General features: G+C 36.0%; 3 protein-coding genes across 3 annotated transcripts; 2 read left to right on the top strand and 1 right to left on the bottom strand.

Annotated features, from left to right (window-relative positions):
- Positions 1-8,353: 8,353 nt before the first annotated feature.
- Positions 8,354-14,089, top strand: LOC127871646 (netrin receptor UNC5B-b-like). Its single transcript, XM_052414764.1, has 4 exons — positions 8,354-9,421; positions 10,154-10,300; positions 11,044-11,208; positions 13,201-14,089. Exons 1-4 carry the CDS (start codon positions 8,549-8,551, stop codon positions 13,555-13,557), a joined length of 1,542 nt encoding a protein of 513 aa, XP_052270724.1. The 5' UTR covers positions 8,354-8,548; the 3' UTR covers positions 13,558-14,089.
- Positions 14,090-32,387: 18,298 nt separating this feature from the next.
- LOC127871645 (netrin receptor UNC5B-b-like) lies at positions 32,388-38,571 on the top strand. The gene is made up of 5 exons (XM_052414763.1): positions 32,388-32,846; positions 33,931-35,013; positions 35,458-35,604; positions 36,322-36,486; positions 37,198-38,571. Exons 1-5 carry the CDS (start codon positions 32,844-32,846, stop codon positions 37,519-37,521), a joined length of 1,722 nt encoding a protein of 573 aa, XP_052270723.1. The 5' UTR covers positions 32,388-32,843; the 3' UTR covers positions 37,522-38,571.
- An 11,485-nt stretch (positions 38,572-50,056) lies between these two features.
- On the bottom strand, positions 50,057-61,096 carry LOC127871644 (solute carrier organic anion transporter family member 4A1-like). The gene is made up of 13 exons (XM_052414762.1): positions 60,974-61,096; positions 59,276-59,385; positions 58,657-58,985; positions 57,949-58,173; positions 57,349-57,451; positions 56,183-56,304; positions 55,755-55,873; positions 55,350-55,488; positions 53,259-53,454; positions 52,311-52,458; positions 51,636-51,832; positions 51,034-51,098; positions 50,057-50,556 (listed from the first exon to the last, which is right to left on the bottom strand). The coding sequence occupies exons 2-13, from the start codon at positions 59,359-59,361 to the stop codon at positions 50,237-50,239; spliced, it is 2,049 nt and encodes a 682-aa protein (XP_052270722.1). The 5' UTR covers positions 59,362-59,385; positions 60,974-61,096; the 3' UTR covers positions 50,057-50,236.
- Positions 61,097-72,089: the final 10,993 nt, after the last annotated feature.

Here is a 72,089-nt window from a genome sequence, read left to right as displayed (position 1 = left end):
GAGTATCAAGGAACCTGAGTGAAACATTTAATTTTATTTCGGATATATACAGGACTGCTTATTGGAAACAAAAAGTTTGCTCGATTCTTGAATGACTTACAAAAATGTTTATCAAATCAAGAAGGTTCGTTTATTCTTCGTCTGTTGTCCCATCTCGCCAACAGTCAACCAGCTCCCTCCAGGCTTGTCAGTTCCAGGCGAGTCTCTCTAGCTGCCCCCATTTTGGCCCATCTGCTTAGAATCTGCATCCAGGTCACGGCGCCAGGTGTTACTGTATTTGAAATAAGGTAGGTTGGATGCCATTAAATGTGACTTTAAACACCATAATGACAGACAAAATAACAGGTTTATTTCCCTTCAATTAATAACAAGCAAATTCATTGAATTGATATCCCCCGCTAATTAGCTTCTGGACACAAAAGTGTTATATTTGACACTCAGGTAAAAAAGCATTTTTTTAGGTTCGAATGGCCATAACTCCGTTATTAACAGATAGTGTACAATGCCATTTGGCATGCATCATCCTCTTATCTATACATATACTCATACCAAGTTTCAATGAAATCCACCTAAGCACTTTCAAGATATGGCTCCCAACACAAAAGTGCCGGATGGACGGAAAGACTGGCGGACAAGGCCAAAACAATATCCCTCCGCCTATTGCAGGGTGATAATAACATGAATGTAAATTAAAGCCAGCACATATATGAATTAACTGCCTAGATGGGTGTATTAAATATAATTTAGGGCTGTACAATACTTACTGATATGTGAGCATATATTTACTTTTAGTAAATATAAATAAATGTAACAGTAATACTTACACACTTGTGACTGTGAGTTTAAACATGTAACTAAACTTCCTTTATAATTTTATAACAGTTTTTTTATTCCTGCCATAGTATAAAGAAGTCACTTGCTCAATAACACATTTAAGCATGAGCTGTTTTTTTTAATCTGCATACATAAGAAAACATCGAAAAAAAACACAAGAGGAGCATGTATCCGAAAGTAAATTACGTCCGAAATCAGGCAAGTTAAGCATGCGCGAAATTCACCAAAACATCGATTAAATATGGTTTAAACAGAATCATATGTAAAACGTGAATGATAAATTAAACATTATCCAACAAAAGCATGCAGCTTTAACCAAAAAACAACAGCAAAAATCAGCAATATAGCGATGTTGTTGAATAACTCGGCGAAGGCTAGCAAGAAGAGAATTTTCCAGGGGAAACAACTAAAAAGTAATGCAAACGGATTTAAATGGCTCATGCACGAAAGTTTATAATATAGCAACAACACATGATTTAGCTATAGAATTAGAATGCGAAAGATTTTTTTAACTATTACTCGAAGATTCCTTAACTAAATAAAATATCAATAAAAGTTAAAACTTTGAGTTTGACCTACTTAGCAATCAATGGTCAAAACAACCTCGAAATAGCTTTTTCTTCATGTCAACAATACAATTGTTGAGTTAATGTTGACGTAATACTAATAATGATAATACTATCCATATTCTCTACCTAGAATATTCATCATATTAAAATATCCAATAAATGTAGTATATTTCTTTTCACGCTAACAATTCAAGATGGCTTACAATCGGTTTTGCTTGGGCATGCGCATTGCAAGCCTAATTGGTTTGGTCCCGCCTTTTTCTCCATATATGGTCATTTGAGCTTGTGGACGGCCGTGGACCATCCACCTACAGGTATGCATTTCAAAAAAAATTGCCACGCGACATATATTTTCGCGATGCAATTATCTCCCTTGAATACTTATCTTGTCAATGTTCTGCCTCCGTTTGTTTAGTTACGAATTTATTTGATCCGATTTAGGTCACATAACCCCAAACCGGAACTCCTGTTTTTAGGGTTACATGCAGTCAGTTTGATACTTAGCACACATTGTTGAGTGCATGCTGCCTAGGATTTGTAAAATACATTGCAAATGGTTGGTTTTGGTATCAACTTGAAGGTATATTTGTAAGCAATAAGAAAATAAGCCATTTTTGTGCTCTACTTTTTGTGTTGATGGTTCCCGGCTTCGAAAGTAGGTCATACTATTTGAGCCCAAAATGGTTGTCTGCACAGCTGTCAAAACCGGTTTGCCTATTCTAAGGTAAATATTTTGAGTTTGCGCGTATAGAATTTAATGACATGCATTTTTTTCAAAAGATTATGCATTAATCTTTCCAATGATGTATGATGATATAGTGGGTATGCGCTTGATCATGGTAAAAATTGATATCGAACTTCAACTATTTTATATGTAATATAGAAGGAAATTAATTGCGCATGCGTAACCTTTAAGCACATCCGACCAAGTTAGTCGTCTGCCAGAATTTTGACATTTGACCATTAAAAACTCTCTGTATTGCAAAACATAACTGCCAGATGTCATTTTGACCCAAATAAGGGCTGTTTGCAATTGGGCTGTTGCACTTGGGGTCATAAGGGGGGTAAATGCTGGAAAATCACACCGAAACCTGTTCCGGAGACATATTCTAAGACTACTTAAACACCCGGTATTGTTTTTCAGTGCCATTTTGACATTAATTTGCATCAATCTCAATAATGAACCTAATGCATGTCTTTATTTCATCTGTATTTATTATTATTGTTTACTTTTTGAGCCTTTTTCTGTTAAAAATGCCCGCCAATTTTGGACCTACACTTCTATCCGCCTTCGCCTTCAACCCATTCAGGCAGATCTACTCAGAATAACACTACTTTGCCTTATTTTACCTGTTTGGATATCTCGCTGAGTTCAAGTAAAATCAAGTATTCAGCTGAAAACACAAAAATGATAATAATATTATGCTTTCTTTCCTGGAAGAATGTTGTTGCGATAGACCCTGCATGAAAAACACCAGGGAATCTGTATTTAAGTGACCTTAATATTATGCGTAAACCTAAGTGTGCATTTGTAGGCGGTGTCGAAATGGGTCTATAGCTCTGCCTGAACTGTCGTCCAATTGGTTTACAAGTCCGGCTGAAGTGACAGGCCATCAAAAACTGTACAGTGTGACTGATTCGGAGACGGCCCTCAACACTCGCCCAGTCGTGTCGAGAGGATCGGTGTCTTTGCAGGTTAGTACGCCGTTATTTTCAATTAAATCTATTGTAAAATGATTTCTTTGATATCCTGGCACACTTTTGTCACCAAAATTAGGAAATTTGTGTGTTTTACATTGACTGCAGCTCTGAAACCAAACTTTGTGGCGATAACTTTGCCGGTGTGCCCGACAATGTGATGCCGGCGTGGTGAATTAACCATTTGCAGCAAATAAAGCGAGAAAGACTATTGAAAGCTTACTCTAATTGTATCTAACTTACATTAGTTGGCACCGTAATGGGCAAATGCGCACAAAAAACCTTTTTTGTTTTCTCAGATTACACGGAATTGAGCACCCTGGCCAGACTGACACTTTCCGGAGCCTGCCCTAGACGGAACTCGAGCCGAGGAATCATAGGTCCAGGTGTGACAAAAGACTTAAAGCTCATGTCTGACGATGACTTTTTTAGTCAGGAAGCCAAGTGTGTTGTTTTTCCATGCAAGCGAGCCCTTTTGTTGGGTCAAATGACATCAGCATTGCTGCTTCTACATGGATTTTACCTAAAATGTGCAAAAAAAATATAAAAAGTTTGTTCGAATCCAGTTCAAAACCTGCTTTGATGCACAAATATTGCCATTGATGATTTTTTTCACTTATTAAGCCATATGTAAGATAAGCTTTGCCTATTAGAATCGAAAGACATGCCTTGTATGGAGTCTAAGTGCTGCATGTATGATGTAACCGAGTTTGGCTTTTCTACCTTAATTCTTGACGCGAAACGCTGTTACGCATGGCGCTTTCAACGGCAACTTTTATGAATTAATCTGTGTGTCATTGTACCGGAACTTTGTGATCTTTCTCAAAACAGATTATACCTGTGGGAAAAGTGCCTTTAATTTAAATTTGAAGGGGTTGGGTTCTCTTAAAGGTCACATAACCCCAAACCGGAACTCCTGTTTTTAGGGTTACATGCAGTCAGTTTGATACTTAGCACACATTGTTGAGTGCATGCTGCCTAGGATTTGTAAAATACATTGCAAATGGTTGGTTTTGGTATCAACTTGAAGGTATATTTGTAAGCAATAAGAAAATAAGCCATTTTTGTGCTCTACTTTTTTTGTTGATGGTTCCCGGCTTCGAAAGTAGGTCATACTATTTGAGCCCAAAATGGTTGTCTGCACAGCTGTCAAAACCGGTTTGCCTATTCTAAGGTAAATATTTTGAGTTTGCGCGTATAGAATTTAATGACATGCATTTTTTTCAAAAGATTATGCATTAATCTTTCCAATGATGTATGATGATATAGTGGGTATGCGCTTGATCATGGTAAAAATTGATATCGAACTTCAACTATTTTATATGTAATATAGAAGGAAATTAATTGCGCATGCGTAACCTTTATTCAATATCTTAATGCTATTATTATCCTCACAAATCAATAAATAAAACTGTTTAAAAAATTGATTTGCTGAATTCATGAACATCGGCGTTGATTTTGAGTTCTCAAATTTTTAAGGGGAGCTACCCACTGCAAATGCAGCGTCCGGTGTTTACTTGTCAGAATTCGTGACGCATTTTCCACTCGCTCTCAGAGAGCAGTTTTCCGTGTGATCATGGGCCATATTCTGGTGAGTTGTGGTTGTTATCCAGAAACACATTTATTCACAAAATTAACGATATTCCAATTTAACATTTTAGTCTTTTAGCTTATTTTTAACGTATTTACACCGCGTCTGCTCGCAATTTGCCGATATCCCAAAAGGTTACATATCACTATATAAAGTTGAAGCCTAAAACCACAAAATCTAATACCGTTGGATTTTCAAACCAAAATCTTTCGTAACAAATCTCCCAGATTCCAAATCCATAACAAAACCAAGACATTTATAAATTGTCTGCATCATTCATCAAATTAAGATATTTGTTGGTTTTCCGTTTTTAGAAGCTGTTCTGCCAAGGCAAGAGCTGGGCATCACACACACACACGCCATTCTATCGAGCAACATTGACAGTTTTGGTTTCCAGAAATCAACAAAGGAGGGATTCCTGACTATCAAAGTTTCCAAGCTACATGTATACACACAGTTATTAGCTGTGGTTATCTTATTTATTGGTTCTATTGGTTTACTTTGATGGAACGTGTGTGAACTTTTATACAACTTTGAAAAGTCTATATCTGTCTATCTATAAACAAAAATCAGCTATGGCATTATACGATCAGATGTGCAAACATTGTCAAAGGTTTGTTAAATTAACAATTTGAAGGCAATTATGCAGAAGAAATATGAAGGTTCCCATGCACATTTTGTCTGTATATAGACGAGTGTCTGCCAATACATATCAAACTAGTAATACAAAACTTACCACAAGTATGTAAAAGCACTAAGTACCTTTTGTGATCATTTTTAATATAAGACAGTGTTATTCTAAACAGTAGGAAATAGCTTGTTTAGTTAATGCATAATGCCATTAATATGATTTCTTTGTATTCATTTGCGTAATTAATAAATTGGTTGTTACTTGTTATTCCATGATAAATGTTTTATGCGCTAGTAGAAAAACCGGCATTGTTAATTTTGTAAAAGGTAATTAAATGTTACTTCATTAATTCCACAGTTTTTCAAATGATAAAATTTCATATTCGTAAAAATTCTTGTATACATAAGTTGATGACAGTGTTTTAGTATTACTTATTGTGTAACTATTATTATATGTGAATGATGTGATTATTATTTTATATGAATGATGTGAAGTGTTTTGTATCTCCACACAATACCACATACCTTTATATATATATATATATATATATACTAACATCATGTACATGCTTCTGCTAGAGGCAAAGCAAAGAAAGACAATGACTGACATAAATAAGTTCATATGATTACTGATAATCTATGTTTTATTGTATGTGTTATTTGAATGTTTAAATTTAAAATAAATATGGATGATATAACATTATGTTTATTTGCATTCAAATTGTAACTATACAGCTACAAACTAAGTGTATGCAGTTTAGACTGTGATTTATGAATTGCTACAAAATGGCTAGTTTTTTAGTGGCGACAAAATTTAAACTACTCGATAATAGTTTGCGAAAGAAAATTAGAACCCTGCAAGATACCTGTATTTATTAACTATTTTAATTGCAAAACAAGTATGCTGTCTTTATGTTCCACATAATTATACATTGATAATTTAAAAAATCCTGTCAATCAAAATTAATTTGACACATCATATTATTTTGATTATGTTAAATCAGTGTATGCTTAAATCAACTGCGTTAGCAAGCTTAAGTTGAATTGAGACATTTGCTGAAACAAACTGTTTCCTGGGTAAGACCAGTACTTAGCGTCTTTAAGGTGATCTAAAGAACGCTCCCACTTAAGGGATCAATACAGAGACGTCCCAGTGACTTAGCAGACACCATATCCACAATACCGCAGCCATCGAACCAGCAGACATTCAAAATTATAAGATGCCATACATTAAAGCTAGGAACATGTTACTCGTTTGAATATTATATTTTTTTATGCTTTACTTTATTTTTGAAACCACTATAATATTTTGAACACAATAATGTCCATATATTTATTATAAATACATGGTTATCAAAAAAGCTTTTGCCCGTAAATTAGGTAACACCTATAATCATATTATACTATTCCATTATTCGGGGTAGTTGAAACGTGTAGAACTTTCTTTTTATAATCGCTGAAAATTAAAATCTACGCGTTTATGGCCGCTTTAAAGTATTCAGTAGAAGAATACCCGCGGCAAATTTATCGACTAAATTTCTTTTTGTAGTAACCCAATGGTGCAAATTTAAAATCCAAACACGGAAGTTTTGTGAACAGAGAAGTATTCATTTACGCGTCGATGAATCTTCGATCAACACTGTAACAGGTGCACTGTGTTATAGATTAAATAACCGGACCTAGCATTGAATCCTGTGAAAAACATTAAAATGGTAAGTGTATATTTTATTTATCTTTAACCATTTCACGGTAAATACTATCTTAAATATTTCATAGATTTTATTTTGAACGCGTAATTGTATCTGGGCCACAATTTGTGTCGTTTGAACATACAGAGAGTAGTCCGGAATTCCTTACACTGAACAGTGCTACATCTTTTACGCTGTGCACAGACACAGTGATGTTGCCAAAGTTCAGGGGATTTATATCGAACCAGCCTATGAAATATTCGAATACATTAATTCGTGTCTGCTGGCTTTATGTTAAGGTCATTTAAAGCGAAAAGCTGGGTAAAACAGCTACGCAGAAAAAGCGCAAGTGTTCTATACCCATGTTATGGTCAGAGACTGGTTGACACCGTGTGAACTGCTAGGGCAACAAGTAATGCATAAACAACAAAGTACGGGTCCACAGGGCTGTCTTTATTACTACCTAATTCGTGAGTAAAAAGTATTGCTCGCAGATTTATTTTTTAGTTTATTTTCATCAATTATCTTATTGTTTGTTTTGAATTTGTATATGGTGTCAAAAATCAAAAGCTTTGTACAGGGCATTTCATCACGAAATTATAGTTTAAGTGTTATATGTATTCAAAATTCCAACAATATCTATTTAATATGATTGCAAATTTTCTTTATATTTGGTTCTCATTATACTTTTTAAATCATACTTTCTATGCTTTCAGAAGTCAAACATAGGACCATGTTGTTGTTAATTTTCTAATTTATCTCTATAACATACATAGGATGAGTGCACACACATCTCGACCGGTGCGTTAAGATACACTCTTATACCGATGAAGTGTATATATGTTTGCGTGGGTACGTGCGTTTGTGTGTGCGGGCGTGTGTGTAGCTGATTCTTTTACAATTCTTATAACACTTTATTTTCTGTTTTCCCAACAGGCGGATCTGGTAATGAACTTTACAACGACCTCCGAGACGAACCTAACAGTTAGCGCACACGATGAAACTAGTGTTAGTAAACGCGTTATAAACACATCATATGAGAAATCGTTTGGCTCGAAGTTTGGATGCTTCGAAGTTTTCTTGTCCATCTTGTTCTAGTAATCGGGGTTCGACTGAATTGTGCGGGGATAGGCGCGTGAAATTGTTTAACCTTGTCGTTTCACGTCTAGATACAATAGGCAAGTCACATAACACGCAATAAAATAATAATACAGTGTATTTATTTCAGTTAATATGTAAACTGATCACTGTTTTCCTCTTGTTCCATATTAGACAAGAAGCATAATGTTAAAATCCTTATAACAGTTCATTTTCTGTTTTCCCATCAGGTGGGTCCGGTGATAGTATTCGCAATTCTCGCTGTTCTGTTGTTCCTTACGTTTTTCATCTTTGCCGCGTTTGTCACTCGGCATCGTTTAAAGCTACTCAAACACGAGCGAGAAATAGTAGCCTTGCAAGAGAGGAACACTGTCGCGCGGCCGGTCTCGAAGACGATTTCCCCTAAATACGATAGCGCCATCTACCTAAATGAGGTCCACATGAGAAGTCGTACCCTGAATCAGACCTCAGCCTTATCTTTCATGGATTCTGCCAGAAAAAGAATGACCATTCAAATCCACAAAGAGCAATTGAATGTGTACGGCAAATGTTCAAAGATAGGGTTGCTGATGATGACCGCTCAGAGCTACTACAAGTCACATACAAACACGACCGAAGACGTTCCTGTAGAAGCTTTAAATGCAGTTGATGCTGCGACAAACCGGAAAACTGTCATCAGTAAGCTGTTAACTAATGATTGGCAAGAAGGCTTGCCTACGTCATTGATCTTTAATGAAAACGCCAGCACATCGAGCCAAATAGTTAAACAGAATAAGGGCATATTTATTCATAAAACGATCGGTCCAAAAGGAGGCCGTATGAACATTTCTGGCGTTACACTGGGTATACCTCCAGATGCACTTGTGGATGATACCTTGGTTTCTCTGGGTTTACTTTGGAACGAGGATTTCGCTCCACCTCTAACTAAAAAACAAACCATCCTGAGTCCACTGATATTTTGTCAGCCTTCTGGTTTGAAGTTCAAGAAGCCAGTTAAGCTGACGTTTCCACACTCGGCCTACAGCATTACGTCCGATTGGGTCCCTACAGTAATGAAGAGGGAAGGAAGTCTCGAGAACCATAGTCAATGGGAAACACTGACACTAGCGGACTACTCACAGAGGGATGTCGGGAAGCATCGCATCACTTTGCATTTAAATCACTTCACTTTATATACACTTGTTGGGGAGTCAAAGCCAGCAAAAACGGCTGCAAAATTGGTCCATATTGTGGCGTTTACCAACCAATTGAAGCGAGGTTCTCTGTTCAAGCCGAGGATATATTGTCTGAACTCATACAAAGATGAAGTTGAGGTAATTTATTAAAGCAATAACACATTTTCACTTTCCTTTCGTAAACTCATGAGTAAAATTTGTAAGTAAATATGACAACGTATATTACAATTGCCAATTTAAATGGACTCGATCACAGGTTTTCATAATTTACAAATGCGTCATGAAATGTGTAATCATAATTCGGTCCGTTTTTGAGAGCCTTTACTTGAGAATAAATAAATATTGGAATCGCAATATACATGTTTTGTCATTCATGCATTTATATAAAGGATTTTTATATAACTTAGTTCAGAAAATATGTAATTTTATTTCGCTGTTGTTTTTTTTGTCCAGCAAAACAGATTATAAAAATTATGATAGTAAAAAATGATTTCATTTATTAACAATTCCTGACATTATTAGATAGTTAAAACACCAATGAGTGAAAAGTAAACGATATTTTAGACACTCTATTTCACTGTCTGTCTGGCATGTTTGTTACATGTTTTGTTTTGGAACGTGATCATAGATAAGGGTCACATTGACATACATCAGCGAGATCTTTATTTGAATTTAGACTTATTCTGACCGCCTCGACAATTAAATGTGAGCATTAAATAACATTCACCTGTATACTTGTCATTGCTGTATTTATGAATGATTTTATAGCCGTTTGTACTCAGTTAAGTACATTGGCCCCTTCTTGTTTAATGTTATGAAAAATGACTTAGAATACCATAGCCCCGCAAAATAAAGATATTATTGTTTAAGGAAGTTCAGAAACTTCAGAACCAGTTTGAAGGCGTTTCTAAGCTCTCTGACACCAGCGGTTTAATAGTCCACGACACCGAACACGACATCTTGGTAGAGCTCGTCAAACTAGGCGATGGATGGCAGCTGAACGGAGAAAGAACGGAGGTGAGGGGTAAGACTAGCAGTTCATTAATTCAGGATAGAAATGAGAAGAAATGCAACTACATCTGCGGATAGACTGGTCAGGCTTGTGTAGGAATTAAACTTCAGCTGTTGGTAGATTTGTAGTATGTTAATACGGTAAAACAGAACATACGTGGATCGACATGCAACTTCAGCTCTGGACAGGGTGGTAGTTAGACCAGATGGTAAAACAGTATAGAGGTGGGTACCGGTAAGACAGGAAATACTTTGTTCGGAATACAACTTGAGCTGTAGTACGACTAGCCGGATAAACAAGATACAGGTGGGTATTGATTCCAGATCGGGTAGATTGGTAGAAAGTGTAGACGGTTTGGCAGGTTTGTTGTTGATAGGAATGCAGCTAATGCTTTGGATAGACTGGTAGTAAGAGTAGACGGTACAACAGGATGGAGGTGGGTCGATATACAAATGCAGCTCTGGCAATACTGTCTGTAAGACTAGACTGTAAGACAAGAAAGATCTGGGTAGGAATGAAACTTCAGCTCGGGCTTTATTGGTTATAAAACTAGAGGGTTATACAGATTGGATGTGCGTAGGTTGCAACTTCAGATGTGCATAAAATGGTAGGTAGACTAGCTATTTAGACATTATTGAAGTGGGTAGGAAAGCATCTACTGCTTTGTATAGAAGGGACGTTATGCTAGACGGCAATACGGGACAAAAAATCACTCACACGAAACTTCATCATTCCTCTATTTTTTTAGGTATTGCCATTTGAAAATGTGTGGCATGGTTTTCAACCTCACTGCACTTTCGTTATGCGTCAGGAGAAGACAACTGCGTATGAAATAATATGCGAGTTCCACGTTTATCAAGCAGGCGACGACAACAGATTCGCCAAGCTGAAGATCGCCGAAGCCATGCCCATGGTACGTGCAAAGTCCTTATCACGTTATCTCGGTGACCTTCCTTATTTTATAAAAAAAATTAAACGGTTTTTTAAGCCATAAGGTAGTTTTTATAGCTTTTTTACAGAAGATGACATCGCTTTTTAGCTGTTAATAGACGATTATGATGACACAGCTGAGGCGCCATGAGTGCTGAGTGATGTGATGAATATCAATCTATGAAGTTTGATGTATTTTAACTGAATAAGTAATCTTGTACAATTATGAGTTCTTTTAATCGACAATGCATTTATACATTCAATTACTATAATCACTTATACAGTTGTAGTATAATCTTAATTATCTTGACACTTGTTGACAAAATGTCCGTGTTGCGGGAACGGCAAATTCTGTTTTTGTTTGCTGTTTGGCTTTGACCTCATAACATATTTAAAATGTGTTGACAAAGTTCTCAATTCACAAGAAAAGTAATACATTGTACATATTAAAAGGCCAACTCAACATCAGCCTTCCTTCGTTGAAATCTGGCAACCTGTCCTACTGACATCAAGGCAAAGGCATACACATCTCTTGTAAGACCCCATCTTGAGTATGCGGCATCCGTTTGGGATCCGAAAACACGATCCAACATCAACAAATTGGAGCAGGTCCAACGAAGAAATGCCCGCTTCTGCACAGGTGACTACCGATACACCAGCAGTGTTACTGCAATGATGAACAAGCTCGGTTGGCCAACACTAGAATCCAGACGCCAAACAGCCAAAGTTGTCATGATGTACAGGATCGTTAACAACTTAGTGGACATCAACGCCAGAAGTGTACTCATACCAGCAGGAGTGAACACCAGAGGTCATGCAACCCCCTTCATAGTGCCAATTACCTCCGTCAATGCCTACCAGTTTTCCTTCTTCTCAACTGGATTACGCCTCTGGAATGGTTTCCCAGAACAGGTGGTCACTTCCTCGTCCATAGATGTCTTCAAGACTAGGATTGGGGAGCTATACAAATAACTCTTGAGCAAAATGTTTTTATCCTGATTTTAACCATTGTTCTTCCCTTCACACGTGAACATAGTTCACAATTGTTCGACAATGTCCCAGAGAGGCCCATCACATTAACCGAGAGATAGAGATAGAGATAGAGAGAACGATGAAATCTTAAATTAAGAAAATCAGCATTAATTGCATCAAATGATCCATTCATAAGCCATAACATATGTTGAACATAATACATTGTCCGTTTGCGTGTTGATATTAATACATAAGCACCTACATTTGTTCATTCAAAATATCTATTTTTTGGCCGTTAATGTGTAACAGTGTTTGCTTTTATTTTACAGCCACCCAATTGTGTTGTCCCAAGCGACAATATTTGTTGTTGTTACAAAATCATCCGAAAACCGTAGAGCATTTTCATTATATAAAGCTGGCTTAATATAATTTGAGGCGGTTAGAATCGGCTAAATTCAAAGGGTAATAGATACCGAATTTATAGACGAGACCCTTACGGAGATCGCTTGTATGTTATATTATTTGACTAGAATATTTTATGAACGCAAGGTTACCGTATATATCATGTAGATAAAAATATTGGACCTCAGAAACGTCCGGTTAAATAGCAAAATAAATTTTAATGAACACGTCTTCGAGTTTAGTGCGTTTTTATTCCACCGAACTACGCATAATAGTGTTTATATACATAATATTTTCCTTGATATAGTACTTCTTTGAGTTTTATTTTTGATTTGTTGTGTTGAACATTCCTATTGTCATGAACTGATAACCCGCAACAATGTTTTTTTTCCCAAACTTTAATACAAGTTTTGTAGGATAGAATTTACAGAAATGATTTGTAAATATATGTTGTTCCGAAAATCTTTGGTTTTGTAAGATTTGGATTAACTATGTTCAACCAAAATGTACCAATGTGTCTCTATATTACAATATATGTCACTTTCGCTTTTCAGGTATACACAATTTTAAATTTTACCCAAAGGACGTGTTTCTATTTAAGCCAAGTTCACCTCTGACCCCGACTGAAGAAGATCCTGTAGAAGATCTCATTAGAGAGTTAATCATTCTCCTCGATCCGCTAAACACGTCTGGTTCAGATGCCGGTGATTGGCGCCACTTGGCGGAGAAATTGAACGTTAACGTGTCAAGAATACGGTGGCTTGAGGTTCAAAGTAGTCCCACGCGCTTGTTGTTAGAAACGTGGCTGGAGAGCAAGACACCATTGTCTGAACTGAGGGATATATTGTTAACAATTAACAGACCCGATGCCGCGGGGGAAGTTGATAAGAGAGTGGCGATATTAGAGGGAGAAGTTGGTAGGACAGTAGCGATATTAGAAAGACATGCCGAATCATGACCATCGAACTTTAGGACAGTGAGTTGGGAACGGACCAAATACGTGTTTGTACAAGATGTAGTATGTTAAGTTTAGTTTAAACATACTAGTAGTATGTTTGAATTAGACATTTGTGATTTAAAGAAGAACTCCGTATTTTCGTGTACTAAAGAACGGATATCTGGACCGGAGCATAGTAAAATTTAGTTATCATTTCTATTTAATTTACATTAAGTGTAATGCAGTTACTTTTTCCATTTGCGTGACTATAAAACACTCCGTCTTATTAAATACAAACCCACCAAAACTCAACATTTGACATTGTTTAGTGGCAAATATAAAACGGTAAATTGAAAATTATTTAATGACGATACATAATTATCGGATGTAACTTGTATAATAAAATAAACGTGTTGGTTTTCATAATCAACCTAAGACAAACATTTGTTGCATGGGCTGAAACAAGGCGCTTGAATGGATTGTTGCTTATTTAAATAAAGATTTAAAGGGGAAACACAATTACAATTATATTTAACAATTTATAGAGAATATTCTATAGGCATAGTGAATATGTTGAAATAAAATATCGTTTTTTTTTCATGTGTTTGTATATGTTGGTAACAACGAACAAATCAATTTGAAACCCTCCTTCTTAAATGATTGAAAAGCGGACATTTTATATTAAATAAATGCTTTTATCGGTTTTACAAGAAGACAGATTGGTATGTCAAACGGGATCATATGACATGACTTTAAATTGTGCACGTTTTATTTTAATGCAACTATGGTAAATTTTATGGCGATTTTATTTATATCTTCTGCTGGAAAATCACATACAAACCTAAAATACAGAAGGTTAAACCAATAGAAAGCCAGTGCATCCAAAAAATACGCTTTATTTGAATCGACTATCACTTGTTTGTGTATATCCCTATTTAAATAATTTTAATTGTTTATATTATATGTGTATAGATATCGAAGTTATCGGGTGCGTGTACATGACGCTTTGATTAATCATCACCTCGACCAGCAGTTGGTTTAAGGCACATGTAATAACTAAACAAAAAAAAATTATCAGCGAACGTCGAATGGGATATCATATTATCTAACTTAAATCTTGTTATACACTGTTAACACAGATTATTTTTGTATTTTATTATGTGTAATATTGAATGCAAATATAGTCAACCGCGTAACACCAAAAATGCCCGAATATTATTTTTTTACAGGAAAAAACAATGTTTCAGCTGTTTACGACGAGACCTGTCAAAACGGAAGACATCTCATCTGAAATTTGTTTGGACTTTTAAAGCGTACCTCGTTTGTTGGAAATGTTCACTGCAGCCGGCTTAGAGCTGAGCATTACAGCTCGAATTGACATGAATTGTGGATACTTTAATAGATGTCACTTTATATACAAGATTATGTTAAGATTATGTTAAAAAAGTCAGATTAATTTTGCTTTTAACTTTTGTTTAAACGTTTATTAACGGAGACAGACATTACAATACTTCAATATCACACCACTCCCAAAACGGTTACACAATACTTACAACATTTAATGTTATGTCATTAAAATATGTACAATATTAGGTGCAAGTTAAAGTTAAATTAGTTTCAAAAAAGGTTTAGGCCACAGCTCCAAAATGAATGAGGTTAAAACGGCTCCTTCTTTTTTAGTATTTCAAATAATATGGTAAACGTATGGCATTTATTTATTAAAGTCCATTTCCTTGCATAAATATAGTTTAATAGTTACCATTCTAAGTATTTCAAATTAAGTGAGTCGAAATATATCGTCGTAAAACACATACACGTGAATATAAAGGTGATTGAAAAGAGTATCTGAAATTAATACTTCACATATATTTGATATAAATTATTCCCAAACATTCATTAAAGACTTTAAATTAATATTTATTTACATAACTTGATTGTCTTTTTGTCACATGTTTATCATCGTCGTCGTTTCATCGCACAATGGTCATCCTTACTCCAAATCGAGTATGTCCTCGTCTTTGACGGGACGAACTACACGCCGAGAAATTTGAGATAGTTTCTGCAGGTTCAATATGATAACCAATGCCTTTGTCTCGTAACTAAGTTACTAATTATAATTGATCCAACACAGGTACGTCGTTTTTACGAAATATGGGGGAGCATTCAATATACATCGTTCATGTCATTCAAGGCCACAAATGGATCGTGAATGTGTTTGTGTGGGAGAAAAGGCAGACAGAGAAGCTTGCGCACGAGATCAATAGTTCCTTGATCAGGCATGTAACCAGTAGACAAGCCCGTGTTATGACAAGGAAAATTAACTATAAAATCTCCAAACAAGGCACTCACTCAAATATTAGATATAGATGCTTTAAAAAGTTTGTGATATCCAGGGCCGGCTCCAGAGAGGACATAACTGGGGGGGGGGGGCACACAATTTGTTCCATAAATCAAATGCGGGGGGGGGGCGGGGCGGCCACAAGAAGTCAGTGTATAATGTACGGTCATATATCAATACGTTTACACTTAATATAGGTGATTTCAACATAAAGAAGTAATTATAAAACGCTGTCTGTTAAAGATGTTTAATTTTTATTTAAAATTGTAATTTACATTCAACAGTACAACAAGTAACAAATACACTCAGGCTCCAAATGGTAGGGGCTGGCAGCTAAGTTTAACCACACTGAGCTGGTAGGTGGACTCTTAACATGACAAGTTCTGAAAATAAAAAAAAGAGAGACAAAAATCCATATAAATATAAAATTCAGTTGAATTAACTATGCAAACATTTTATTTCAAAATATACACAAATACCGTTGGTCTGATCAATATTTCAATTACCATACTTTATCAGAGCATGATCAAATGTGAATAGAATTAGTTAAACATGCAAAAGCTGAAAAAAGTGCACAAACCATTTGATAAAATTCAATTTTAATGAAATTAATATCTACAAGATGTATACGTAGCGGAACAGGCATACAATGTATATTATTCTATATCCAATAAATTCATCCAATCCGCATTCTTCATATGTACCACGTGACCGTCCAATATATTCCGGTATTGGATCCAAAAGGTCTGTACTTTTTCCATATTGGACAGTTGAGTACAAGTGCACTAAGCAATTGTTTTATAACGATAAAAGCCGTGACCGAGAAAAAGTATCCGAATGTACTATAATTGACTCACACGGGCGCTTGTCTTGAAAATAGCATAGATGCAATTAAAGCATTTTTAAATCAAAATTTAAATGAAACAAAGAGCTGAAGAAAAGGATATAGAATAAAAAGCTTATTAGACGTTTAAACTGTACAATACGTGATATATTTGGACTCGCACACAGTTTGAAGTCATATTGGACTCGACTAACGGCTCGTTCAATATGACGTCAAACTGTGTGCTCGTCCAAATAAATTATATCTCCATATTGTACAGTGAAACGTCTAATAACCTATAATTATTGTATGGGCTTTATTTATTGTACTATTAGTATAAAGAAATTTGTTTATACATTTACGCTCAATCTTTTTGTTCGTATATTTCAATACTTTAGAGTTAAACAATTAAAACATACTGAATAAACTTAGCGCAATAACCTATAATTATAATACATTAAAAAAAATTCTTACCTTAGACTCGACAACTTTGGCTCAGAATCAGACTCTATGTTTTTTGGTTTGTTGAATAGACCAAAAAATCGATCCGTTGTTGCCTTTCGCTTCATTTTTATGGAGACAATGCCGTGGTACGCTGTATTATATACCGAAAGAAAAGTCTCCATATCTTATGTTCCCATGTTAATTACATCTGACAATACAGTGTTAATTGGTATACTTGACATCAAAACAAGGTTCAAGATCATCCAGACGCTTATTTAGTGTTAATGACAGACGCTTTATGTTGCCCATCCGCTTAAAATATCTGCCGAAAAGAGAGCATATCGCACTCAAGAGATACTTGCGACGGCGATAATCGAGTCTTAACGTACAACAGGTGCCCCCCTGTGGATTGTAGGCAGTAAGGTTGGAAGGGGCACGTCTTCTGTCGGAAATCGGGTAAATCGGGACATCTGGCCAACTTTGTTTCACAAAAAAACACTTACAAAAAAATAAGGCTTGAACGGTTGGGGGGGGGGGCGTGCCCTCGTGCCCCCCCCCCCGGTAAATCCGTGCCTGATATCTGATTTCCAATTAGATCTATCGGTTTCGCAACTAAATTTAATTGAAACTGTTCACGATCCAAATATGTCCCTTCAATCATTATATAGAATTTTGAATAGCGTTCTAGAAAAGCACGCCCCTTACAATCAAAAGAGAATAAAAAGCACACATATGCCAAAATGGATAAACAAAGAAGTATGCGCGATAGAGATCATTTCCGCAAAATTAAAGACTGGTACAATTATAAACTGTTACGAAATAAAGCTACTGCATTAATTCGCAAAAGCAAGAAAGAATATTACAACAATGCTGTTAAAAATTGAACTAGTACGGCACATATTTGGAAAAATTTGAAAATGATATCTAATAATGACAATGATCAAAACTGCGCAGTCAATTTGCCAAATAAAATTTTAGTGAACGGTGTGTATGTTGAGGACAAAAGTAGGATCCTAATTGCCTTAAAGTAACATTACTACTCAAAATCAACGAAAATTTCGTACAATATTTCGTAAAATAAAGCTAAACAATTGAAATCATTGTTCCTTATGGCCATTGTCGAAATTTCAACGGCATATGTGGTCTGGTAAAATGGTGTTCGTGTGACGTATGAATAGATATATTCGATGGAATTAATTGTGGCCACAAATAAATATAAACGAGCATTTTGTATCTACAAAAATCTATGTAATCATACCACATCTAGCGTTGAAATTTTGGCTATTGCTATAAGGAACACTGATTGTTAAGGTGTTAACTTTATTTTACGAAAAACTTAACGACATTTTCGTTGATTTTAAGCGTTATAGACCTATATGTGTAAGTTATTTTAAGAAGGCCACATTGTAAAAAAGTATTGATTCATCTGCATAATATGTATAATGTGTAATGGTCTTTATGTGTAACCTTCTGAAAATAAAGCTTATATTATTATTATTATTATGTGAAAATAAAGAAAGACAAATGAAAACGAGTAATGCAAATGAGTACTTAAACATCATCCAGTTTAATTATATCCAGTGTGGAAATTAATGATAACATTGACACGTATACTTTCAAGATTTAACACAATGTATAAAGTAAGTTTATTTTAAATAAATATTGTTTACGGATATTCCATGTATTGCAATATCTACTTGAGCACTTCTCCAAACTTCTCCATATAGCCTTATCACGAAACACACTTCGTGAGCCTTTCATATAGCCACCAAAATAGCACACTATTTCTTCAACCTGCTGCAGTCCATTCACAAAACATTTTATTTAACTTGCTACGACCACAGGTGGTTAGCGTGTGGCTATGATATTAATTAGTGAAAACATCATTTTGAATGATAAATAATCATATTATAACGAAAAATTAACTTTTCTGAAAAAAAATATTTCACTATCAAATATATATATAACAAGGTATGCAACTCAAAATCACCCCATAACGGGGTGCATCGCTTTGAACAGCCATATCTTCATCAATTGTGCAGCGATTTTCACGATCTCGGTCTTATTCAACGCAGAAATGAATTTCCTTTCTGGAAATGTATATGTCTTGCAATATTTTTACAAATGCTGGGTCAACTTTTAAGAAATAACACGATACACAACACGCATGACCCAGTTGACAGTGATCATGCTGTCTTTAAGACTGAAATCTTCACGGAGTAAAGGGCAACTTCCCTACAAAGTTCATGTAGTTCGATACCATAATTCAATAAAACTTATGAAAAAACATTATTACCGTTCTTGTCGTTACATTCTGCATCAAGACTAACTGTCCAGCGCCGTTTGAAACCTTTGTTTACATACATTTCAACTAACTGACATTTTAAACATACGAGTGATTTCATTGGTCCAATGCGGAGGTGTGTCTTTACAACTGGAGATTTCATTCATAAAGAATACATGATCACTGTCAACTGGGTCATGCGTGTTGTGTATCGTGTTATTTCTTAAAAGTTGACCCAGCATTTGTAAAAATATTGCAAGACATATACATTTCCAGAAAGGAAATTCATTTCTGCGTTGAATAAGACCGAGATCGTGAAAATCGCTGCACAATTGATGAAGATATGGCTGTTCAAAGCGATGCACCCCGTTATGGGGTGATTTTGAGTTGCATACCTTGTTATATATATATTTGATAGTGAAATATTTTTTTTCAGAAAAGTTAATTTTTCGTTATAATATGATTATTTATCATTCAAAATGATGTTTTCACTAATTAATATCATAGCCACACGCTAACCACCTGTGGCTACGACATTCTTTAACCGTTCTTATATACATAATTCATAATGAGCAACATATCAGTTTTGAATTTTTAGTCCCATATTTTTGTAAAAATTTAAGCGCATTTTTATTTAAATTAAAGGGTTTGCAAATGGCGACATTTTCCATAATTACCATAATCACAGAGACTCAATCTGATCTTCTTTAGATTGGCACAATTATCAGTGGCAATCATTCTCTTCTTATTTATACCTGGATCGTTGGCTGCATGCTGGGAACACGCATGACCTGAACATTAATGCGAAACTGTTAAATTTTTATGGTCTCCGGCTTTTCATTCTTTATTTATGAGTTATAAACTTGATATAAACAAGCTTCCAAAAGACGTTTATTTTATCAAACATAAGCCTATTGAATTTATGTGATCTTTTTTCAAGACTTCGCTTAAAGTGATATTATGGGCATCTAACAGTTTATAGGTGTCTATTGCAACCGTTGTTTATTTTTGGTGTTTTCACTTCATATACACGTACATTTGTTAATGCAGCATCAACATACTAAAACAATATCCCGGAAAGAGAAAAATAATGCATTTGAATATCAACCGTACTTTCGTTTGACAACTGGTCATGCATGTACGATTTGAACCTAAATTTAGTTTTAGTGAAAATTCGTTCATACGACACAAAGACACAATTTTGTTTTACGGATCATTTCGGCTTAGAGGACTGGGGGGTGGGGGGGGGGGGTGTCATGTAAGAATATCTAATATAAAATATATTGTATAAACAACTGGTAGCAAGATGAGTTGCAGATAATTGGTCAGTAACCACATTTTAACTAACTCTTTTGACTTGTTAATTCTTTTCAGCTCAACTCAACAGTGCATAATGCCCATAATATCACTTTAACTTTAATGCACATAGATATACCACCGATGTGAATACGCGAAGCATGTCGTTGCAAGTTGGTCGTCTGTCGCAAAGATCAGATGCAGTTTTTCATCAAAGTTTACATCACGTCTGTAGAATCCGTATTAACTCGTGCTCTGGTCTGTATGGTGGCATTATTGCAGATGTACTCTTTCATTGTTGTAGCGAAATGAAGTAATTTAATATTATGCAATCTAAATGTGTCTTGTTCTGAGAAAATTGGGCTTAATGCATGTGCGTAAAGTGTCGTCCCAGATTAGCCTGTGCAGTCCGCACAGGCTAATCAGGGACGACACTTTCCGCTTTTATGGTATTTTTAGTTTCAAGGAAGTCCCTCCTTGCCGAAAATCAAGTTTAGGCGGAAAGTGTCGTATCTGATTAGCCTGTGCGGACTGCACAGGCTAATTATCTGATTAGCCTGTGCGGACTGCACAGGCTAATCTTGGATGACACTTTACGCACATGCATTATGCCCAGTTTTCTCAGAACGCGGCTCAAATGGTCGTGCACACTGAACATATAAAGCAATTTCTTGAAAAAAATTGTTTGCAAAATCAAAATAGTTAGAAATTGTGAAAATCATTTGCAATAAGTCGAAAACAAAATTTATAAGCCAATACAATAAGTCGTTCAATTATTTCTTGTAAGTCCTATAATATTTTTATTTACATCGTCTCAAAATATCTACCATAAATTGCATGTTCACCATGCATAATGCAAGTTTATTGTACACTGTTAATTAAACGTTGCGCAGAATCATGTATTGAAAAAAACTAATAAAATATACAAATCGTCGTTTCATATATACTTCTAAATCAAGCGATTGCTGGAAATAAGCAGGTGTGTGCATGTATATTAATTACAATCTCAATCACAACCACCGCTTGACGTTCAATTCTTTTATACACGGTGATTATATTATTATGGTCTATTACTAAATAATAGACCTGTTTATTGTTGGGCCACTGCTGGGCTGGTTTTTCAGTTTTCTTATTGTTGGTGTTTTTTAACCGAAGTAGCTAATTTTACAGATTTAAAATTTCTTTCTCATTGTTATCTACACAAACAAAAGGTTGTAAATTTTCTCCTTTAATTATTTCTAATCTATTCTAGTAAAAGTTTATTAAATATGTAAAATAAAGTTAGAAGCCGGTAGTTAAAAGGTGTTTCTTAGCAATTCTTGTGATATTTATGATGGATGCTGAGTTTACGGGCTGTAGTTTACGGATTTCTGTACAGTGGTGGGGAAAAAGTGGATCGGTCACATGGCGTCTGATCTAAGCAATTGTAGTAAGAGCAAAATCAATTTCAAGCTTTATGAGAAAACGTAGTTGATATGCATTCGTGTATTCAGTGAAATAACCATGTTATACTTATTTTCTGAAAATAGGCTAATATCTCACTGGCAGTAAGAGGGTAAATTTCAATCGAAATAAAGGAATTCCCGTGGCGTGTTAAACAAACATATTACTTTTGGTCAGCACAAAAATGTCAAAATATATTTAGCGTTATTATTCAATTTCTGGAGAGTGGGTTGCTTCAGATTCAATTAGGGCGGGCACTATGTTCAGGTTTATCATAAACACTTTAAATGAATGTTGGTTTTTATGTAGCAATAGTAAAAGGAACTTAATTGTGGCAATGCGGCAATAGTCGGTACTTACTGCAGTTAAGAGGTGGTCTTATGGCGCATTTATTTATAATTACCAAGACAGTTTGTTGAGTCACGTTTTAGTTCATATGCAATAAATCTCTAAAAGGTTTGTTAATTATTATAGTGGGTTAGCTATAAGCCAAATATGGCTTTTTTCGGTATTTACTTATTATCTTTATTGTTTATTTTATTGCACACATGGAAACGCGAAACCGGAAAAGGCGCCGTCCGTCGGTCAAACTACACCAGCATTCCAGCCAAAACCTACCTGGCACCAGCCAACAACCCCGTCAGCTGCCTTCCACCCAAATGCCCGATCAGCTGCCTCCCAACCAACAGCCTGTCCAGCTGCCTCCCAACCAACAGCCTGTCCAGCTGCCTCTCACCCCCAGCCATCGACTCGGCCAATGGTCTTCAAACCAACAGTCCGGCCATCAACCCGACCAGCTGCCTCTCAGTCAACAACTGGGCGACCAGATGCAGCCTGCAGCAAGCCAGCCAGATCCGGCTGTTCAATCGGGTAATGGTTTTAGTGAGGATATTTTTTTACCATGCATGATTCCTAGTTTTCAGTCTGTTTTAGGTGATCATGTTCCTCAGTCAATTAAAGACAAAATAATATCAGGCCAATATGTAGATCTTGCATGTTTGTTGGAGGCCCCGGTAGTTCCTGAAGATTTAGGAAAACATTTGGTTTTGAATAATTCGGGTGAATTAGTGGTAAAGCCCAACATGAAACAAAGCATTGTTGATATAGCTAAATGGACTGACGCATTCCTCATTTTCTCAAGCATTTATTTAAGTGCTCATCCGGTTAAAATGCAAGATCTCTTAAAGTATATGCACACTATAAGGCTGGGGGCAGCAAGACACACTGAGGGTTGGAGATCTTATGATCAACAGTTTAGGTTGAGAATGGGTAATAACCCAGCGAATTCGTGGGCAATGATTGATATGGAGCTTTGGCTGTTGTGTATGGGGCCTCCAAGGCAGCCAGTTCATGATACAGGGAATTTTGTAAGAAAATGTTATGATTTCAATTATACCAGATGCTTACGGTCAGTTTGCAATTACAAACATGCTTGTATGATTTGTGGTTCCGACCATCCTTCCAGGGTATGTCATCTCAAGCCTCGCAACACCAGTTCCTTGGGAGGAGGGTCTGTCAGGGGGGCTGTCACCCAGACCTCGTACAGGCCTAGAGCTTACACGTTCCGACCTAGAGGCCCAATTCAGGGGCTCCGGGGCCCGTTTAGCAGATACTAATACCTCAGTTTGGTCTCTTGGCAAGTCGCCAATCAATGTTGTTACGATTTCTAAATATCTTCAGTTATATCCAAATAAAGAAGTAGCTTCTGTGCTCAGTAATGGCTTTAAGCAAGGTTTTAAGCTGGGTTATAAGGGTTCACATCTCGGTTCTTCAGCGAATAATTTGGTTTCAACAAAAGTGCATTTTTCAGAAGTCCAAAAGAAACTTGACAAAGAGATTTCCTTAGGTAGAATTTCAGGTCCTTTCAAAGTCCCACCAATTTCCAATTTAAAAGTAAGTCCATTAGGCATTTTAGAGAAGCCAGACGGGGGTTGGCGGTTAATTACACACCTGTCGTATCCCAATGGGTCAAGTGTCAATGATGGTTTTAGTGTGGAAGACATTTCTGTTAAATATACATCATTTGACAAAGTGGCTGACATGTTATTTAGTTTAGGTACGTCAGCAATGATGGCAAAAAGAGATATTAAATCGGCTTTTCGTTTAATGCCTATTTACCCAGGGGACTTTCACTTGATGGGGCTTCAGTTCAACAACCAGTATTATGTTGACAAATGCTTACCAATGGGTTTATCTATTGCTCCGGCTTTATTCGAATCATTCTCCACTTTTATACATTGGCTAGTAAGTTTCAAAACTGGGATTCAAACTTTAGATCATTATTTGGACGACTTTATTTTTGGAAGTGCAGCTGGGTCAAATAATTGTAACATGCTAGTTTCTACTTTCGAGGAAGTATGCACCGAAATGGGAGTCCCAGTTGCGGTGGAAAAGTCGCTCGGCCCAACAACAGTACTGACATTTTTAGGCCTGGAATTAGATACTGTGCAAATGACTGTTAGAGTACCTGCTAAAAAAGTGGAAGAACTTTTGAAGCTTTTGCAAAATTGTCTAGTAAAAAAGAGACTTACGTTAAAAGAATTGCAGTCTTTGACTGGGAAGTTGAGTTTTTGTAGTCAAGCAGTAAGAGCAAGTAGGGCATTCTTGCGCCGATTTTATGATGCTATGTGTGGCTTAAAAAAGTCCTATTATAAGATAAGAGTTAATGGTGAAATGAGAGAAGACATCCTGATGTGGATTCAATTTATTGAAGATTTTAATGGCGTTGTACATATTCCAAATAAAGTATGGTTGGATAACTCTGTCATTCATCTTTACACTGATAGTGCAGGCGGTGCTACTCTTGGCTGTGGTTGTTATTTTGGAGGTAATTGGGCCTATTGCCCATGGCCTGTTCAATGGCAAGGCCAACCTATTTTATCAGATATAACATTTTTAGAGATGGTCCCTGTTTTGTTGGCAATATGGCTCTGGGGGGTCTTTTTGAGGGACAGGAAGATTAAGTTTCATATTGATAATTTAGGTTTGGTAGAAGTGATAAACAAACAGTCTTCCAAGTCGAAACGTTTGATGTTTCTGGTTAGAACATTTGTGTTGTTAGTTATGAAATACTCGGTGGTGTTTAAAGCAGTACATATTTCATCAAAGTCCAATTACATTGCTGATGCAATTTCTCGTAAACAGTTTCACAGGTTACAACAGTTAGCACCAGAGGCACAAGCGAGTCCAGAATCCGTCCCGCCGGAGTTTTTACTGATGATCTGCAACAAGAGGCTAATAGATTGCTAGACAATTCCCTTGCTGCTAATACAAAAAAGGCATACATCGTTGGGTTAGAGAGATTCTCTGAGTTTAAAAGGCAATACGGCTTGTCAGATGCCTGGCCGCCTACAGTTGAACAGGTGGTTCGATTTGTAGCATGGCTATCCCTACAGAAACTATCCCACAAAACAGCAAAATCATACTTAAGCTCTATAGCTTTTCATTGCAAGCTGCTTGATGTTGTTGACCCTACCAAAAAGTTCATTGTTTCAAAAATGGTTGAAGGAATGCAAAAAGATAAGAAAACACACGATAATAGGCTTCCAATTACCCTCTCGTTACTGCAAGGGATAGTAAGCAAACTTAATATTGTGTGTTCCAGTGTCTACGAAGCAAAACTGTTCACTGCAGCTTTTATGCTAGCGTTTTTCGGTTTTCTGAGAGTTGGCGAAATAGCTGTTCCTAAAAAAGGTGATAGTATTTTACAGGCAGCGGTGTTGGCAATAGAAGATTTACAATTTGATCACAATGGGGTAATCATTTCAATCCGGCATTCAAAAACTGATCAGTTGGGCAAAGGGGTAGCGCTCAAAATTACTAGGTCAAACAGTGAATTTTGCCCAGTTGTGTGTCTTAACCAGTATCTTCATGTTCGTCCTCAAGGGCCTGGTCCCTTGTTTTTGCACTTTAACAAACAACCAATTACTCGTTACCAATTTTCTGCTATTCTTAAGAAAACGGTTTCTCTTTTGGGTCTAAATTATGGGTCTTACAAATCCCACTCCTTCAGAATTGGAGCAGCAACTGCAGCTTCCCAACTAGGCTATTCAGTGGAGATCATTAAACAGGCAGGCAGATGGGCTTCCAATGCCTACCAAACATATGTTCGTCCTGTTCCTGTTGTCATGCCCAGCCTAATAAATAACCCCCATTAAAAAGGTATGGTTCATATAGTTAGATTCACGTGACTAACAAAAACCAAGTTGTATTAAGGAAAACCATCTGGATACTGGGTTCATCAATAATCAAGCAAGCCTTCATAGCAGCAAGATTACGACCTGAAGGGGCCAACCTCTGCCTTGAACCCAACATCATCTGGTGGCAAGGGTACAGTGGGTTAACACTTGCAGAATCAAAGAAAAAATTTCTTTCGCTTGCCAATGTGGGTAATTCTCCAGACTATATTGTGTTACATTTAGGTGGTAATGATCTTGGTCGTCGGTCACTGGTGGACCTTCGAAAATTGATTGTCGAGCTATTCAGGACTATACTGTCTATATTTCCAAGTGTTAAGATTGTATGGTCTGCAGTGCTTCCAAGGTCAAATTGGAGATATTCTGATAATAAAGTTGCTATGGAAAGCAAGAAAGCGCCTTAATAGTCATGGTTCATCTAGGGCTTTGGCATGTGGAGGGCATTACTTGGCCAACTCTGACTTTGGAAAATTTGAGGAACATTTGTTTGAGAAGGACGGAGTCCACTTGTCAACTCTGGGTACAGATATTTTTCTTTCTAATATGTCTGCAGGGCTTGAAAAACTTATAAAGCATAATACACCAATCCATTACTGAAGTTCTAGATGCACAAATTTGGGGGTTCTTACAATTTTAAATCCCACACATTATGTATGTTGGTGTTGCTATTGAGTCCAAAAATAGATATTTGCAGTTAGTTTGTATGCATATTTTTCTTACTCATATGTATGAAAAAAGAAAAAAAAAAGTTTTTTGCTGCTAATTTTTATGCAATTTTTTGCTGCTAGTTTTTATGCATTTTTTTTCTGCTGGGTTTTATGCATTTTTGCTGCTAGTTTTTATTCATATCTTTGCCTTGTGTTTACAGTTTACTGCTTCCGACTCCAAGCATGCGTCCATCCGCCCTGCAGCCAAAGTTCTTTGGCAGTGGCCACCCGTCATCTCTGGCCCAGCTGGTTTCGAGGTTGGGGCATTTGGGCCGCTGGGTCAGCGTTGTTGGGTGGCCATATGGCAATCAGTGCCGGATGGACGCTTTTTACCTGGCACATTTTTTGGGGAAAATATATATGATTTTGTTGGGAGTGCTGATGGCCGTCACCCGGAGTCAGCACTCATATACAATTTATTTGTGCAGTTAGTTATTTGCAGTTAGTTTGGGCTTGCCATGTTCGCAGGTGGCCCTTGCTGCTTGGAGTCGAGACATTATATGCCAGAACCATTTTTTATGTTTTTATGTTATAAGGTCCTTTAATAAAAAGTAAAAATTTAGTTGAGTTTATATTTACTGTGTGAAAAGGGTTATTCATCGGAGTTTTCATATAGGCTTGCCCATGTAATGCTAGGTGGCAGTTTGGGTTTAGTTCTTGGCCTCTACAATAATATGGTCTATTACTAAATAATAGACCTGTTTATTGTTGGGCCACTGCTGGGCTGGTTTTTCAGTTTTCTTATTGTTGGTGTTTTTTAACCGAAGTAGCTAATTTTACAGATTTAAAATTTCTTTCTCATTGTTATCTACACAAACAAAAGGTTGTAAATTTTCTCCCCTCCCACCCAACCCATGTAGTTTGTTTTTACACAGTGTTGTTCTGTCACACTTTACTGCGTCCGTTATATATTTAAAAATTTGGTCAGGCTTAGGGTAAATATAGATTTATTTTAAGTTTTATTTGCCTGTCCACATTAATTTTAATAACATAAGGGGAAACTGATTGTTTTCCGTACTAGATTTGGTTTTAGTATATTACATATTCTGCTGGTTTGAGTTGCGTTTTTCAGTTTGCCGTGTAGACGCAGAGTACCAAACGTCGGATACAGGTCGGTCACGACTCCACTTCCGATGGGGCAGTTCGGACACCTCGGGTTTGTCGACAGTCGCTTGAAGTTAACAGTTCCTTGGCAATCAGTGCCGGATGGACGCTTTTTACCTGGCACATTTTTTGGGGAAAATATATATGATTTTGTTGGGAGTGCTGATGGCCGTCACCCGGAGTCAGCACTCATATACAATTTATTTGTGCAGTTAGTTATTTGCAGTTAGTTTGGGCTTGCCATGTTCGCAGGTGGCCCTTGCTGCTTGGAGTCGAGACATTATATGCCAGAACCATTTTTTATGTTTTTATGTTATAAGGTCCTTTAATAAAAAGTAAAAATTTAGTTGAGTTTATATTTACTGTGTGAAAAGGGTTATTCATCGGAGTTTTCATATAGGCTTGCCCATGTAATGCTAGGTGGCAGTTTGGGTTTAGTTCTTGGCCTCTACAATAAATTTATACACATCGCAAATTCAGCGCGAATTTAGAGATAACTAATTAATACTCGCTAAGGGCCTTTTTTTGCTTATTATTATATCTGATTAACATTAATTCACGAAAACAAAAGCGATATGTTAACCCTTTGTGATTTAGAAATCATCTATATCTCGAAGAGGAACATATTTAATAGAACTAAAACGTCAAATGATCAAATAAAATTACTAATTAATAAATTTAAATACATACATATTTATATAACACTTATACAGGTACCCTGCTGCAAAGTTCCAAAATTATTCACACATACAAAGAATCAAACGTTCGTCGCATCATCAAAAATGTTTCTACTTTATGACCAAGTTAATTATTTCTCAATTATCCTATTTCACCTTATGGTACTTGAAATTCTGCATATTTTATAACTTCTCTACATAACCGTTAAAAGGGCCTTGAAGTTTGTCAGTAAATGGTTTATATTGATAAATATTGGATCTAAAAAGCTCCAGTAAAAAAATCAAGAATAAAATAAAAAAAATATAAAAAAGGTTACCCTCAGCATGACTCGAACCACTGACCCCTGGAGTCCTGGAGTTAAAGCGTGCGCATAAGACCACTCGGCCATTCTTCCGTATACAATAGTAGATGTATTTTATACTTCATATAAGCGATCCTCGTAGTTTTACAAAATATAGCGACAACAACAGAACTATCCAAATTATTCAATCGTTTCGCGTTGCAACGCTTTATAATTTTCAGGTTTTCAAATTGTCAAAAGAAGCATACAAAGGCTATTGTAGAGCATGTTCAGTATTACGGTTTCCTCACAAATATCATAACTAAAACGAAAATTTGCGAATATGAAACAACTTCTTTCAATTTTGTCAATTAACCAAAACGTGAAAAGGCCATAGCTGTCTTACGTTGTCACATTTCTTTTTGTCTTCTTAAGGTGTCGTATTATGTCAAACAGTCGTTTTATCATGTTCAAATGTGGTGCTGACTTGTCAAAACACAGTCCTTTTATGTCAAACCGTAGTATTATCTTGTGTAAATTTGATGTTGACTTGTCAAAATACAGTTCTATTATGTCAAACCGTCGTGTTTTCTTGTCCAAATGTGGTGTTGACTTGTCAAAATACAGTCCTATTATGTCAAACCGTCGTGAAATCTTGTCCAAATGTGGTGTTGACTTGTCAAACCGTCATGCTATCTTGTCCAAATGTGGTGTTGACTTGTCAAAACACAGTCTTATTATGTCAAACAGTCGTGTTATCTTGTCCAAATGTGGTGTTGACTTGTCAAAACACAGTCTTATTATGTCAAACAGTCGTGTTATCTTGTCCAAATGTGGTGTTGACTTGTCAAACCGTCATGTTTACTTGTCAAAATGTGGCGTTGACTTGTCAAAAGACAGTCATATTATGTCAAACAGTCGTGTTATCATGTTCAAATGTGGTGTTGACTTGTCAAAACGCAGTCTTATTATGTCAAATAATAGTGTTATCTTGTTAAAATGTGTATTGATTTGTCGAGACACTGTCTTATTATGTCAAATTCAGTGATGTTCACATCGGTGATGTGGTTCACTTTCTTGATGTTCGTTTCTATATTGTTGACCAAAATATAGCGTTGTGTAGAAATACCGAAATCCCCTTAATTACCGAAAATCCCCGAAATCCCCCGAATTCCCCATTAATATTGGTTATTTATTAAGATAGAATATTGCAAAATATACTGAAATCACTGATAAAACATTGTTTTTATCCAAGCTTGATAGTGAAAAACTAAATCATAAACATTATCATTGGGATTCCGAGTATGAATTCATAGTGCATATTTGCACAAGCACGATCAGGTACCGAAATCTCCGCTGTAAAGACCTTCAAGTGTCAAAAAATCATCTGGGGGCTTTTTTGATATTAGAAAGCAGCGGCACAGACAAAAACTTAGCAACAATATCCCCCTTCTTTTGAAAAATATTGACTTGTAGCGGGGATTTCGGTAATTCTACATTCGCCCACATAGTACCGAAATCCCCCATATTTACATCTAAAAGGGTCAAAATGTCTTTTGTATGATTGGTTTTTGGCTTCGCTTGAATGTTTACTTGCAAAAAATAGTATTAATGTTTATTATTAAACACACTTGACAGCATACGTTGCCTCTTAGCGGGGATTTCGGTAATTCTATATTTGCCCGCCGAGTACCGAAATCCCCAATAAATACGCCTTAAAGGGTCAATATGTCATCGGTATGGTTGGGTTTTGGCATCGCATAAATGTTAATGTGCAAATAATGATATTAACATTCATTATTAAGCACTCTTGACAGCATACGTTGCCTTTTAGCGGTGATTTCGGTAATTCTACACAAGAACAAAGACGCGCGACGGTACCGAAATCCCCACTGTACAAACCTTCAATGGTAAAAAAAATCATTATAGTGCTTTCTTATTGTAGAAATCAGTGATACAGACAAAAACCTATCAACAATGCCCCCTTTTGGTAACTTCTGTTGAAAAAAAAGACTTATAGCGGGGATTTCGGTAATTCGGTAATAAGACAAGTCAGCAGCAGATTTGGACATGATAACACGACTATTTGACATAATAAGACTGTATTTTGGCAAGTCAACATCACATTTGGACAAGATAACATGACGGTTCGACATAATAGGTATGTATTTTGACAAGTCAGCACCAGATTTAGACAAGATAACACGACTGTTTGACATAATAAGACAGTATTTTGACAAGTCAACATCACATTTGGACAAGATAACCCGACGGTTCGACATAATAGGACTGTATTTTGACAAGTCAGCACCAGATTTAGACAAGATAACACGAATGTTTGACATAATAAGACAGTATTTTGACAAGTCAACATCACATTTGGACAAGATAACACGACTGTTCGACATAATAGGACTGTATTTTGACAAGTCAGCACATGATTTTGACAAGATAACACGACTGTTTGACACTATAAAACCGTATTTTGACAAGTCAACATCACATCTGGACAAGATAACACCACGGTTCGACATAATACGACTGTATTTTGACAAGTCAACATCACATCTGGACAAGATAACACGACGGTTCGACATAATAGGACTATATATTGACAAGTCAGCACATGATTTTGACAAGATAGCACGACTGTTCGACATAATAGGACTGTATTTTGACAAGTCAGCACATGATTTTGACAAGATAACACGACTGTTTGACATAATAAGACTGTTTTTTGACAAGTCAACATTACATCTGGACAAGATAACACGACGGTTCGACATAGTAGGACTATATTTTGACAAGTCAGCACATGATTTTGACAAAATAGCACGACTGTTCGACATAATAGGACTGTATTTTGACAAGTCAGCACATGATTTTGACAAGATAACACGACTTTTTGACATAATAAGACTTTATTTTGGCAAGTGTACATCACATCTGGACAAGATAACACGACGGTTCGACATAAAAGGACCGTATTTTGACAAGTCAGCACCAGATTTAGACAAGATAACACGAATGATTGACATGATAAGACTGTATTTTGACAAGTCAGCACCAGATTTAGACAAGATTACACGACGGTTTGACATAGTAGAACTGTGTTTTGACAAGTCAAAATCACATTTGGACAGGGTTACTGTTTGACATAATAAGACTGTGTTTTGACAAGTCAGCACTACATTCAGACAAGATAACAAGATAACACGACGGGTTGACATCATAAGACTGTGTTTTGACAAATCAACATCACATTTGGACAAGATAATACGACGGTTTAACATAATAAGACTATATTTAGACAAGTCAGCACCACATTAAACGGTTTGACATAATACGACTGTGTTTTGACAAGACAACAACAAATATGGACAAGATATCAGGGCGGTTTGACATAATAAGACACCTTCTAAAGAAGGCCGAAAGAAATGTAACAACGTAAGACAGCTATGGCGTTCCATATCTTTAAACGCTATGCGTTTATGGCTATAAATGATTTACGAGCATACCCGAGGTTAACGTATCGAGTAAAACCAGTTTCCATTTGTAGTAACGCAATAATGTCTATTTAAGAAACCAACGCGGAAGTTTTGTGAACAGAGAAGTATTCATTGTCTCAGGCGTGTATTTGCGATCAGTTCATAAAAAGGTGTACTGTGTTAATAAATACCTATACGGACTTGTAAAAAAATCTTCGACACAAAAATGGTAAGTTTATATATTATTTATCTTAAACCTTTTAATAGTGAATACTATTTCAAATAATATATATATTTTATGAAGAGGTTATTATCTAAATAAATACGTTTGTTTAGATAAATTCATTTTTAACTATAGCTATCGAAATATGCAATAAGACGTGAAAACATAAACGTATTTGATCTGTTTTGGTATCCCAACCAAACAAAAGTTTTTTCCCACGCACTGTGGCATATGTATGTAATTTAAAAATACATTCTACATTTTGCATTAAATGCACTTGTTAACAGTTTAAAAACCTGTAGGCATTGACAAATAAACCATGTCTTATTTAAGACTACCTGATGAATCGTAAGCGAGATCAACAGCGATGTTAATTCTGAACAGTGCTGTACGACATAATATAAAACGAATAAAACTAATAGGTTTAGGTCATCCTATGCATACTGATTTAAAATGTAGAATCCCAATTCACTATTGATTGTCATTATTTTATATACTGAGTGATTGAACAACTAGTTAAGTTGTTGTTTTTCATCAAGATAAGGCAATTCGTAAATTTTATTGTATATTATGCTTATTTTCGGTATGTGTAACAGACAGTGATGAATCCTGTAGAAGTTACAGGTTATAACAAGCTCCATTTCGCAAATACAGACAATTTAACCAGAATTGTACACTCATACTTATCATAGTTTCTTTTCCTCTTGGAGTCTTGTAAAGTGTATGTCCGATATATGACATATATGTCCACACGTGCTTCTTGTATGTAAAATAACAGAAATATAAACGATGTGAAGCCTAGTTTAACCCGGAGTTCATGTGGCTACTTATATCATTCTCGTCCGGTTATCACGGTGTTAGCTGACTCCCAGACTTTTCTTTAAAAGTATGTAGAGATTACTGAGCTTTCCAAACAACTGTCGCATGATACTGTTACATATTTGCAACAAATACCAAATGATGTCATACTCGTAAGTACAATTTTATATACATAACAGTATCTGCATCTTAATTCATTATATGCACATACATACATACTGGTTGACTATTTGAATCCTTATTACACATTATTTTATTTTTTTCCCAACAGGAATGGACGGAGCCACCCCTAATACTTATCTATGTCGTGTTGTTTTTGACAATTGCCATCTTTTCCGCGTTGGTCATATGGCTTTGTTTAAAGCTACGCCAACACGAACGAGAAATTATCGCCTTGCAAGAGGGGACCACACTCTCGCCTCCGGTCTCCAAGGCGATGTCCCCTGAACATGACAGCGCAATCGACCTGAATGAGGTCCACATGAGAAGCCGTCCTCTGAGTCAGACCTCGGGCGTATCTTCCGTGGACTCTGCCAGAAAGAGAATGACTATTCAAATCCATAAAGAGCAAGTGAATGTATACGGAAACTGTCCACAGATAGGCTTGCTGATGATGACCGCTCAGAACTATTACAAGTCACATACCAACACGGCAGTTGACGTTCCCGCAGAAGCTATAAATGTAGTCGATGCGCAGACTAACCGAAAAACTGTTATAAGTAGGTTACTTACTAATGATTGGCAAGAAGGCTTGCCTACGTCATTGATTTTTGACGGCAACGCCAGTTCATTTGGCCAAATAGTTAAACAGAATAAGGGCATATTTATCCATAAAACGATCGGTCCGAAAGGAGGCCGCATGAACATTTCTGGCGTTACACTGGATATTCCCCGAGATGCCCTTGTGGATGAAACCTTGGTTTCTCTGGGTTTACTTTGGAATGAGGATTTCGCTCCACCTCTGACTAAAAAGCAGACAATGCTGAGTCCAATGGTTCTTTGTCAGCCTTCTGGTTTGAAGTTCAAGAAGCCCGTAAAGCTGACGTTTCCGCACTCGGCCTACAGAATTACGTCCGATTGGGTCCCGAAGGTAATGAAGAGGGAAGGAAGTCTCGAGAACCAGAGTCAATGGGAAACACTGACACTAGCGGACTACTCACAGAGGGATGTCGGAAAGCATCGCATCACCTTGCATCTAAACCACTTTACTTTATATACGCTTGTTGGGGAATCGAAGCAAGGGAAAACGGCTGCAAAACTGGTCCATTGTGTGGCATTTACCAACCAACTGCAGCGAGGTTCTCTTTTCAAACCGAGGATATATTGTTTGAATTCATACAAAGATGAAGTTGAGGTAATTTATAAAGGCAATTAATATACAAGTTGTCATTAACCTTGCATAAAACCATGTGTACAAATGTAAGTGAATATGCCGGCGTATATTGCACTTAGTCATTTAAAGGCACTTGATCACAAAATCGATATATAGAAATATCTCAGGAAGTATTTACTAATATTTCGGTCCATTTTTGCGAGGGTTTACTACACAATAGAGAAATGTAAGAGTCTCAATTTACATGTATTTGTCAATCACGCATTTACATCGAGAATTTTATATCGCACAGTTCATCGAATATTTCATTTTCATTTCATATTCGTTTGATAACCCTCAAGGGTAAACCTATAGCATATGTATGTATGATTTCATCAATATTATTAATAAAATTGAGTATGTTTTTCTGAATAATGGCTTAGCAAATACAACCTTATTCAATATATATATATAATGTTGTTTCAGGAAGTTCAGAAACTTCAGAACCAGTTTGAAGGCGTTTCTAAGCTCTCTGACACCAGCGGTTTTATAGTCCACGACACCGAACACGACATCTTGGTAGAGCTTGTCAAACTATGTGATGGATGGCAGCTAAATGGAGAGAGAACTGAGGTGAGTTATAAACATATCCTTTAATTACGTCAGCATATGTATTGGAAGGAATGCAACTGCATATGTGTGTAGACTGGTTGTAAGAATAGTTCAAGACATGATAGAAGTGGGTAGGAATGCAAATTATGCTGTGTGTAGACTGATAGTGAGACAAGAAGGTAAGACAGGATTGGGATGGGTACGAATGCAATGTCAAGTGAGGACAGACTGTTAGTAAGCCTTGACGGTAATACATTAAAGAGGTGGATAGATATGCAACTTCAGCTGTAGCACGACTAGCCGGGAAGACAACATACACGTTGGTAGGAGTCCAACTTAATGTAAATTTAGATTGGAAGAAGGTTAAGACGGTAAGGCAGGTTGTTGGTTGGTAGGAATTGAGCTAAAGCTATGTATAGGCTGGTAGTAAGAGTAGTTGGTAAGATTAGGATGGGTTTGCATTCAACCTTCAGCTTTGAGTAGACTGGTTTTATGAGTGGTTGTAAAATAGATTGAGATGGATAGAAATGGACTGTTAGGTTGACCCGACGGTAAGGTAGACGAGATTGAAGGTTGCGTCTTTAGACGTGAATAGAATGGTGGGTAGACTAGCCTTTAAGACAGCATATAGAAGGTGAGGAATGCATCTACTGCTTTGGGTGGACGGGAAGACTTAACGGTACTACGACACAAACAATCAAACACAAACAACACGAAATCGTTTTTCTATTTGTTTAGGTATTGCCATTTGAAAACGTGTGGCACGGTTTTCAACCTCACTGCACTTTTGTTATGCGTCAGAAGAAAACGACTGTATATGAAATGATATGCGAGTTCCACGTTCACCAAGCAGGCGACGACAACAGATTCGCCAAGCTGAAGATCGCTGAAGCCATGCCCATGGTACGTGCATCTTCATTATTACGTTATCTTGGTGACCGGTCGTATTTAAAAAAAATATTCTCCGAATACTTGTAATGTTTTAGCCATATAGCAGTATCAGCAATCTGTTCATAGTAGGCTAGTTTAACGCTTTGGCTGTTCTGACTGTTAATTGACGTTTATGTTGATAAAGCTTATTCGCCATGAAAGGTGAGTGATGTGACCTCTAACGATAATATTTGTTCGTTCCATTTAAACATCATAGTAACACGCGATTTTTTACGAAAACCCTTCAAACTTTATTCTGCATCTTTTGCGCGTGATGAATATCAATCTGGTGTAAGTTGTATCTTAACTTACTGAATAATCTTGTACAAGTATGTTTCCACTTATGGACAGAGCATTTATTAATTCAATGTCTATAATTACTGGTACAGTTTATGTGAAAATATTTTTTTCATACATTACTTCTTAAAGTTGTCTTTTTCAAATGTGTTGGGTTTTGTTGAACATTCATATTGAACACATAAGCCCCGCAACAATCATTTTTCATAATATAAAAACGTTTCCTAGTAGATAATTTATAGAAATGATTTGTAAATAAATGTTTACTGGGAATCTTTGGTCATTTTAAGCTAAGTTACACCAAATATCCAGTGCGTGCCAATAATAGAATGCATGCAAATTGTGCAACATTTTAAAGCTAACCCAATGTACGTGCTCCTATTTCAGCCGAGTTCACCCCTGACCCCGACGGAAGAAGATCCTCTAGAAGATCTAATAAGAGAACTAATAATTCTGCTCGACCCGCTTAACACGTCTGGTTCGGAAGCGGGTGATTGGCGCAACCTTGCGGAGAAATTGGACGTTAATGTGTCGAGAATAAGGTGGCTGGAGATTCAAAGTAGTCCCACGCGCTTGTTGTTAGAAACGTGGCTGGAGAGCAAGAAACCATTGTCTGAACTGAGGGACATATTGTTAACAATTAACAGACCCGATGCCGCGGGGGAAGTTGATAAGAGAGCAGCGATATTAGAAACACATGCCGAGTCATGACGATCGAAATTAAAGAAAGTGAGTTGTAATGTTATCTATCAAGTACTTGTTTGTTTGTATTCCATTATAATGTACCATTTTGGTACAGGATGTAGGGTGCTAGCATTGGACATCAGTGATGGGGAAAAATCGTGTTTTACTCTGAACAGGTCACTCGCTGAGTTTGTTTAACATAAAATAAACATGGCATGAAAGACTTCGACCCGGAGAATCGTATAATATAGTTATCATTTCAATTGAATAGTTACGTTAAGTTTACGTTTTCTTCAAATTCATTGCTATAAAACATAACGGTTTAGTTAGTTCCAACGAACACAAACTACAATTAATTGTTTATTTTAAATTACAAAATTTCAATTGAAAATGCCTTCTTGTCTATAAAATAATTGTCGGATGTAACTTGTTTACGTAAAATATATAGAAGTATTAGTTTTTACTTATTAAATGATAATGGTGCATATACGTTTCTGCATGCCTGATTTAGCACACATATAACCATTTCATAAGCGAGTTTGTCAAACACAATAATCAAACACAAACAAACTTGTGTTGACTTTGCTGAAACGCTTAAGTGGATTTTTGCTTCCTAGAAGAAAGATTGAAAAGAAAACAAAATGACGCATGTCTATAACAATTGATAGCGAAAGTTCTACACACATGGTGAATATTTTGAAATAGGTTTACCCTTGAGGGTTATCAAACGAATATGAAATGAAAATGAAATATTCGATGAACTGTGCGATATAAAATTCTCGATGTAAATGCGTGATTGACAAATACATGTAAATTGAGACTCTTACATTTCTCTATTGTGTAGTAAACCCTCGCAAAAATGGACCGAAATATTAGTAAATACTTCCTGAGATATTTCTATATATCGATTTTGTGATCAAGTGCCTTTAAATGACTAAGTGCAATATACGCCGGCATATTTTTGCTTCCTAGAAGAAAGATTGAAAAGAAAACAAAATGACGCATGTCTATAACAATTGATAGCGAAAGTTCTACACACATGGTGAATATTTTGAAATAAAAACACTGTTCTATTGATTTGTTTGTAATTGTTAGCAACACAGAACAAAATAGTTTTAAACTCTGTTTTTAAATATTGCATAGCTAATATGTAATATAAGGGTTAATCGATTGTTTAACATGAATAATGATTATTACTTGAAAGCGAGTACGTCTTATTTAAAAGCAACTGTGGTTAAATTTATGTTTGAGTTTTATTTAAAAGCACCTATGGTAAATAGTATGGTAACTGTCAGTTGTCATTGAAAATAGAATCGATTAATGGTGATTTAGTTTATAACTACTGCTGAACAAGCAAATGCCAACCTACGCATACATCAGGATAAACCAATCAAAAGCCAAGCGTCATGCAAATACATCATTATTGACTGCAATAAACGTACGTTTATGTAACTTCCTTGATACATTATTTAAAGTACATGTTTATTAATATCACCCGAGTTATTGGCTGTATGTATATGACGCATTGATTGATCATCATCTCGACCAGCGGTTTCTTAAAGGGGCCTTTTCACGTTTTGTAAAAAGTCACACAATTATAAATAGTTGTTTCAGATTCGCAAATTTGCGTTTAAGTTATGATATTTGTGAGGAAATAGTAATACTGATCATTTACCATGCTCTAAAATATCCATTTTATGCATCTTTTGACGATTTGAAAACCTGAAAATTATAAAGCGTTGCAACGCGAACTGATTGAATAATTTGGAAAGTTCTGTTGTTGTCGTTATATTTTGTGAAACTACGAGGATTGCTTATATAAGTAAGAAATACATCCCCTAATTGCATAATGAGTACGGATGGTCGAGTGGTCTAAGCGGGAGACGTTTTACTCCAGGACACCAGGAGTCAGTGATTCGAGCCCAGTTGAGGGTTACTTTTTTTTCCTTTTTTAATTATATTCTTGTTTTTTTTTTTAACTGGAGATTTTTAGGTCAAATGTTTAAATTTATCAATATAAAGCATTTAATGACAAGCTTCAATACATGCCAAAATCTGTGAAAAGGCCACTTGTATAGGTACATGTAATACCTTAAGCATGAAATACCACATTATCAGCAAACGTCGAATTGGAAATCATATCATATAACTCAAATCATGTTAGACCTTGTAAACAAAAAATATTCGTTTTTCAAGATGTGTATTACTTAGGTGTTTAAATCAAATCACGAGTAAGTAAAGAAAAATCCAGATTATAGTTGGCTGTTGTTGAATTAACACTCACCAAGTTCTCTAGCGATGCTGAGAAAACTTTACCGATGAGCTTCGACTCAATACGCTTGGAATGACAGGGCGACTCAGACAGGTTATAGCCTGTTCCGGATTCCCTTATCATATTTATATCTTTAGTCCATTCATACATTTGTCAGTAACACACGTTACCTAAAACAGCGAATAAACCTAGTAATTTGAGAAATCTTTAGTCCTTACAATCTTAAAAGCATAATCAAATGCATGCAGTCAGAACAGACCGTGTTTTTACTTAACCGATGAAATAATTTTTAAGAAAATCGGTAATTATACCACAACAACGATGCAAGACTAAAATAATTGCATTCAATAAAGTTACTCTTTGCATATACTTTTGAATGAGTTAACTTGTGGTGCAGAGCAAACTGTATTTGATTATATTTATAATTATTGAAAGACAGTTTAATGTGTTTTAATCGGTTGATTGTAAAATTGATTTCGGCAAATATGACAAATATCACATGCTATGATTTTTGTTATTTGAGACAATGCGATGATAGACTGTTTATATTTTTGGCGCGTGTTTTTAAGTCATATTATTTCTAAAGGAAAAGTTAATGGTATTTGATCTGACTTTCAAAGTTATCCATTTCATTGGGATGAATTCTCTCACATTTGGTTTTCTGCCGAATTTATGCAATATTATGTTGCTGTTCGTGCTTGTGAGCACATATCCGCTAACAATCCTTAAAGGATTTCATATTCATAGTAGACTGACATTCCATTTTATCATGCATAAAATAAATAATTTGTTTAAGAATATATGGTATTGAATTTTTCGTTTCTGAATACTTTTTTGAATTGTGTATCCCAAGAAAATGCTGATGTAAATTAACTCCCGATATTAAGTTCTTATACTGTCTTTTTTAATCTCCCAACGGTTATTTGGTATGCATGTGTCTATGGACAAGGCCTTTCCATACACACACATATTTGGACCCCTATGGCAATGAACTTAAGGTCCGCGTTTAGGTTTTGAAATCTGCGTTTTGGTTTCGAAAAAGCGTTTTTCGGGGGCATATGCCATCCTATGGTGACAGCTCTTGTTTGTTATTGATATTTTGTTATCATGCTTGCAGTTTAATTCCAAACCGTTGTTTATTTACTGCCGAACAGCATTCAGTCGAAACTTATATTGTTAAGCTAAAACAAAGTGTGCAGGACTTTTTTGGACTGGACGAGTTGCATAATACCATGTAAGATTATCTCTAATCAGATTGCTCTGGCAAAGTCTGTAGTATTCTGATATGAATAATTGAAGATAAGCAGCAACACTTTGTATTTAGCCGAGAGTATTTAAAGCTCACCTGCACCTGTAGTGCTCACGGAGGTCGATACATCTGTAGTCGAGAAGACGCTGGACGACCTGTAAATAAATCTCAAATACACACACACGTAGTGCTCACGGAGAGCTTTCAAGATGCCGTGGTATCCGTACGTGAGTGAGTGCACTGTCTATCATCACCACCGGAAATAAATAACCAGCGAAGCGAAATTAAACATCACGCAAGAGGTAGTGCTCGTGAAAAGACTCAAGTTTACCATTTTTATCGCGAACGTTTTAAAAAAAACCTGTGTGACAAATTAAAAGTGGACATCAAACTTATATCGTAAGTAGTTGGGAGTTCTTTATTAATAAATTCGAGTGTTGAAATAGATCAATCATCAGCTACCTGGTACCGAAAATTAAGTTCATATGGGAAATCTTTTTTCCCTTTGTCCGAGGAAAATATAATAATTTTGCCGAATTTTGCAATGGTGTGCAAATAGAATTATAGAAACTATCGGTGTTTGCCAGCTTCAGCCCAAAAATCAAGTTAGTATGCAAATGTTTGGCTAAAATATGAACTTCGTTGTTTACGGCGTATAGAACCTGACGTGTACGGTGTATAGCAAAATAAAATTAAATTGTGTGCGGCAAATAGTTTCGAGTTTGTAAGGGAAAATAAATGAAAATTTCGCAAATACGTGACCATCTTGGTATAAAACAAATAAATACACTTATATTCTTTACGATGAGACCGTTTATGGCCAAAGAATACGACTGATGCATTGTTGATATTTAAAAATATGCTTTGTTTTATGGGCACCTGCTACATAGAGAATAACAGGTTACTGTCCTATCTTTTTGTAAAATATCACACAAGGCTTAGAATAATATTTCGGCGAGGCTTGCCGAGCCGTTATTTTATTCGTGCTGAGCCTGATATATTACAAAAAGATCAGGCACTAACCTGTTTTTCTGTTTATCATACCTCTACGTCCCCGATTTTTAATGAAAAAATCGCTATAAACAGAAACACAGGTTGCTGCCTGATCTTTTTGTAATATATCAGGCTCGGTGCGAATAAAATAACAGCTCGGCAAGCCTCGCCGTTATAGTATTCTAAGCCTTGCCTGATTTATAACAAAAAGATCAGATAGTAACATGTTATTCTCTATAGATCAGGCAGATATCAATGCGGTGGTATGATAAATCGATCGACCATTGTTCAGTCCGTATTCTAGTTTAGTACGATTCTAGTGTATTTCATCGTAGTTATGTTTCAAAATCATGATGAAACGATAAAATATTTACTTACAAGTGGATTCCAATCAGGATTTTATATTCAACTCGTGTAATTATTGGAACTTGGCTGACTTTCTGTTCACAGCGCTGTAGCGTTCAACCGCAAAGTCAGCACATTTGCTGTGTTTGCGTATTTATTCGGGGGGCAAAAACAAAGTTTAAAATTAAGATGTATACATCATTAAATCGGGAAAAAGTCCGCTTTAAAGAACATATATATACAATGAAAAAATATTTTCTTAAAATCATTTTAATTTGCGACAACTTGGGCTAATACGCTGCAACTATTCGCCGTACATGACTTTAACTATTCACCGTACACGACTTTTGCCATAAACAACTATTCGCCGTATACTACAGTTATTTTACTTTAATAGATTTCCACGAACAATAATCAAACCAAGACAAGAAATAGCGTTAATATGGTATATATTGCATATAAGAATAGGAAATCAACTCCATACCCGATGGCAAACCATGTAATCATGAAAGAAAAGCTGTTTCTCCGAGAAGTTCCAAATTCAACCCGGTACCAAGCAGTCATACATTTGTGTAAATAACGCTTCATCAATACGAATTGCAACATAGATACACATTTTTAAACATATTAATCTTTCTGTAAGATGCCTAACACGCACGGGTTATCCAGGAGCAAGTTATTATTAGATATTTTAGGTAAATACTGACTGCACTCCATGGTTGGTTTGTTTACTTTCGCTTCGCTGGTAATCTATTTCCGGTGGTGATGATAGACAGTGGAGTGCGTGTGTTAGTTTATTACTTCCTTTAACGACTTCTCCTCCGGAACCACTGAGCAGATTTAAATAAGCTCCATGGGAAAAATCCTTGCATATGTAGGTCACCATATCTTTAAATTGATTTAACAAAGAAGACTTCAATGAAAATTTCTCTGAAAAAATAACACATTTCAGGGTTTTATCTTTAGTGTGAAATATTGTTAAGGCATTACCCTGAGTTCAACCATTAAACGCCACATATTACTAAGATGTTTTTAGGAAAATGATTCAAAATCTGTTATGAAACACAAAGGCCCAGACGTATTATAGTAGACATTTAATAAGGCGATCTATTGTCAATTTTCTTCAAATCTCGCCCCAAGAGTTAAAATTTGCGCCTTGTGGCTATCTTGTTTCCCTTATATGTATGTAGAGAAAACTTAAAAACTCTTCTCTTCAAAACAAAGAAACCGCAAGTACCAAGGCTTTGGTATTGAGCATGAAAATCATACGGTGGTTCTCTATTACGTTTGTTTAACACATTCCACTGAGATCAACTTCTTTCTCTTATGCTAAAAACTCGTTTCATCGGAAACCTTTGCGTAAAGAAGACTCGAACATGACATGTAAACATAAGAAGTGGACTTCTGCCCAGTTTGTTAATATCATGTCTCCGAGTTTAAAATGGACCAGCTTTGTCTGATATTGTTAACAATAACAATACAGAGGATACGTTTTAAATGTTCCTATCGAAAACTACAAGGTCCAGAGGTTTGGTGATGGTTATGCAACATGTTATTCTGGTCATCTAACAAGATTGTTTAATTCTTGCCTCTGGGGTCGAAAATAGCCTCGCCCTGGGTTAAACTTGTTATTCTTATATGTATATAGTTTTAACTTTAAATACATGTATCTCTGAAACCGTAAAACCAAGAGCTTTGGTATTTGACATTTAAAATCGTTTTCGTGTACCAATTTTATTTATTCAAAATTTGCTCCATGGATCAACATTGGCTACCCTAAGGGTAACTTGTTTCAATGATATCTATGCCGAGTTTGAAATGGATGCCGTCCTTTAAAACAATATGGCCATCAACAAAGGGTGTGAGTTTCGATGTATGGTTATTGTTAACACTCTAGAAGTCACATTCGTCGTCTAATATTCATGAAACTTGCTCAGAACATATTTTCTCACGTTTTTTTTCTCGGCCAAGTTCGATTATGGTTTCGGATATATGAGAACAGATGCTTATGTTCGATATTCTGCCATTACATGGTGAATTGTAGATCTATGAATTGTAATTTGCGTCGCCCGTGTGTAAGAAAAAAAAAGTTAATTCAAGTGCAAAAACGCGTGTTATTACTTCGGCAGTCGAGTATTCGAGCCCAACATCAGGCGAAATATCCCTCACTGTTCGCTTATTTTGGTCGTTTTTTAAATAAATTTCTCTCGTTTGATGGCAATGTTGTCTATTTTATGTGAGTTCTTCATATTTTTTCATCAAACTTTAAACATGGATAGATGGCAATATGGACATTATGCACGTCATTTCATTTTGTTCCTACGTCAAAAATTTTGGTTGCTATGGCAACAAATAGACTAGAAATACTGCTGAAAAATTGTGTTTTTTCTGAATTCTGCGATAACTTAAAAAGTTCTTCATATTTTTTCATCAAACTTGAAACATGGATAGATGGCAATATGGACATTATGCACGTCATTTCATTTTGTTCTTACGTCAAAAATTCCGGTTGCTATGGCAACAAATAGACTAGAAATGCTGCTGAAAATGGTGGTTTTCTGGATCCTGATATTACTTTTAAAGTTCTTCATATTTTTAAATGAAACTTCCAAAATGGATAGATGGCAATATGGACAGTATGCACGTCATTTCATTTTGTTCCTACGTCAAAAATTCTGGTTGCTATGGCAATGGTGGATTTTCTGACAATGGTGGAGCCGGTAGAGGACTTTTATTGCTTGGCAATAGTCTTGTTTTAATAAACTCAGTTTTTACTTTGATTTCCCTTTTGCTGAAAGCTTCTGCCACTTTAAAGTCTCAGATGCAATTTTGTAAATTGTTCGTCTGTCAAATTGACGAATTGCGCGAAAATTACGGCATTTTTGTGTTGCATTGTTGGTAGTTTTACCGCGGTAAGTTAAACAATGTATATGATTAGATAATCGCGCAGTTACCATCATTTATACAAGGGAAAATATTCTGCGGTAACATGACCACGTAAATTACTGTGGTAATCAAATTATCACACTTAATTTTTTACAACCGTTTATGCAATCGATGCAATCGGCCTTATGATCATCTTTCTATAACTTGTTTTTGATGACACATTATAAAAGTAGCTTTGTGTGGTATTGATGTATATTATATTTCATATGAAGAGTTAATGTATTGTTTTAACAGTTAAGTTAAAAATGTATATAAGCATTAATATATCACTGGTAAAAAAGCTTGCGTTCGGTTCAATACACTTACGATATGAATACTAATTTGAGTTAATTTCAACGCAGAAATAAACAGTGTCTTGAATCGATGGGTAAATGTACAGATGAATTAGTACATGTTAAGGATCCCTGTTGATGAAACTGTATCAGGTTAGTTTCAGTCAACACCGCAAAAGTATGATTGATGGCGTGTCTAAATGTATGTGAACTGATGATTAGCTGAACATGCTTATTGGGTCACCATTCCCAAATAGTTAAAATACCACGATCCCGCCTCTGCCACCATCCCCAAGATACCGCGCGCACGTGAGTGGAATTTACGTGTTCATGGTGATAATGAATTTATTAATCGAAAAGAAGGATGAACTAGGTAGTGGTTTTTAAGTCAGACATTTGCTTTCCTATAGCAGCAGCCACAGATACAAGAATGCCACAAGATAAAAAGTAAAAAACGTTATTAAGTTTTACGATTGCTTCTTGGTGGCAGGAGAAGGATGGCCCAGACTGAGTCAGCAACTTGTTTTCACACGGTAACATGCAAGGGTGCAGAGGTCTCAATCCATTACGAAATAAAGATAGTTTGATGTCTTTTAATTTCACACTCGGATAGACATCGTCTTTTCCCCACTATGATTTGATTGTTAGTGAATACAATCTTCATAATCTACAACCCTAATATTATGTTTAACAGACTACTTATTGCCAAATACCGGATGCTTGCGGTCGTGTGTGTATAATGACAAAATATAACGGGGGTAATACCTTACCGTAACGCGTCCATTTTGTATAAAAAGCAATAAATACTTAACGCGGATATGATCATTTTATGATCACCAGCATGTATTATCTCTTCCATTGGTATTGAATTTGAATAACCGAAAACAAGATCCAGATACCAACACAGTTGTCATGTCGTCAAAATCATTTTTAAAATATAAAAAATACGACCGTCAATGCAGTTGTATTTTCTTTGCTTTTGCTTGTGTTGGGTCTTTTTAAGTAAATTTTGTCGAAATCTGTGTTAATTTGTCTAAGTATGCCTTTGTCCATGAGTTGTAACCTTGAGCCTCGACCCAAGGATTCGGAGTTTGCGTGCGCAAATCCATCTCAGTAGGGTTATAACTTCTAACAAGTGTTTGGAAAAATTTTCGTTGTGAAACATACTTTGTTTTGAGCTTCTTTGTTTAATTGTGACCTAGATGTTCAGACCATCGTCTTGTGGGTGAATTCCCGGCCTTTTAATAATATCTAGATATTTTAAAATCCAGCCATGTTGGACAACGTTACGCTCAGAACAAATTATTACGGATAGTTTTGTTGTAATTGACGCATTATGCAAAATATGATCTGCATTAAGCAAAATACGATCTGCATTGGCCATGACGAGTTTCAATAATTAAACAATTAATTTGTAATAATGAGTTCCGTATAATACTAGCTGACGGGGACATGCATTTTTCTCCTGATAATGTTTCTAGACTCCTATATGTCCTTTAACTGTGGGTTTGCATTATGCCTGTTCATTACTTGCATATTGACTTTTCCCCTCAAACAGTGACAGGCTCATGCGTATGAAATCCAATCTGGTAATGAGTGTTCCTTCTACGAAGGTTCTTGTCTTTGTAAATCTTTTTTACAATATAATGTACTCGAAGTAGGTAATATGGTTGACCTTATGTTTAGACTTTGGGCTTTATTCTTGATATTTCGTTTGACAATCCGGTTCAGATCTATTGTCACATGTGCTTGACACAATGTGAGTGGTTGATTTGTTTTATTTGACATTGGATATTTTACTATACTTCGACATTGGCTCAATAAGCCTGGAGTTTTCTTGAGGCGCTCCATCTGTTAATGCTTTTTACGTCTGTCTATAGGTTTTGAACACTAATGACCGCACGATCGACCCTTGACCCATACAAATAACATTATAACAAGGTTCTTTTGTTTGATTAAACTAGCATCGTATTAGATACATGAAACAGGTAATGTTAACTGAGGCAGATTCATCGTAAGGTACATGCTGTTTGCATGCCTTCGAAATTGTTATCATTATATTTCTTTTGAACTGCCCACTGTCGGTTTCTTTGATTCTCGCATTTAAGACGATTTATTTGATTAAATTTAAGTCGTAAATCTTTGTTGTCACAGTTTTCGTCGCATGCAAACGTGATAAAGTACAAGGATTGTATGGCAGATTGTAAACCCAATATTTAATTGTTTCCCTGTATCCAGTATCATTTTAGGACGGCAAACAAACAATGCAATTTATAACAAATGATAGTCGTCAAAATTTCGGAAATAAAAATGGAGTTACCGGTGTGTACAGTCGCATACTGGCAGCAATAATAAATTGCCCCGATTGCCCCATTGATTAACTGCTTGGGAGCAGGCATTAACGACGACCATCTTCCTGCTTTGACATTTTTTTACTAAATTTTATGAAGAATTCGAATGTACGAGCAAAGTGGTTTCGGTTTGATAACGTTTGTCGAGTAGTATTTTGGATGGACTTGTGTACATGCTTCTTTCATTGCGGCTCATAGTTTTTTCAATACATGTAATGATAACTCTTGCAAGTTATATTTGTGTCGTTTTTCAACAGACAGTTGTAATGTTTTTATTTCTGATTCAGTGACCCATAACACGTTGCTGATCTTGAACATGAAATTTACTTAACGATACGATTTAAATTACTGTCAAATAGTATTAACCTAAATATAACTTCAATGAAATTATGCATTCATGAGAGAAACGTTGCTGAAGTTCTTCCTCAAGACAAACGGTAACATTGACAGGCGTTTTGTATGTAACAATATAAAAACACGGGTTTATAATTGGTTAAGTGTCGATTCAACTTAAAACAGCAAATTATAGTTGATACATGTTTATGAAGCCATACATTACCCGTAGTAACAGCTGAATTCCTGATTATATTAAAACACGGGTAAACATTCCAACAGTTTCATTTACAAATACATGTAGGTGATCATGACAACTTTATAATGCAGTTGATGATATTAAGCGACGCACTCAATTTTATCGTTTATGTTTTGCTTTTCAGTTAATCTACATGTTGGTGTTATCGTTTATGTATTAAATCCCTCAATATTATGTAAACAGAATACCTGTTGCCTTATACCGGATGCTTGAAGTCGTGGGTGTATTATGACGAAATAAGTTTTTTTACTTGCGTAATCCCTGAAAGAAATGCGTATTTTATGTTTGAAAAAAGTAATAAATACTTTATGTGGATATGGTTATTTTATGATCACCATCTTTGCATAATATCTGGAATGTGTATTATATTTGTAATAATAATTTGCAATTTGTAATGTTTAATTCAATTTTATAGTAAAAGATTAGTTGATTATTTAATCACATGCAATACTTATAGTATCTAATTAAAAGCAATATAATTGACCCCCTCTGTGAAAACGGGGCTTTATGTAGGTGCGTAAAGAGACGCACGTGCTAATCAGGGTCGACACTTTCCGCTTAAACTCGATTTTCGCTATGAAGGGCATTTGTTTTAACGAAAAATACCATACAAATGTAAAGTGTCATCCCTTATTACCCTTTGCGAACAGCACAGGTTAATATGGAACGACACTTTACGCACATGCACCGGATTTCCCAACGCGTGGCTCATATTATTTAACCCATTTAAGCCTAGTGGACTCTCCCATCCTTCTAAATAGGATCAATTTATTTCCAAAATTAGGGATGTGTTGTATATTTTTTTCTATTTAGAATATTTCTTATAGAAATTGCTTTAAGCAAACAGCGCAGACCCTGATGAGACGCCGCATCATCTGGGTCTTTGCTGTTTGCCAAGGCCTTTTTTCTAGACGCTAGGCATAAATGGGTTAACATAGTATTTCTTGAAAGTCTACTACCGGAAACATATATTTGTATATAGCCACCAGCACAAGTAGTTTATGTGTGAGCTATTGTCACATTCCAAATTATCATTCGTTAGAATTGAATAAACAAAACCCCGTTAGTACTGAGGTATTGTCTTGATATTTCATCTCTTTTTATAAATCATTTAATTTATACTCGATTAATGTAGCGTGGCTTTCTGTATATAAATATGTAAGGTTTATATGTACAGTAAAAGTCACGAAGCTTCCGTACTTTTAGACCGAGAACGACTCGGTTCACAAAATATACATTTCCCTTTTGAAAAAAAAAACTTCCAATATTTGATATCACTTAGATTCGACTCCCCTATCACTGATTGTGCTCACCCAGCCAGTGTAAGCCTTCACGATTTTTCACCAATTTTCAAATAAAGGTATGTTTCCTTTGAATGTGAATCATCTATATTTAATATTAATTTACTATATTTGATGTGAATATGTTTTTCTAATAGTGTGTATTTTAGTATGTATTAATATCCTTGCAGTGTATCACATCGTATTAACTCCTTATTTAGGTACATATTTGTTAACATAACAATTGTTAACAATCCGTCGGTTGTTGTTTGCATTTGTTTATATTTGATGAGTTTCATATTTTATCACAGAATGAGAAACAATAATTTATTTACAGTTAATATATTAATATATTTCCGACTTAATTAATATATTGTTGTAATTCCCAAAACGGTAACCAGTGACTCACGCAAGTATCAACACAAACTTAACCCCGGCAACACTATAATCTTGTAGAGTCTCTAGACCGTATAAATATATTCCCATTGTCTGAATTGGCCACACCATTGAAATGTTCTACAGTAGCTACGGTTTCGATGGTAACGACTTTTTCCTCCGTTGGCGGCGGCTTGTACACGATGGACGCTATGAGGAACAGTAGGCAGCCGGCCACCTTGAGACCCATAAACCACAACACGATACGCGTTCCCATTGCGCTCTTGTCGTACATCCAGCACGAGCCACGCGTGCCGCACGTGTCCTGCCAAATGGTGCACGTGCTGTCGATAATTGCGCCCAGAATGACCGGGCCCGTGGTCGTACCTGCCAGTGACAAGGTTAGAAACCAGTAAACTCACATTTCGTAGGATTTCGGTATGAGAGATCTTATACTGAATAAGCATGTATTCAGTGCATGCATGAAAAGCACGCCCTTGTATTTGAATCTACAATTGTCGAATAGACTTTATACAGCACGAGAAAGTGAACTTTGACGTTTTATGAGGTCATTCTTTGCAATGGAAGTATCAGTATGTAAGCACACAGAATGTAAACCAAAACGGTTAGCGCAACGAATATGAAACGTTTGCACGTAAATGTACGGACCGATAGCTAAATGAATACTTTAATGGATAGATTGATGGTCGGATTGATGGTTGAATGGATGGGCGGATGGACGGAAGGAAGGAGGGACGGATGGATGGATGGTAAAGTTTATGATTGAAGACGATCTCGGATCTGACTCAACGGTGGCTCGATTTTACATATTGAGCATGTGAAAAGTTTCAAATCTGAGCTTACCCACTAAACGTACAAACAACAGGTTGACACCTATGCCTATCGACCTCTGATTATCAGGTACACATCTGCGGGCATAGAAACGCAGTTTCGATGTTAATCCTTTGAAAAGCATTGAAATAAACCAATTGCTTACTTTTCTAAACAAACATTTTTTAAACGTTGTAACATTCTTTAAATTTTTGTTTATTGTTGATTAACAACGCTAAATCTTAAATAACTCTTATTCTAATATTGACTGTAAACAGTTCTGCATCTTCAATGAATACAATTTAAAACATCTTCAAAACTGTAGATTCGATTTTTATATATAAAATGAAGCATGGGACTTTCGCATGTCATTACAGAACGAACTGCTCATATGAAGCCAATATACCATACCTCAAACGCAATTCTTAACACATCCAAATAACACACTTTATTAATCATATTGAAAACATAAAGAATCATACTTGAAAATAGTACTTAAAATACAAAAATATCATATAGAAAACACACTGTTCAATACCATACTTCATACTTTCTGAAACTTTGGAGATCACTAACTTACTATACCATACTGAAATCATCAAGATGTTACATTTAGAAGTTTGCGTCGAACATACCTGAACAATGCTGCGACCCCGGGTGACATAGTAGCAAAGGTCAGCACCATGGTAACCAAGAACATTGCACAGAACACGTACAGCCACGGACAACTTCCGGAACACTTGCCCGGCTGGAAGGAAGTGACGTCACTTGGCGACGTGTTGGTCGACAGGGCAGTGGTCGCGTTGGCCAAACAGCTGCAGTTTGCATAGGTCTGTGAAACATCATGACTTGAATTTACATGTGAAACATAGGATTTAAATGTAAATATAAAGCAACATAATTTAAATTTAAAAGTAAAGCACTAGGTTTTGTATTTAAATGTAAAGCGACAGGATTCGAATTAAAATGTGAAACACCGGAATTTGAATTTAAACGTGAAGCACTGCTATTTAAATTAAAATGTAAAACAGCAGGCTTTGAATTAAAATGTGAAGCATCAGGATTCAAATTTAAATGTGAAGAACCAGGATTTGAGTTTGAATGTGAAGCACCAGGATTTTAATTTAAATGTGAATCACCCGATTTGAATTAAAATGTGAAGCAACAAGATTTGAATTTGATGTAAAGAAAAAAGATTTGAATTTAAACATTATATTTCAAATAAACGAGTACAAGTCGTAATTAAATTTTGTAACGCATTGCTTCCCGACCTCGACCACGTCATTTAGATTGTAGGTTTGTGACCATACCTTTTTTCCGTCGATGGTAATGGAGTCCGTACATCCGGCATGGCATGGCGAAAAGAAGATGATTCCCTGAGCACACAATGGCTCGAAGCCTTCGGTAGTGCAGCCGCAGAGTTCGTTGCAGCCGGAAACTAGTCCAGATGCTGGGGAGCTGAAATAAAGGACATGGCGTTGGGATTTTGAACCATTTCAATAAATTGAATAATGCTAATAAATGTTTATTTTATAATTAAATACGTTTACAACTAAATATTACGGGTTATAATTTAGAATAAAAGGAAAGAATATTGCGATAAGTTTCGGATACAAAGAGTATAAAAAAGGAATACATCATAAACAGGATAATCTAAATTATTCATGACCATTATAATGGCATTATTATCCATTTATGGAATACAGTGGCTGATGTTGATCCATTTATGGAATACAGTGGCTGATGTTGATCGATTTATGAAATACAGTGGCTGATGTTTATCTATTTATGAAACACAGTGGCTGATATTGATCCATTTATGAAATACAGTGGCTGATGTTGCGCAAAGCATTGGGTTTTCAGAGGGCTATATGCAGTTTTTTTTTGTTATAAGGAAATGTTATGGGCAAAGGACCAGAAATCCTCTTCCGATAGAGTTTCTAGAGTTGTATTGTTCGCAATATTGAGTTATATGTTTTCATAATCAAATCCAGTTTAATTGGAACTACTTTCCGAGTCAACAACAAACGTGTGTTGAATAAATTCGATAAGCCAAAAGCTGCAGAACAACATAGCACAACAGTCACCGGTATGTACTTACACATATTTTTCGTTAATTGTCTAAGCCTGGACATGTGGATTCCGTTAATTTGTCCATATTAGGTCAGAAGCGCTCTCGAAAAATATTTATTTACAGGCCATATATCCCACCGAACGGGGTCGAGAGAAGTCATGTCACTAATAGTATATACGCTTACCCTTGCATGTAGGGGCTATCCATGCCGTACACAGGGTCATTGGGGCACTGGGCGAGCATGAAGGGGCCGCATAGGCAGGCGGCGACCATGAAGGCGGCACACATCCGGATGATGCCCCGGCACTTTAGGTTGAAACGCTTCACCAGGTATCCACCCAGCAGCATGCCTCCACCGGAACCAGGTATGGTGATAATGCCTAGCATACAAAAACAAATTTACGAAAATTCATTGCGTGTGCTTAATTCATTGATGTCGTTTGCATAATCATTAGAATGCGAACCCATGTGTCAACTCTGACAGAAAACCTTCATGTAAACGCATTACAGACGCCTTCCCATGATGTTGACACCCTATTTGTCAGAACCGACTGAAAAGCTACATCTTAATAGATATCGTGCGCCTAATTATAACTATTCCGACCCATGTGGCAACTCTGGCAGAAAAGCTTTATGTATACGGATTTCAGACGCCTACCCATGACTCTGTCAGCCTATGTTTCAACTCTGACAGAATGCCGACATCTAATTGAATGATATACGCCTATACATTATGCCGCAAGCCCATGTTTCACCACTGACTGAAAAGCGAACTCAAAATGGATGTAATACTCCTCCAATGACGGTCCAAGTCTATGTGTCAACACTGACTGAAAACCTACATTTAAATGGATGTCATTTGTTATATCCATGACGATGTGTTCGCTCTAAATGAAAGCCTACATATAAATGGGTGCTGTACGCTCACCTATGACAGTGCCAGTCTTTGTGTCAGCTCTGACAGAAAACTCAAGTCTAAATAGATGACATTCTTCTACACATGAATTACGGTGGCAGCAAATGTGTCAATTCACTAAATTGGTCCTAAAAACTAACATCCACATCGATGTTATACGCCTACTCATGAATTCATGTGTCAACTCTGACCGAAAATTTACATTTAAATAAATGTCATACGCTTACCCATCACGGCGGTGCCTGTCCATGTTTCAACCCTGAATCTACATCTACATTAATCATACAATGCAACCAATCAATCAATTGAAACATCACCTTTTGTATCAACACTTTTATTTTAATGGCTGTAATAGGTCTATCCATTACGGTGCAAACCCACGTGATAACAATACAAAATACATCTACAGATGGTATACACTTCCATTCGCCAGTTCCCGTCTATTTTTTAAGCACTTATGGAAACGTTATATTTAAATGGGTGTCAGACTCCTACCAAAAACTATACCAACCATGTTTTAACATGAACTGAAAACCTACATCAAAATGGATATTATACGCTTACCCATAACTGTACAGGCCAATGTTCCGACATTAAAAAACACATCTCAACACTAACTTAAAACACACAGAAACATGAATCCTACGCCCCTACCCATGGCATTGGCATGTGTGTCTCTACTGTCGGACACGCTAGATTTTATTAGACGCTATACGCTGTAACATGATTGTACCAACCCGTGTCTCGTCACCTACGTCTAAACGGATGTTATTGTGACTATTAAGTTATACACGCATATCAATGAATGGACCCATCCATTATCAACATTGAGTGAAAACAAATTGAGGCTTTACGTATAGCTGAAACTGTGCCACACTATGAGTCAACACTGACTGAAAACCTCCATCCAAATCTATGCTTAACGCCTTCTCACGACTTCTCCAGCCTATTTCCCCACACTAACTCAAAAGCTTAGATCTAAATGGATGTTATAAGCAAAGCCACGACTGTACACTCTTTGTGTCACCACAGACTGAAAACATAGCTTTAATGGATGCGTTTCGCCTAGCCATGACTGTGCCAGCTTATGGGTTCAACTCTCAATAAATTCTTTGCACCTACCAATGACTGTGCTTTTCCATGTGTCAACACTGATCGAAAACCTACATTGAAATGTATGTTATCTGCCCATTTTCCAATTTGTCAACACACTTAATCATTACCATGTAAACCCGTGTGTCAACGGTGACTGAAAAACGGTATGGATGTTATACGCCTACCCACGAAGTATTCAGTCCATGTGCAAACACTAACTGAAAACCTACATCTAAAATGAGTCTTTTATAATTAAACGCCTACCCATAACAGTGCCGGCATATGTGATGTCGACGTTAAATTTCTCTTGAATCAGTTTGGCCCCAAACGTCGCCATGCCTCCGATGATCAGAGCTTCGACTGCAGCGCCGAAGCAGATGAACACGTACGTAGGATTTGTCACCTTGAGTTTGATTACATATAAGTTGATTGGTCATTCTCACATGTTTAACATAACGTTTTTTACACACGATTTCAACGAATGCAAATGGAAATCAAAACCATTGTGTATATGTGTATTAAATAATGCCAATATAATTATACTACTGTATGGTAATATTGGCGATTTGCGGCGTAATACCGGTGCAGTACAAAATTTAAAAAATAACTTAAATATTTATTGTTTACCAATATACTATCAACCCTTTTCAGGTACAATAAATTAATTACCAAGAACCAAATTGATTTTGGAAAATCCTTCCAACTCTTTCCGAAATTGACCTTGGCAGTTAGTTCGTCGTTTCCCCCATGAGCCTCTGATGCACGAGCCTTCTGGACTTCTTTGTAACCTAAGCAATTGTGTATGCTCGTTGAAAAACTATAAGATCATTATTAACACGTCAAACATCTCAAATAATATAAATATGTACGTATATTTAATTATTTCTTTTAAAATGGGGATGTAGAAGTACGATAAGCAGGTAGCTGCCCGATATTTTTGTGCTCGGCACAAATAAAACAACGGCTCGGCATGCCTCATATATATTAAAAAGCGATCAGGCAGTGTCCTGCAATATTCTAGATATCAACATTTTAATTGAACCACTGGTTCTTACTTTCTAGGCAGGCGTTTAATTGAACCACTTATTCGCACTTACTTGGCAAGCGTTTCGGGTAACCGTATATAGGAAATGCGACGGCAAGGAAGCCCAGCGTGGCTATGAGAGGCGCTATCCACCATGCGCCCACCCACTGGGGGTCAGCCGGAGTTAGTGGAACGCTGGAAATCACGTGACATGATTTGATTAATTGCGCATTAAAGCCATTACGATGAAAAGCCGTGTGTGCATATATAGGAATAAAAGATTGGGTTGAGACTTTTCCAAACGTTGTGTATGCAATTTCAAAATACACCTTACAGCTTCTATAATGGTTTAATGAAAACAAGATATATTGATGACCCATGTGTGTGTCCTGAATCGCACATATATACTTCAAATTATCTCGAGTATCATATAAAACTTTCAAACTGAATTATGGTGGCTTTCTGAACACCAACATTTTCACTTATTGTGCAAAGCGTTATGCGCTTTTTAACTTACAGCGATGAACAAAGACGCCTGCAGTTTTGCACCTTGAGTGTGATGCTTACACGTAAATAACATATTTACCACAACCTCAGATATAACTCCTTCAAAAGCCATTGGCAAAAATGTCTATTTCAGCATTGTATTCAGTATTGCGAGCATCAGAACCGGGTCCGTATCTAACAACTAATTTTTAGTCTAAAGTCTACAAAATCATAATTATTTTTATTTTTAAAACTGTTATTTACTAAAAGTACTTGAAAGTTAAGTATTCAATAGCAATTAACACCTACGATTATAATTCTTTGTTTAGAACAATATGTTATTGATATGAGCCGCGCTCTGGGTTAAATAGGCTTAATGCATGTGCGGTAAGTGTCATCCCAGATAAGCCTGTGCAGTCCGCACAGGCTAATCAGGGACGACACTTTCCGCTTTTATGATATTTTCTGTTTAAAGAAAGTCTCTTCTTAGCAAAAATCTAGTTTATGCGGAAAGTGTCGTCCCTGTTTAGCCTGTGCGGACTGCACAGTCTAATCCGGTGCATTATGCACATGCATTATGCCCCGTTTTCTCAGAACGCGTCTCATATTATAACCACGTTTAGCTGCATATATATGAAAACTCTGAGGTATTTTTTTGAGTCTAAGACTATTCTTTATTATTTAGTCTAAGATTATGGTGGTAAATACGAGCCCTGCAGATAAATGCCCCTTCCCCCGTGACACGCCTCTCACCTGGCGGGATCCACCTTGTCGATGTCCACAAAGAGGCTGAGCGTCTGGCCACCCACCACGTAGCCGGCTGCCACACCCACCGCGGCGGAACTGAACGTCCAGCCTGCGGGACGCAATGTTTAAGCAACGCGTTCAAGAAACGTTAACAGTTAGAAGCTATTACACGTTCTGAAAATTTCGCCCCGAATCAATCGTTGTAGTTATTTGAATCTGAGCCTGAATGGCCATTTCGGTCCGCAGTGGATTTTTGGAAACCTTATGGGAAATTATTGTTTAATAATATACCAGCAGACATGTAGTCCCGGGTTATTATGTTAGGACTACATGTATGCAGGTCCGTGGCAACACATTGCTCATACCAAGCCTCATACCATTGCATTTAATGCACTTCAGATGCACCTTACTGTTTTCGGTTACTAAGGGCCTGTAAGTGTACCAGCATGATTTGTAATTTATACATTAACGTATTGACATCGTTTCCAGTGCATCAGGTGCAAACAGCTGACTCATAAACCGAATGATCTACTTCGTCTTGCATTTACTGTATCTGAGATAGCGCACATCGGTGCGGTGGACGCTTAGTGAAATCCATTTACTTACCGATGTATAGGGCTGTCAACTTTGCCTTGCAGTTCTCGTCGATGTAGGAGAGCCCTATGGTGAACATCGGCGCCGCCCCGATCCCCAGCAGTATGTTGCCCACCATGAGCAGGCCGTAGTACATCACCACCGAGTTCGCGATGGTGTCGTCAGCTGCAGCGCGCGTGGAGCACGTATCTGTGACGTTGTCATCCAGATGGCAGATGTTGGTGCTAGCGTTCACGTCTACGTCGATATTGGAGGAAGATTAAAATGAATATTAAAAAATATACTCGTTCTTTTAAAGGAAACGCACGTAAACAAAGAGTACACTCATTTTGACTAGGATTAAATTTAGTAGCGTTGAGAGGCATTTACCACATTAGTTTTTTAACGTTGATATGGAACTATGGTCAACTTGCAAATCAGAATTTTAGTATACATTTTTGCGTTTGCTAAATATCAAGCATTAATAATACCATCCGTATCGTTATAATTATAAAAACATATATATATATATATATATATATATATATATATATATATATATATATATATATATATATATATATATATATATATATATATATATATATAATAACTTTTATTACTCAGTATTTGCTCCAAGCCCTTAGATCAAGTTCGCTATGTGTTTCGATAAATCTGTTAGAACGGGCATGACAAAACCACCATGAAATCAATAATATAGGTTACTCTGTATTCGTTTACCGGCAGAAACTTTGTACTTATAAGCCTCGCCGATGAAATGCGGAAGCGAGAACACCAATGAGCCGGCGGCCATCAGAAGTATCCCGGTTCCCATCAGTCGGGGCTTGTGGCGCTTCTCGCCGAAATATCCGAAGAGAACTGAGCAAATGATGGAACCGAAGTCATTGGCACTGGCGATAAGGCCGGAACGAGAGCTGGGGAGGGAGTAGCGCTTCTCCAAGGCGACAAGGACAACGTTGATGACGCCATTCACGATAAAGCCCTCAAAGAAGCAGAACACGCACTGCCAGAATACGTGCACCTTAATAGTATTCATGCGCTGCAAACATCTGAAATGACGCAATTTAACGACGTGTAATATCAAGTGCTCGCACAATGATTTTCAACCAAACGCAAAAGACGAAAAAAATCAACAACAACGTTAAACACTAAATTAATAAAAAATAACAAGCGACTGATACTTGTATGTTTTTTTCTTAAAGCAATTATCAAACGAACAGGTACATTACGTTTTAATTTTAAATGTTCATGTCACACGTTGAGTTATAGAATGTAATTGTTCTTCTAGAAATAATATTTCGTCGTAGCAAATTCTTGGATACAGTTAGGTTAGCATTACGCTGGTTTGAATCTCAGGCAGCCATATTTTTCACTCGGTTCATCTTGCTCCGCACCAGGCTTTTCCGCATACTGCTGTTGGCTCATCTGTGGCAGGAATGACTCGTTAGCCTGCAAGTATAAACATAAGAAGTGTGTGTAAGGGTTGAGATAATTGGCAGGTTTCAGTGTATGTACGAAAAGTATCAAGGTTAATTGGCGACTATTGCAAATTACTAGAAAAACAAGAATATACCTGACAGTGATTGAAGCTCCCCCGATGATAGAATTGTTCGATATACGGGTTTATTATGTGGAAACGAACTTTTGTTCAAAGGCTAATAACTCCCTTAAAAATTCGCCGCAGCGGAACAAAGTGACATAACGTGAACATTCGGGATACTGATGTTTGAGATTCAACAAGATTCAATGGTTACTATGCTCTGATACAGAAACGTTAAATTCATTAGAAAATGTCATTATATTAATAATGCTAATCAAAGATCTATACACAAATGTCTCTTGATAGATCTGTTTATGAATCGTCATATTACTCAACGAATGAGTCTGAATTATACGCACCAATATAGTTGCTGCATATGACGTGCCATAAGATTTTGATACTTGATCTAATCTAACATGGAAAGGAATTATTATAAAAAGGCCAAATATTATCGAAAAAATCAAAGGAGTGGAACAATGCATATAATTGTTCGTGAAATTTCAAGAAACTCGGATCACTTATTACTTACGTCTCGCCGGACATAAAAATATCAGTATAAAATTAAATATTAATATAAGGGCAAGAACTCCCTAAAAATCATTCGACTTAAGCGACCTGACAATTATGCGCATATCCACATTATTTGAATGCTGAATATAAAGTTTATTCAATGCGGATCATAACCTCATGTGAACTCGCCCGGAAAAGGAAATAAAAACATATTATTAAGCAAAGGGCAATAACTCCCTAAAAGGCCGTTACGACTTAACAAAGCTGAAATTTAAAATAAGTGCATTCGTGTGGAAACGAATTGTAAAATATTAATAATCGAAAGGAAACTCAGTGATAAATCATTGGGCCGGAATGACACTATATGGATGCGCCTGTCAATCATGTATGGATGATGCTTATCAAGTATCATCAAATTTGGATTAATAATGCCGAAATCACGCGTGAAACGAAGTGACGTGTTACTAATAAAAGGGCAATAACTCCATGAACAATCACTGAACCTGAACGTCCTGACAACGCTGCGCGTGTCCACCCTATAGGGATGTTGCATATCAAGTTTCATCAATGTCTATTGTTTCAGGCTCGCGCGGGAAAAAAACTGTGTTGGACGGAAGGTTGGAAGGAAATGCGGAATTACGGACGGACGGAGGGAAGGACAGACGGAAACATCGAGTATTAACGAAACAATTATCCGGGTAATTTTTTTCATACCCATGCAAACTCAAATTCATCAAAATAAGATTTCGTACGGACGGACATAACGGCTACTATAGTTGCTCCCATTCCGGAGAATATAAAACCTAGCAAAAGGTATAAGAATAAATAAAAGGGAAAAGTAAAATTTAAATCTCAATATCTGCTCCAGTAACTGCAGTGAAACAGCAGTCTTTTGTTGCTCAGACATCTCAAAACGCACATGATTGTACAAATACTGCACACATATGCGTCTTTTTCGCACCAGTTCCAAAGAGTAAGTAAAAGTACCTTGTCGGATGAACGAATTACAGCCGACGGTATTGTTTGAACACGTTGACCTATATGATAATCATAACACAAGTTAACCTAGCCCTTATCCAATTGTGAATGGTCATGTCAGACTTGAAAATGGTTTTTGATTGTAAATTGCGATACCAAATATTGTGTATAAAGTGTGTCACACACGTTAAAGATAAGTTCATTCTATTCGAACCATCTTAAGACATTTAAGCATTGCAATTCTAGTGTATTTATACATGAATACTAACACAATAAATTTATAAAAACTTCTGCCGACAATATAACGAAACATGACTTAATCAAATCAAAAACGTGTTTGCTCATTTACGTGTTGTAAATTCAACGTATATTTCTTCAATCTGAATATAAAGATGTAGTATCCTCAAAACACCCAATACATCATGTTAGTGACAACAGTCTTAAATGGCTGTACTTACAACAAAGGTATATTCATTTTAGCAATAATAATACAATGACCAGAAATCCGTAAACGAAATTTTTCGGTGTATTCACTAACCAAAATTTCATAGTTCTTTTAATAATATACACAATTTCCGTGCCAAACTTAATTGCTGGATAACAGGTCGATAAATTGCTTTCCGTTGGACTTAGTGTACTAATTGTAAAAATAAAAACGTAAAACAAATGGATACAAAACCATTATTTTGAAACTAGAATTTTCAAATTAAATGCCTGGATTTTATGTAACAAATATGCGGATAGCCAAATAAATTATTGAATAAAAATGCTTATCTTTTAATTCACAATTTGTTTAGCATCGACTATTTTTACGTAGATCTCCATTATGCTCAAAATAAACGACAAATATCCGTTAATTTGCAGTTTGAATCATGGGGAGCCGGTGCATATAAACATAAAAAACTAACAGACAATTAATATCAAACTGTATATTTATTTCTGAGTGTCAATAATATGCGTAATTATATAACTATATTTCTAACGATATCATTACAACCTTATTTATGTTTATTTTGTTCGTCAACATTATCATTCTGTTCAGACACGGTAACACTATCTAATTAAGATTGAAAATTTATACAAGCAAGTATCATGTAGAAGCACATTTAATGTACATTGATATCCTACATTTCTTAATAATTGTTTATCAAATTTGCTTAATATCTCTCAGCTTTCTAAATGTAACTTTTATCTTTGATTTTCCGACCTTCTGCTACCCTGATCTTAATTTTAAATGCAGTTGAAAACCCTGAACGTCACGGGCAAATTGAAAACAGTACATTCGCATTTCGAAAAAATGCAGGTAGCATACTTGAATTTTGTTTCGACTTGTTTTCAGAAAATAGTGTGTAAATTCGATGTTAATATCTTAATTTACTTTCGATTGTCGATCGGCGGTGATCACTCAACGAGAAGTGTGCTTCATGCGGCCAACTTGCGATACTTGCTGTACACATGTTCTATGGGAATACCTCATCCTAATTGAACATTCAGATAAAAAAGTATACCAAAGTTCTCTTCTACATAACAGTTTACTTTCGAAAAATGTCGAACGTTTGTGTTTCTGAAATTCTTTTGCTCGATGTTTTTAAAATGAAATTACGCACTCTGCAAAGTTTTATCTTTTTTTTAAACAGCATACACTTGTAAGACAGAAATCATAGAAATCATATATCTAGTTGTATATATATTTTTTTATCAAACGCTTCATATTTTATTCAAAGTGTTGTTACGTTAAGTAGGTTATTCAATGTACACATGTATATGGACATCCGGATCTCTTCGCATATCGGATGCGGATATCCGAATACGAACTGTATATTTACGAGTTCCATACAAACTGGGCTGTTTTAAATAAAGTAACGTTAATGCAAAAACTTTCAAAATGTCGTGATTGTAACCCCATACATCATAACAACAATTGCGTAAAATGTACATGTGTAATTATAAAAATATGATACAATTATAAATCGGGATTGCAAATCGGAAGCACTTAACTCTTCATAAGTAATGGACACGAGATACAAATTCCCGTGGCGACTTGTTCGTAATAGCTATGAGCTGTTAATTCGTATCAGAATTACTACATAAGAATAAGCCCATTGCATCAAGTTAAACAATGGTTAAACGTTGTAAACAAAGTTTTGCTATAGTGTTCAATCCGACTTTGACAATGAGTAACCATGACTTAATTATGGTACGACAGGTGACTACTCGTCAAAACGTTCTCCATGTGAAATTTAAATGTTGAATTATGTTTGATAGTGTTTACACATGGTACACAAATTGTTGGCAATGTAGAAAACAAACTTGACTTAAATACTCAGCTAACACCTGGTTAATATCTACTGCATTGACAGCGAATATCTGACTACCAAAGTGGGACAACTATGCCTTTAATCGTTGTACGAACACCATGTACAATACAAAGCTAAAACATATTTTTTAACGTAAGACGAACAAGAGAAACACAACTCTGATGGCCTTATTAATATAAGGATTTGTACCGTCTTACGAACACCAGACAACAGGTCCTTATACTGAAACATCTTTCGTGTACCTAGTGTATAGCAATACTTTAATATGTAAAGATCTCACGAACAGTTAGTGCATTTGAATATTTCTTTTTTAAACAGCTGGTGAATATGCCATGCAATTAACAACATTAAGTCATTAAATGGCCGACATCAACAATAACTTAACAATAAGTTTGTAGTTGTTCTTTAAATCAGAGACTCTGTGTACCAAGCTTCAAAACTTTTTTTTTGTTAATATTTACAGTTTACAGAAAGACGAAAATATTTTCAAATGCTTTGGTTTGATGTTATTTATACATGATTAAGCACTTAATTAGTTTACAGAATTAATAAAAAATACAGCGTTACAACGTTGGTGTCATGTAAAGACAACATGAGGATTTAATTCATAGACACCAATAAGTTTGCACCATGTAACGACCCGGAGTATGTCTCAGCTCTCCTACCTTATTTGCTTTTTTTGTATCACGAAAGTTGGGACGAATTGTTAAAAAAAAATCGCAATTCCCGACTATTTGGTTGTTACTGAAAGATTTTCAAATCGGTTTGGTCTTGTATAGCGGGAGGGGAAGCCGGAATACCTGCATGCGACCAAACAAATTCAAATGCTTCCTAAATCGGGGATTCAACCAGTTCGTTTAGTCGATAAACGCGTGTTTTTGTTTTAACGACATCATTGAACGGCGAGCACAAGCTTCCTCCTGAATGGGCCTATTAATCTAACTTTTCTGCTGGTGCAAACAAAAGCTCAGAAATATAAATTCCTTTCAAAATCACATATCCTTTTAAAGGGGCCTTTTCACGATTGGGTAAATTGACAAAATTGAAAAAAGTTGTTTCAGATTCGCAAATTTTCCTTTAAGTTATGATATTTGTGAGAAAACAGTAATACTGAACATTAACCATGCTCTAAAATAGCCATTATATGCATCTTTTGACGATTTAAAAACCCGAAAATTATAAAGCGTTGCAACGCGAAATGAATTAATAATTTGGAGAGTTCTGTTGTATTTTGTGTAACTACGAGGATTGCTTATATAAAGCATAAAATACATCTGTTATTGCATTCGGAAGAATGGTCGAGTGGTCTAAGTGGTAGACTTTTTACTCCAGGACCCCAGGGGTCAGTGGTTCGAGCCCTGCGGAGGGTTACCTTTTTTTCTTTTTAAAATTTTATTCTTGGCTTTTTACTAGAGCTTTTTGTATCCAATGTTTACATTTATCAATATAAAGCATTTAATGACAAACTTAAAAACATGCCAAAATCTGTGAAAAGGCCCCTTTAACCGTTATTATTTTAAAGCAAAATACCATAGGTGGATAAAATGGGTCACGGTTTAAAAATTTTCACGCAAAGATCAGATGGCAATTCCCATAGTTATGCAGATTCGAATAAAACCTATTATATTATATTGAAGTTAAAGACAATAATTCATGACGTTACTTTCGTATTATAGCGACGCATGTGTGTGCACACAATAGCCCACACTAGTCCCATACATGCAAGTTTATCCAAATACGTAAAAAATGAGCACTAATACGGAACATATATTCCATATTTATATTTTCCTAACGCGTCACAACAATGTCAAATTAAACACATACATGACTGAAGTATAAATTTGACAGAATATACGCGCATTTAGTTTAATATGCCACGAGGCATATGCATTTATATACGTCTCGATAATTAGAGAAGAATTTTTTTTTAAAGCAAAGGTCACCCATTAATACGAATACACGTTTTAACAAAACCTCTTCTGGAATTAATTGAAGTTAATTGTTGCCATGCGCAGAATATTATTTGTTTAAATAATATACATGTGTTTAATATACATGTGTCTCTTACCTTACAATTACTTTCCTTCATTATTTCAATACTTGTAATATCCGTTGTTCTTATGCCTCGAAAACAGAAAGCAAATTATGTAAATGTGTGGTGCCCCCTTTACTAACCAGTATCACAACTATAGTATCCTTCGTCTAAAGGCTAGTTCGAACAGAAATCGCATACAAACCTCCTGAATGATGACCTTTAACTTATCACTAGCCCTTATCCTCTTTAGATTTCGCATTCCCAGTGGCACAATGGGGCTAAAGGTGCATCCATGTATAAGATGACACTAAATAGACCCTACTCGCGACGTCATACACAATTAAAAACTGTAGCCGTTGCTCTTTCCGAAACGTACAAACTAAAATGTGCTTTTGGAAGATAATTTATATTTAACATGTGTTTTGGGAATAATCACAAAATACACTATAACAAGCGTTTATATATGATATATAAATATATAAATAAGTGAAGAGATATTGCTTCGACAAAAAAACTGCTTCCCATTTGAATTAAACCGCTAATAAATATTTGTCTTAATCCTCAGCAACAACTGGGTTTTAATGACTGGACGAAGAGTTAGTTTTCATTTCTTTCTCTTAAAAATACATTGTGCGCCTATATGGTTTTCGTGTTGATTTTCTCTACCATAGCTTTTTGACTCAATATTGCAATATGCCTTTCCAACAAGAAGCTGACCTCTCGATGCCATTACCTCCTTTTTGTTCATACGCATATTACCTACAATTCAGAGAGATGCCATACGCATCGACCGCGCACACAGAATTAGAAACCATGTAGCGGGCTCTAAGCGACCACTCGTTATCCCATTTATTTCCAAGATAAATTGACTATTAAACAGAAAGTGATGGACCAAACAACATAAGTCGAAAAACGCGTAAGTGACGAATTCACACTTGAAATTCAACCGTCAACCATACATGTGACATGCCCGCGGCGGATATACGCGCTCATCTTTGATCTGCGACAGACAATAAATCAAATTTCAGGCATACGCGGTCGATAATTCAACCCCAGATCCCGAACCGTTAATCCAGGCACCAGCAACGCAATCGGATATGCCTTAACGCGACGAACCACCAACAGCAAATGTAAACCGCTCTTTTCGGTACCAGAGTACGTTGGAGAATATTAAGAATAACAATAATGTGAACCCTAGCATGTCCATGGCATAATAAACAAACGTTTATCTCTATATAGAAATATATGATATTATTATCGGTTTGAAAAATACGGTATCGTATTGGTATTGTACAGTTTTTTTTAAAGAGGAAGCACGGTATTGTTATAGCACAAAAATGTTAGGTTTTCTTCATTAGGCTTTAGCGCGAAAAATGCACGGGTTTCTCGTTTTTGGGGGTTTATATGATTTGCAAATCTATTGATTCGAAATTCGAGGTGTGTTTGACGGGCATAAGTTAAGGAGATGGAGCAATGCCGGATTATCACCGTTGAGGCCCATAAACAGTGACATTTTTTGGGCCCAAGCCCCGGCCCCTAGTCGGCCTAGTGTCTGATAGAACGCGAGTGTCAAGTCGATTACACTTCTTTAAATTAGCCTGCCAGCGCAAGGCTGGCAAAACATAAAATTTGGCAATGTCATTTTATAGTTATAAAGTGACATTTTGAAAAGCAAATAACCAGCAAAACAATACGGTTTTTGCAAATAATAAATGCTTGTGACTTGGTAAGACAATGTAAAGCCTTCAAACGGAACATAAAATTGATATAAAATAATTGACTTTGTCAAGTCGTCACGGTCTCATTGGGCCCCTTAGAGTTGCATACTCTGCCTTATGGGTAAGCCGGCACCGAGAAGGAGCAAGAAAGCATGGAGGACAGTAGCCAACTGTATAAATACTTATAACTTAAGCCAATCCAAAAGATAACCTTATTCGGATAAAGATAACGTAAGTCAAATACCTTTGCTAAATCTGACACAAAACTTAATAAAAACATGCAGTTGTTCGGATATCTTATTTATGCAATCGCTAACCCAAACGATATCCTTAAAGTGAAGATAACCAAAGGATAACCCACTGGATATAAGTTATCCAAATTTATAAAATTCGCTACAACTGTAAAAAACGTGCTGATGGCTGAAATTCACATCCTTTTGTACAATAAATTTTTCGACATTCGGAATAATTTCCGGTTGGAAGCAGAATGGTCTGCAGAGAATTCCAGAAGAGAAGGTCTGGCTTGGTAATTCTCTTTCTTTTTCCAAAACTGGAAATGAAAGGCATTATGACTTTAATTTAGCTATTTTTCTTCTAAATATGGGCTTCATTCATTTCATGATAGTGGTGCATCAATTAGTGTTAATAACAAAGCTGTGGGGCGACTGTGGCAAAGACATGCTAGATGGAAATTTGTGTCCAAGAAAGACAGTTATGTCACAGATTCTTTAAAAGACAGATTATCGTTGTCAATGAATTAAGGTTTATGAGGAAAGTAATAAAGCATTATATCAGTGACTTAAAGGATGTGCTGTTGGTAGCACCTGTAAAAGGCGTTATTTATTATTATAAAATGAATAGAAACTGTTAGTAATATGAATTATGTATAAGTTGTATTAAGCTACTTGTTGGTTTCTTATGTGTGCATGTTTTGTGGGCAGTGAACCGCTTTGTGTAAGGCCAGTTGGCCTGATGTGTAACGCCAATTGGCTTGGGTGGTAAGTTGACCTTTTTTTTTCTTTTTTTTGAACTAATTTGTTAAAGCCATTCGGTGTGTGTATTCAGTTTTTAAAAGCCAGCTGATCTGATGTATGAAATCCAGATATATATTGTGTGGCCAGCTGACAGAAATTTTCTTTAAACGCTCGTCAATATTGAATTTACAATGTTTGCAAATTTTAATGTTTCAGTAAATGAACAATTCAAATTGTATACTGAAGAATATTAAAGGTATGGTTTTCAAGTTGTGTTATTATTACTATTATTATACGAATTTTGATGAGTTTTGTTATTATCATTATTTTTTATTATTAATTGTATAATATTACCCCTCTATTTTATTCTCTTTTTTGAGTGATCAGTTGACCATTTTGTGAAAGAAAGTTGGTTTAATGTATAAATCCAGTTTGCTTGTGTGGGCCGTTTTGAAGGCTAGTTGGCCTGTTTTGATTAGGCCAGTTGGCTTGTGTGGTCAGTTGACCGTTTGTTGAAGGCCAGTGTGCCTGATGTGGATATGGCAGTTAGCTTGTGTGGTAAGTAGACCGTTTGTTGAAGGCGGTTAGCTTGTATATTTTTACAAATGTTTGCAACTTGGTCTTTTACAGTAAAAAGACTATTCAAATGGTTTATTAGAAAGTGGAGGGGTTCAAAAATAAAGGCATAATTGTGTTTTATTATTGTCATTACTTATTTGTATTCTCTCTTTATTTTGTTCGAAATTCGAAAGCCGTTTCAAATGCAAACACCCTATCCTAGTTCGTCGATGTCTTATTATTTATAAGGAAATAAATTGATAAGTTGTTATTTATAATTATAAGGGGGATATTATGGTATTTTTGATAATAGAGAATAATAAATTTTCTCATGACTATGATTAACTTACATTTCTTTGTTTAATAAGACAGCTTAAAGTTGCAGATTAGTGTTAATAATCTGTTATGAGAAAACATGTTCGGGTCACATTGAACGTGTTAATTTCAATGAGCTATGTTGCATTTGCATAAAGATTAAGGAATCGTTTATTGCTACTGAAACGGATAAATATTTAATTAAGTGTTATTTCCCATCTGACGATTTGAACTTATACGAATTTATCTTTTCTCCAGTAAATTTGATTTTAAATTACCCCCGGTAAATAAATATCCAATTTAATAAGGGGATTTAAACAGACCGGTGATGTCGTCGTAACTCGCGATTAACGTGCGTAGTTTTCGTTATTAAATGGCATGACTATTCTTGACTTACTCGAATTGTAGAATGATTGACTAAATTGATATAATTTAGTAAGTATTCGACTAATCTATCTTGTCCCGATACATGTGTTTATGATGAAAAATAGTATGGGAAGATAACAACAACATTGATTTGAATGAGAAACTACTGCAAGATCTTACCGTATTTACGATGTTTTACAGTCTTTTTATAAACAATTAAAGGGATATAATTCCTTTATCTATAGGATACATGGTAGACTTATTCATTATATGGTGAATCATTCACTCCGTCACTCCGAAAAACACCTAATTTAAAGGAAATGAATGTGTTAATACTGATTGTAAACTAGTAAAATTATTTTTATATAAAAACAAAACATTGTTTACTTTAGGAAATAGAGATGCTAATCGGGTACAATTTTGAAGGCTAGAAGTAAGTATTGGTGAAGCGCACAGTTAAACTGCGTATTACAATGAAAAAACAACAACAACTAAGTGTGCGCACTGAGTAAATGTAACTCGCGTGAGTTCTTGAAGTATATAAAAAATATATCCGAAATAAATATGTTCAAAAAGATTTATATGTATGAATTATAAAAAAAACACAGAAAAGCAAACTGTCAGCAATGTTCAACACATAATGTTTATAAGTTGTTCAGGATTATAATTTTTCAATAAATGTTGTTTGCCTAATTGTAATTTGAAGTGATATTCCGGTACTCTATGTTAAAGTGATATTATGGGCATCTAACAGTTTATAGGTGTTTATCGCAACCGTTGTTTATTTTTGGTGTTTTCACTTCATATACACTTATATTTGTTAATGCAGCATCAACATACTAAAACAATATCCCAGAAAGAGAAAAATAATGCAATTGAATATCAACCGTACTTTCGTTTGACAACTGATCACGCATGTTCAATATGAACCTAAATTTAGTTTTAGTGCAGATTCGTTTATACGACACAATGACACCATTTTGTTTTACGGATTATTTCGGCTTACAGGACTGGGTGGGTCACGTAAAATATGTAATATGAGTTGCAGATAATTGGTCAGTAACCACATTTTAACTTATACTTTTGACCTGTTAATTCTTTTCAACTCAATTCAACAGTGAAAAATGCCCATAATATCACTTTAAGACATAAAAGAAGTGATCTTACAGAAATTGATGTTGTGCACTATCTTGCATATATTTCACGCTATATTTTAGCACAGGAATTTATCCAGCTCTTTGTGTAAAAAGCGCTATTGTTCCGATCCATAAAAATGGCGAAGCGAATATTCGATCTAACAGACAATACCAAACTTCAAGATTGATGTCAGACATTCGGTCTGACGAATTGACAAATTCTGTCAGACCGGATGAGTGTTTGTCAGACCAAACAAAAAGAGAGAAAACACAAAATGAAATGACGGTTACACATAGTATTTATTTATATCATAATAACATATATCAAGTATGTTCTATCTAGGAATATCATAAAACAAGTATGTTACTATATATTACTAGATATTATCAGATATCGGAATAGAGATTGGAATTCAAATAATTGATTATCTTCTTCTCATTGTCTCCTTCCTCCTGAAAATCTGAACAGTAATCACTCTTGTCAACTTTACAGTATTGATAATTGATTTGTTGAGTTTCTGCGTCAAAGTCTACGACATTATCAGATTCAGCAGTCTCCTGCTCATCTGAGGTACCTTCAATTATTAGATGATTAAACACTTGAGTCTCGACAAATTTGTGTTGCCAATATTCTCAATATAATAGTATCAGTACCAGGTAATACTTTGGTAAGAAACCTCAGCATATCAGGCAAATCTCACAATACAAAAAATATAAAGACAATAAAATTAGTTGTGAAATAGTTTTTTGGAAAGAAGACAACAATATTTTGAAAACGAAATCACCTGAAAACAATTATACGTCAACGTTATTTTCGCTTCGCAATGCTGTTTACATTGAAGACAATTGACATGACGCCTTATCAGTGATCGCTCCGCCCACTTAATCACGTGGCTCAACGGGAAGAAAACCTAGACAAGCTAACACCAAAATGGCTTCTTTGCCTATAGACTGCATATAGATTTACGCGATATACCGGATGATTTTATGGACTTTTTTAACACCATATTAAACTTGTAAAGGGGTTGATTCCATTTAGTTATTCTGCAAATGAAAAAAATATATACGATTAAAGAGAACATCAGCTATTTATAACGGGTAAATCGGTACATTAAACACGCTCTCAAACGCTTGCGCGCTTACCGAAATCGAACCCGTTATTACGTGTAATGGTGGTATTTGCAATAAATTAACACTTCACCGGTATTTTCCCGTGTTATTAACAAAATTATTACCGATACATTCCCCCCCCCCCCCCTACCCGTGTATTTGACACGAAATAGCGCTTTATAACTGGGAATTCGGTGAAGTTTTACGCGCTTTCTGACGCCGGGTGGGTTCCTCAATCCGACATGTTATTGCGTATAAAAGTGATATTAATCATATTAAACATTGCTTATGGGACATTTATCAATCACTATAATTTAAAGCGCAAAAACAACACAGTACGTTTGGACATTGTCTGATATAAAATTAGCGTTTTACGAAATGGAATACGGTCAGGCTATTATAAATTAATAAGGCTACCAATATCAGACGCTCGCGCAGGTACCGACTTTCCCGAAGTTACCGCATTTATTGGTTAACTAATATCAGTAATAATATCTCTTTTACAATAGCATTTATCGATAAGTCTTTATTAAAATAAAAACAAAATGGTTTTCACTTGTTTCTGACTCACACAGAAACGCGATTTTTAACGGGA

The sequence above is a fragment of the Dreissena polymorpha genome, chromosome 3, assembly GCF_020536995.1.
Source record: "Dreissena polymorpha isolate Duluth1 chromosome 3, UMN_Dpol_1.0, whole genome shotgun sequence".
Classification (NCBI taxonomy): Eukaryota; Metazoa; Mollusca; class Bivalvia; order Myida; family Dreissenidae; genus Dreissena; species Dreissena polymorpha.
The sequence above is the reverse complement of the archived record's forward strand: the minus strand, read 5'-3'. Positions and strand labels throughout refer to the sequence as shown.

What these genes read in the sequence shown, in the direction of transcription:
- LOC127871646 (XM_052414764.1), top strand. Translation starts at nt 8,549, where the DNA reads ATGAGAAGTCGTACCCTGAATCAGACCTCAGCCTTATCTTTCATGGAT. An exon ending in CATACAAAGATGAAGTTGAG is followed by an intron (nt 9,422 to 10,153) that starts GTAATTTATTAA and finishes TTATTGTTTAAG; the next exon opens with GAAGTTCAGAAACTTCAGAA. An exon ending in TGAACGGAGAAAGAACGGAG is followed by an intron (nt 10,301 to 11,043) that starts GTGAGGGGTAAG and finishes CTATTTTTTTAG; the next exon opens with GTATTGCCATTTGAAAATGT.
- LOC127871645 (XM_052414763.1), top strand. An exon ending in TAAATGGAGAGAGAACTGAG is followed by an intron (nt 35,605 to 36,321) that starts GTGAGTTATAAA and finishes CTATTTGTTTAG; the next exon opens with GTATTGCCATTTGAAAACGT. An exon ending in TCGCTGAAGCCATGCCCATG is followed by an intron (nt 36,487 to 37,197) that starts GTACGTGCATCT and finishes CTCCTATTTCAG; the next exon opens with CCGAGTTCACCCCTGACCCC.
- LOC127871644 (XM_052414762.1), bottom strand. Translation starts at nt 59,361, where the DNA reads ATGAGCCAACAGCAGTATGCGGAAAAGCCTGGTGCGGAGCAAGATGAA. An exon ending in GTTGACAGCCCTATACATCG is followed by an intron (nt 57,452 to 57,948) that starts GTAAGTAAATGG and finishes TGCGTCCCGCAG; the next exon opens with GCTGGACGTTCAGTTCCGCC. An exon ending in GACAAGGTGGATCCCGCCAG is followed by an intron (nt 56,305 to 57,348) that starts GTGAGAGGCGTG and finishes CGTGATTTCCAG; the next exon opens with CGTTCCACTAACTCCGGCTG.